General features: G+C 40.8%; 1 protein-coding gene across 1 annotated transcript; it reads left to right on the top strand.

Annotated features, from left to right (window-relative positions):
* Nucleotides 1-39,646: 39,646 nt before the first annotated feature.
* On the top strand, nucleotides 39,647-65,407 carry LOC311493556 (GRB2-associated-binding protein 1-like). Its single transcript, XM_084552272.1, has 13 exons — nucleotides 39,647-40,229; nucleotides 48,701-48,829; nucleotides 49,304-49,469; nucleotides 53,059-53,257; nucleotides 53,564-54,240; nucleotides 55,859-55,941; nucleotides 56,041-56,150; nucleotides 56,412-56,707; nucleotides 56,866-56,940; nucleotides 62,263-62,359; nucleotides 62,713-62,842; nucleotides 63,415-63,549; nucleotides 63,949-65,407. Exons 1-13 carry the CDS (start codon nucleotides 40,155-40,157, stop codon nucleotides 64,123-64,125), a joined length of 2,349 nt encoding a protein of 782 aa, XP_084408398.1. The 5' UTR covers nucleotides 39,647-40,154; the 3' UTR covers nucleotides 64,126-65,407.
* The last annotated feature ends 6,682 nt before the right edge of the window (nucleotides 65,408-72,089 follow it).

Raw genomic sequence — 72,089 nt, 5'->3', positions numbered from 1 at the left:
TACTTACCTAGGAACGGAAATCTGAGCATAATGGTTTCCATCCCAACGCACCTGCAGGCCAAAGGTTGTGTGCAGGGTGACGAACTGACCAACAAGACTTAGAGAAATAAGGGGAGATGGGGAGTGAGGAAGGGCCACTCGCAATCCGTTCACCTGGCAGAGAGATGTGTGACATAAAGGCCATTTTAAACAGAAGCTGCAGTAGTTATGATTGTTGGCTGTTTGTTGAAAATCAGCTGTACTTTTACGTAGCTACAGGTAGGCTTCATCCAGTCAGTGTTCATTATGTGACACAAACTAACAGTCTTTTGTCAGCCTTCCAGGCTTATGCTGACACACTGAGCCTTTAGATCAAACTAATGAGCATAGGGAAAAACGAGAAGAAAGTGTTGTGGAATGATTTCAGAGATAATGAAATTAAACAGAAATAAATACCGGGATTTCCAGCGTCGCGCTACACGGTATGGCAGCATAGTAACTGAGCTCCAGGCATCTTTACTCATTAAGACTACACACAAACAAACAAATTACATTTCGCTTCGATGACGAATGGGGGCAAAGGCAAGAAAGGAGAATATGAACTACGTAACTATGAAAGAGAATCCGAAAGGGAGGCTGAACAAGACAGAGGCTGCAGAGAGATCGATGTTTTTTTGGATTTAATCCGTACGGCAGTGAGTTTAGTTTTGACTACAGGAATGGCAGCGACCCAGGCTGAATTGGAAAAAAAACTCTTTGTATCATCACCAGTGGAAAGCCCACTGAAACAATTTAGAGAATGGAATAAACATATTTCACGATTCATCTGGAATAAACAGAGACCAAGGGTTACATTTTCCACCCTTCAGCTTCCGGAGGAGAGGGTCGGCAAGGCCTTCCCGTCTTTAAGGGACTATTATTTGGCAGCCCAATAGAGACCTCTAGTATACTGGTGTAATTCTTCTTATGTAGCTAAATGAAAAACCATGGAGTTATCATTAACTGATGCACCACAACAATCACTGTTTGGTTGTGTGGGAATCGAGAAAAAAAATATTACAGACGGAGAACTGCTCATTTGTTAAAGCATGGGAGCTGAACAGCTTTAACAATTTATGTCAGATTAGGTGGGCAAGACTTTTACAGGTACTTACAGTTTCGTGATTATTTTTGTAAAAAGTTGAAAGGTTGTAACCCAACAGAGCCACCAGCGGTTATTCATATATTCATGGATGCATACAACTTTGGGAATATTAAAGGACTTATAAGCAAGTTATACCATGGCATCACCTCATTGAATAAGGACTCTACAGACTATGTGAAACATTGATGGGAAAAAGAGTTGAACATCGTGATAACAGAGGACGTGTGTCTGGGAAACACAGTCAACTTCCACCAACTCCTGGGCTTGGAGAGACTTTTGTTGGAAAAGCTTAATTTATTTTTTTATAACTCCCAAGCAGAAGCCCAAACAGACTGGCACACAATGAGCCTGCTGGAGAGAATGTGGAGAGGTCTCCACTGATCAGGCTCATGTTTTTTGGTCTTGCCCCTCCATCGAGTCTTTTTTTCTTATTTCAAAGGTTCTATGTTTCAATATGAATGTATTATTCACAACTCTGTATCTTGGAATATGCCAGATGGATATGTATCTTCTTAGGGTCTTGCTAGCCATCACAAAATGCTGGCTCCAGAAAAATGTCCCCACCATAGATACTTTTGCTAATATTGTAAAACAACTACATGCAGAGCAAATGACTTACTCAATCCGACTCCAAAAAGATCTAGCCCAAGGCCATTGACTTCATCAAGGAAGGACAAAGGCCAGAGAAAACATCAAAGAGCCGGTCTGTTGGGTTGCTCTCCATGGCCCGAGAATGGGTGATGTCAGTTGACCTAGAGAGGCAACTGAAGATTCCAACACACATCACCCAGTCCACACTGAGACCTGACATCATCTTGGTCTCTGAGGCCACAAGACAACTAATCTTGCTAGAGCTAGCAGTGCCCTGGGAGGAGAGGATGGAGGAGGCTCAGGAGAGAAAGAGGGAGAAATATCAGGAGCTGGTGGAGCAGTGTTGGACGAATGGGTGGAGGACCAGGTGTATGCCAGTGGAAGTGGGCAGTCGGGGATTTGTCAGCCACACCCTGAGCAAGGCCTATGGTACACTGGGCATAACAGGCGCCAACCGAAGAAGCAACAACATGGAGGCCTGGAGGAGGGTGTCTGTTGCAAGACCCGAAACACCCCGTGAGTCCAGGAAACAACACTGATGATGTGTCCAAGGTTGTGCATCAGAAGATGTTTCTGTAACAGGTTAAAAACGATGGCAGAAATGGCAAGCTTATTGGGCTATTGAGTGAGACTGTATGCACGTAGTGTATATGATATTTTGTCTTTTGGATAAAAATTATCTATAAATAAAGAGTTTACAAAAAAAAGAATATCAATGAACAAGGATAAGATCAAATATTCAAAGGAGAAAAGAACATGGGACAGGGTTTCATTTTACGAAACCAAGAGATTAAATCAGATTAGGGATGCCTCTCTCTCTCTCTCTCTATCTCTCTCTCGTGCGTGTGTGTGTGTGCGCGTGTGTGTGTGTGTATGTGTGTGTGTATATATATATATATATATATATATACACATATACATATATATCTATATGAAAGGAGAGCAGACAGACCAACCTGTGCACCGCCTGGATCAACTACAAGAATGCTTATGACTTAATGCCGCACACATGGATACTGGAATGCCTGGAACTGTATAAGATCAACAGGAACCTCGATGGGAATGTGGAAGACAACCCTAGAGGCGGACTCAAAGCCAATTGCCCAAGTCAACATCAAATGCGGCATGTACCAAGGAGATGCGCTATCACCACTGCTGTTCTGCATAGGCCTGAACCCCCTCAGTCAGATCTTCACAAAGAGTGGTTACGGGTATCAATTCCAAAGTGGAGCAACAATTAGCCACCTGCTCTACATGGATGACATCAAGCTGTACGCCAGGAATGAGCGAGAAATCGACTCACACCACCAGGATCTACAGCAACGACATAGAGATGTCATTCGGATTGGACAAGTGTGGCCGGATGGTGTCAAAGAGAGGTAAGATTATCAGAACTGAAGGGGTTGACCTACCAGAGGTCAATATAGGTGATATCCAAGACAGCTACAAGTACCTTGGTATCCCACAGGCTAATGGAAACCATGAGGAAGCCGCAAGGAAGTCAACCACAACCAAATACCTCCAGAGAGTGAGGCAGGTCCTGAAAAGTCAGCTGAATGGCAGGAACAAGATCCAAGCCATCAACATGTATGCAATACCAGTCATCAGATACCCTGCTGGGATCATAAGCTGGCCAAAGGAGGAGATAGAAGCTACAGGCATCAAGACAAGAAAGCTCCTCACCATGCACGGAGGGTTTCACCCCAAATCCAGCACCCTGAGACTGTACACTAAGTGGAAAGAGGGAGGCCGAGGACTAGTGAGCATCAAGGTCACTATCCATGAAACATCAAAAATCCAAGAGTACATCAGAAAAAATGGCCACAAAGGATGAACTGCTAAGTGAATGTCTCAGGCAACAGAAACCCGATAAGAGTGCAGAGGAAGAGGAGCAGATCACCTGGAGGGACAAACCCCTACATGGCATGTACCACCGCCAAATTGAAGAAGTGGCTGATATCGAGAAGACCTACCAATGGCTGGAAAAGGCTGGACTCAGAGAGAGCACAGAGGCACTGATCATGGCAGCACAAGAACAGCTAAGATACTGTGCAGAACCCTCAAACTCCCAGACCTCTGGCAGAGGACCCAAGCTTATATATATATATATATATATCAGGGGTCGCGTTAACCGAATATGTTCCGTCATTGACCGTTTTTTTTTTTAAATGTGATGGAAAAATCTGAAGCCCATCTGTCATTTTATCACAATATATATGTATATATGTCCATGTCTATGCATGTCTATGCAGCTAACGGCTACCAAAATGAAATTTGCATACCACGAAGCACTTCAACCCTACTGTACCGTCTAAGAGCTGTTTACGCTAGCAGTCCCGTTTAAGACGTGTCGCCGAAACTTTTTTTTTTTGTTACCATTTAAAGTCAATACTGTTCTGAAAAAAAGTACTTAAAGTTAATGAAACTTTAATGAAAATTAAATGCTATTGAATATGTCTTTATTATCATTTTAAACAATTAAAGTGACAGGTAAAAATAGATTATGACGGGATTTTTATGACCTTGTCAGTCAAAATGACCGATAACGAAAAAGTCTAGCGCAACCTCTGATATATATATATATGAATGCCCATAGGCATCTTTTGTGATACCAATTAATTCAAGGTTATCTAAAAATCTGTTACATTGAAATTCTGTAGAATGGAAATTAATTTATACAGTAATAATTTGTGAAATGTTGAGCCACACCAAACATTTTAAAGCAAGAATATGTTCAAATAAATGTATTTCTTGGCAAAAGTGTAAAAATTAGGGCTAATTGTTGTTGGCCATGTAGAATACAAAAAGATGGAAACTGTATTACATTTTACAAATGCATACGTACTTTACAGAAAAGAATATTTACAATTATATATACAGTAGCTACAATATTGAAGGTCTTTGCACCCTTGAGAATTTTTGCTTAGAAATGACTCAAAACATCAGCAGATTTCACACAAGTCCTGAAAGATGATGAAGAAAACCTATTTACACAAATGAAAATAAAATATAATACTTTTTTTTTTTGCCAAAACTTTACACTAAACCCCTGGTTCCTCCCATTACACAGCTCTACACAGCTTTGTAGCATAGTAACTCTTAAGCTAACTACTATGCTGTGTGAACACTGTTACATGTTTCACATTTCTGGTAAAAGCAAAAACTAACAAAAAAAATCTATACCAAAGTAGCCTGTAGCAGATGAACGTGTCGAAAATATTTCTCTTTTCACTCATACGGTGAACAGGCACTGAAACATTTTGTACAGTTTTGCAGTTTTGTACTTGATCAAAAAGGTATCCTAATTATAATTAATTTGACAAAAGAATTCAGTTGTAAAATTCAGATGGCATAATCTCACCCATAACAAAAGTCCTGAAAAAGTAATTTCTCCTGTTGTTTAAATAATGTTGAAATTTGTTTGAAGACTGAAAGGTGAAAAGATGCCTTTTAGGACCTAATATAGTCAACAAAACAATGTTCATGGACATCTTCTGCTTAACTGGCATGATAATACAAGATTTTAATCTACTGAATTATTTTATAGAATTATTTTGGCAAGCATAAATTCCAGATTGTGTAAGAACAACTGGTTATCTTTTACAGTGAACATTTATAGACAAGGAATACATTGTGTACCAGAGTAAATGTTACCCATACTGACCAGTGTTTTCCTGCTCTTCAACATCGTCACAGTGATCCCATCCACTGTGACATAGAGTTTTTTTAGGTAGGACACACCTGACACTCCTCTCTCCTCATTCTTCCCCTCTACAGAGAACCAAGGACCTGCACAGGGAGCACCATTCAAAGTCCTTAATATTGTGCACATATATTAAAAAAGAATGTTGGCTGGTATTGGTAGAATACAACTTTTATTTAAATATTGTTGATCCTAAAATTTTCTGCATATCTTGAGCTCTACCAAGTTGTCCTTCTGCCGAAGGTGTGGACAAATGCAGATTTTGGTGACAGACACCGTGAACCCAAAGAAATGTATTGTACGACCTGTAAACTAGTATCAGGTTGTGCAATAGACTGATTCACGTGAATGAAGCTAAATATAGGTTAAGCAAAATCAATACAGGTGCAATGAAGATGACATAGAAATAAATAAACCTGTTCATACCTGTGTTATTCCTGCAGGTTCTGGCCAGTGTGTAGGTACAAGTTCCCATGAAGGTATAGTACTTGTTGTCAAAAGTGTTGTAGTGAGGATCTCCTGAGACTACGCAGTCTTCAGAGCCTGAGAAACAGGAACAAGCAGCTTGAACAACACAACAACATGCGACTACAACACAGCTGGTCTCTCAGAAAGACAATTACATTATAACAGTGCAGTTCTCTGCTGCTTTTGACTTTCACTGATACTTGATCAGTTTGGGATCTAGTGAATTTGGAGGCCAGCTCTACACCTTGTGCATGTTTTTTTTAGTTGTTCCTAAAGAACTTTTGTGTGTGTGTCTGTGTCAGGCTGCATCCTGCTGGGGATGGCTGCTGCCATCAAGGAGTGTCATTGCTATGGGGTGTGGGTGCCTGGTCTGGTCTAGGTGGTACAAGTAACACCCACACATATGCCATGTTCAATCATTCCCTAGCAGAACATTGCATTGTCACAAGGTGCTCAACGTTATTTACTTCTCCTGTGGGTAGATTTAATGTTGTGGCTGATCGGTGTATTTCATTAAGACCAATCCATACTACTTTTATTAAGCAGTGGTGGAATCAGGAAAACGACCACTCTTGTTGTTTAAAAATTGAAATGGTGCCACCATATGTTAAAGTGATTATTAATTTGATTGTGCAGGGGAAATGTTTATTTTGAATCAGACAAATGTGTACTAATGAGAGGTATGCTGCTATGTGTGTAGAATTCATATCCAGTTCAGTTGCCACTCGACTTGTACTGCCTTTGAAGTAAACCTACCAGTGGGATAGCAGCCCAGGTCTCCTTCCAGGAGTTTACACTCGTGCAGTGGGGGGCAGTCAGAGGCCACACACGTGACAAAGGGAGCATCACACCTACATTTCAGCTTACAGTCCTCCACATAAAACTCCTCTCCAGGCTGAGACACACAAAGCACAACTGTCAGTTCAGTTAAGTGGCATGCTGGGCACAGTGTTTTCCCTGTGCAAATTTATATTTTAAGGATTTCAGAACACCCTGCAAAATGTGTAGAGGACACACAAGCACAGTTTTCCCTTATCCATATCTAATGTCTAAAGTAAGAGAGTGTGCAAGTTGGATCATTTCCAGCTGGCTGTTAGACCCATTTCACTGTACCTCATAATATTGCCCGTTTGTGTGTTTGCAGCCACAAGAAGTGTTCTTGATGCAGTTGCCAGCACTTAGGACATAGTTAGGGTCACACACACAGGCCTCAGAGCAGGGCCCACCACAGGATGGAGGTTTTCCAGAACACGTCTCTTGACAGGGGTTTGCACAGGACTCATAGTGGCTGTTGGGGGGGCATTTGGGGGCTAGAGGGAGGACAAGAGGTTAAAATTAGTGAAATGGCTCAGATAGAAGCACGTACCTTACCTTATCTGACCATTTAGGAGTCTTCCTAACATTATATTACCTGACATTAAAGGTTTCTAGGCAAGTAATTCAAGTGGAGATGCTTAGAGACTGTTTTACTTAGGTAATGAGAACGAACTAAGAAACATTTTAGGTCAAATTTGTTGCTGCGGATGACATCATTGCTCATGAATTGCATGCTTTATTGATAACTGTCCAGATTTCAGTGAATGTGAAATGAAAATGAACCAGTATATTAAATAGATGGATTAGTTACATTCAAGAAAGGAAGATACTGTGGTTCCATTGAACTCTGCAGTTATCCACTCCTACCTGAATGCATAAACCTATTTAATCCAGTATCCTATGATACTGATTTGTGTAAAGTTCTTGGTGACCTGATTTAAACGTATTGTAGGTGTTCCTTGAATATGTTATGCTTTTTCTGTTGCTGCTCCCAAATTATGGAACGATCTACCACTGCACATCAGACAAGCCCCCTCACTGTTAATTTCTTATAACGCATTTTCATTCCTTGGCTTTCAAGCCAGCATGAGACCCTGCTCTTGTTTAGTATTTTTAGTGTTTTTTGTTTTATAAAACAGTATTACGAAAATAAAAACCTGTTGTTCAATTAACGGGTCTCACATAATGGTTGTGGTCTTTGCAGAAAAAAACAAGGGCAGAGGGAAAAATAAGGGGAGACCATAAAGACCATATCAGTGACTCTGGTTTAGAAACATCAGGTACCATAGTCACTGATGAAAAAGAAAAACCCAACAATGCCCCCTTGAAGAAGCACTGCTTGATGGTGAGGAGAACAAAAAAAACGTCATTCTTTAATCCCTGATGGCTGTTGTTGCTGGCAGATGTTTCACAAAAACAGGAAGTTTAAGAAATGAGGGGTTATGGTCTACATACATGCTAGAAGGTTTTTCAGTTTGAAACTGTTACAAAAAGGTTTGAGTTTGAATTAACAGCACAAGTCATTAATCATTATTACAGGCTGTGTACTAAACTAAATATGACAGACTATTGTTATAGTTATGAAAGAGAAGGAATTAGAAATACAGACCTACCTCTGATCTGAGGCTAATTAGAAAAAGACTGGACATTAGGACTACTCTGGTGCATGAGGGAATACGGTGTATTACACATGGACACCTCTGCACAACTCTGTGTGCTGCACCACTGGACTTTGTCATGCCAAAAGACATGATCTTGAGAGCCACCGCTTTTTCTGCTTCTGTCTTTTCCACCCCACTGTTCTCGTGGTATTATTTCTCCATTCATTAATTCACCCAACACTCACGGCAGAAGGTTTCATTCCTCCATGATCCAACGTTGACCCCACGGTCCTGGCATTCATTGACATAGGCTTCAATGGCTTCACACAGAATGGGCTTGGCTCCATTCATCTCACATAAGTCAAAGACGCAGTCCTTGAAGTATCTCTGCAGACGTACAGTTAATTTGTTGAGTTAATATGCATCCTCTCCCTCTTTTTGCCCTCTTTTATGTTACTCATTCCTCTTATCTCCAAACCACCTATTGAGGTTCTTTACCCATATCTAACTTGTCTAGCTACAAGGAAATTTTTACAAAATTTTATGCAGGAACATCCTTTTTGTGTGTATGTTTGCGTGAATGTGCATATATGTACATTGGGGTTGACTTTGGGGTGGCACACAGCAAAAGGACCATTTTTATCCAGAAGGATGCCACAGTATCCAGAGCTCTCATACAGTTCCTTGTCATCTTCATCACACTGAGGGTTGGTGGTGTTGGGTTTCTTATTACACCTGTCAAGACAAACATTCATTCAAAGAAGCTTTGTGTTACTAAGTTAGTGCCCCTGGTAACTATCCTTATTTAAAATCTTCTTGAAAATACATATAGATGAATAACAATATGTAAAAACTTTGAATGAAGAATTGTGTTTCTTTGTTTTCTGGGAATTTGTCTTCTGCAATTTACCCATCTATGACAACATTCTTCCTGCCTATATTCACAATGAGTTTAAATTTGAAACATAAATAGTGATAAAAATCTTTGAATGTATGTTGTTTTTTTCCAAAAGGTTTCTTCATTCTTGTACAGTATACATGCAATACTCACTCTGGATCAGTGTTCCAGCTGTGCCCAAACTCATTAACATTGCTAGTCAAGGTTCCATCTGGTTTACGGAAGTCATCTTTAGCGTTTCCATCATAGTCTCCACACAGTCCACACAGTATGTTCTGATAGCTGCACATTACAAGAAAATGAGAAATAGTTTTACAGAAGTGAGAACAACAGTTGAGTCTTTTACTATTCTCTGCCACACCACCATGTCCAAGAGTTTGTGACTTGCTGTTATTCTTACAAAGTACTATTTCACAGTGTAGTATTTTGACAAAACCTTCACCAAAAAGGAGTTTCTATGGGGTGGGGTGAGGACAATGAAGGTGACAGGTTGTATTTGGTCTTGACTTACTCTTTGATTACTTTGATATCCATGAAGTGCTTTCCATCATAGCGAACAATTACACCAAATTCCATGGACACAGTGTAATGCCTTCCTGACTTGAACAAAGATACACCAGGAACCGGAGTCAGTGGTAGGTTGACGTTGGTCCCATTCACCTGTACAGTGCAAATAACATGAGTGATGAGTGATTACTGAGGACATAGACTGTATAGTGTTCTTGCCAATTATATGAGTGTGTTGCAGTTCCTCCCCTTATTTCTTACCTGCACAGTGCCACCTTTGAGAATGGAGATCTTCACCATGCTCACATATACATGTACTGCTTTCACATAAGAGATGCTGGGATTGTTATACCGATTTTCATTGTCGACATGGACTTCAAAATATGGAAGACTTGTTTCATTGCAGGGTTTAGACATCAAATAGCTGCAGTTGCCCATGAAGCTGTAGCCTCGTTTGTCAAAGGAGGTGAAGTGAGGATCACTAGTTGCTATACACGTAGATGAACCTAAGGGCAGATGAAACAAGAAACTGTATATTAGCTGTTATTTGGTACAAATGTTTTTCTAGCCCTCAGAACCAATTGCCCTACCCCTAACCCACTTCAAGAATAATCCGAAGGACAAAAAATTCAATGAATAGTAAGATACAAAGATAAAAGAAAAACACAAAAACAAAACTATTTGAGGTACGTACCAATTTTATGTCAAACTAACTGGTGAGAATTTTCACAATTTCAAAATCTTACAGTACCATCTTTGTCCAAACTAGATTGTTCTGAGCTGCTAGTATAAGTATTTTTACAAATTCTTTGACAAGTGATCAAACATTATTACCTTTGGGATAACATGCTGCAACACCATCTACCTCTCGACATTCTTCAGTGGGGTCACAGGACTTATTGACACATTCAAATGTGTAGTTGCCTTCACAGCGACAGAGCTTAGTGCAGCCGTCTCCAGATACAATCTCTCCAGGCTGTAGGAAAGTTGAACAAATGAGCAACAGTGTGCACAATATATCATTCAAGCTGTTTGTTCTTTATTGTCTTGTAATACCTATGTGCTAAACAGTCATTTCTGCATGCGGTAATACTAACCTCATAATAGTTATTCTGGTCATCCAGACAGCCACATTGCTCCAGAGGCACACACTTTCGTCCCTTGAAAACAAACCCAGGTTTGCAGAAGCAGCCACTAATACAGGAGCCAGAACAGTTTGTGTGGGGTTCCATACAAGTCGGGATACAGGCTGGACCACAGTCTATATAAACTGCATTAGGAGGACATGGTCCTGTAGAGATAATTCAGAAAATTATGGGAGAGTAAATAGCAGACAAAGGAGTTGTTGGTTTAGGTGTAGTTGGTGCAACAGCTGTTGGTATATATGTACCTGGTCCAGGAGTAGTTGATGTAGGTGTTATTGGTGCAACAGTTGTTGGTTTAGGTGTAGTTGGTGTTGTCACTGGTGGGAGAGGGGTTGTTGGCTGAGCTGTTGTTAAAACAATTATCAAGAGTACATGTCACTGACACAGCTCATCCATATTTCTAATGGTGCAGATACTAACTTGATCATCCTCTGGTCATTTTCTCACCTTTGCAAGACATGATACACACAGCATCAACAGCAATATCTGTCTTAGGAGTTTCTCCGTAGGTACCCACAATCACAAACTGAAAAGCATATAAATGTGACAAGGAAATTAATCCAAGGCTATCCGCAAAAATATACAGCAAATGGAATAGAGTTCTACTATTTACCTGAATAGTAGTAATTCCCAAGTACTGGACCTCTGCAGGCTTCCAGACTTGACCCTGGTTCCCTCTAATCGTGAAGAGAGCAGGTCCAAGGCTGCCACCTGGTAAACAAAAAAACAAACACAAGCCCAATGAACAAGTCATCCATGTTTCCTTGTGACATCTGAACTTTATTATAAACTAATTACCCGTGCTGATGGTGTGGACGCTGATCTGCATGGTGGTGCTGGTACCATACATGTAGTAGTGGAAACTGAGCTCCAGACATCCAGATGAGGAGTTTACTGGGGGACTTATGATCTGAGCACTTTTCCCAGGGAAAGCTTGTGATGAATCCAACAACATGTAGGAGCCGACTGCATATTCAAAATAAACAACTCTTAGAATAAAATTTTGAAAATATAATAAATCAAATACTAAATAAATAAATGTTATTACTTTAGTATCACGTGGCAGTATCACGTGGTACCACATACCACGTATGTGTGTGTGTATGTGTATACACATACACACGCACATATATACACACACATACAACTTTAACACAAAAAAAACACAAAAACATTTTCTTAAAAGATACCAGTTCAAAGCAAAATAACATAATATACAGAAACATACAATATACAGTAACTGTAAAGATGGTGTATCACTTACATCCAGGTGTAGAGAAGTCATCATCAGGTCCAGTACCTTCAGTCTCTGTTTGCCCAACCCACTGAATAAAGCCGTCCATATCAGCACTCTGATTTGTTGCCCACCCACACAAACCATCAAAAGTGTCAAAATTACAGCCAGAAACACAAGCTGTGGACAAAACATAAGTGACATCAGCGACACAGCAACATGACTTTATGCATTTGGTTGTGCATGTGTGTGCATGCATGTATGTGAACTCACATGGACATGCTCCTTCCGAAATGATGATATTATCCAGAGCAGAGTCACAGGAAGAAGTGAAGCCTCTCTGGGCCTCAAACACAATCTGTACACAGACAGGCCAAATATTATTAGGCTAGTGGGGTGGTGGTTGATCTTTTCATCACATGATAGACAAAAGTGCTCAGACTTTAGTATTTTACAGTGGGTCAGCTGAAGCATTCATTCACTTCATTGTCGTATTTTGCACTTCGTAACGGGCCTCACATTTTCAGTGGAACAGAGGTCTGGACTGCAGGCAGGCCAGTCTCGTACTCACATTTCCCAGGTTAATCCAAATAACCTCCACAATTCAGGTGAGAATTGGGTCATTAACAGCCCAAGATGTTATTGAATGAAAACTCCCCATCCCCATATAGTTAGAACTAAAGAAGGCACTTAGGTGAGTGGTGAAATGTCTCAAAGAACTCTCAAGCAAGTCCAGTTCCCTTTGTTTTATGTATAGCATGACCTGGTGGATAAGAATCTTTACACACTTTAAATATTCAATATTTCCTCCAAGAATTCCAAATTGCAACCCTGAGAGAAGATGTACCACATTCAACAAACAAATACATACATTTAAATGTAATCCAAAAGAAGAAAAGCTTTTCAGTTTTCCTCTAATGTTGTATCTGCGGTGACCCATTATTTTCAAAGAAACAATTTTTTTGTTGCATTTTTGTTATTTGAATTGAAAGAAACACTTCCTAAAAAATGAGTGTGTTGGGATGTTTCTGTTGTTTGTCAGCATTAATGCATACATTTTTGCATTGAAGTGGTTATTTTCAACATCTCCTCCAATACTGCAAGTCTTTAATACACTGTGTAAACTTTTCAGGTCATAGAAAACCTGAAAAGATGACTCAGTGAAACTGCAACAGGTCAACCATGGGCCACGGTGTTGTTCATTCTGTAACCCTGGCTTCAAAACTGTAATTTTTACTATTTTGAACTATTTAACCTATGAACACCAACCCTACACAGAGCACTACACACTAGCACAGAGTGGTCAACAACAACTGCAAAACTCATTTATTCTTACTGAACTGTGTGTTTATCATTTTGTGGTTTTAATATCCACTATTCCATCACAATTAAATTAAATTAAATGTATTCTTTTTTTCTTTGTTTTTGTCTTTTCTTTTGCAGGTTGTCAGCTTCTACGGTTACAGCAATAATTAGTCACCAGCCTATACTGTGCAAGGCAGCAAGGCGATAACAAAACTTGATTTTATAGATATGAGTCCTATTAAAAATGTCCATAACCAGACCTACCTTCAAACTTCAGCAGTATATGCCAGCAGTATAAAAGCAGCAGCATGGCCACCTTTTAAAAACACCTGGTAAATTATTGCTTTGCTAACTGTGACTGATTAACATCTGAGACATCCCCTCTAAAATAACAGGCTTTCAGCACTTAAAATGCCCTCTGCCAATCGTCCATACACATTAACCTTAATAAAGTTTTTTTCCCTTTATGATTATTTTTTTCAAAGCTGTTATACTGTTCCTTCAATTGTTAACTGAACATCTGCAGAGATAAGTTAACACTTACAGTGATGTTCTGATTGCTGGGATTGGGAACAGTGATAGAGCCCTTCAACCAGGATTGGCTTTGGAAACCAGTCTTCTTCCAGACCTCCTCCTCACCACTTGGTGTTTTTACCAGAACCCTCAGCACATTGGTATGGTCTGAGCCATACATGTAGTAGTGAAACTGGACACAGATCTGAGAGGCCGATGAGGAAATGGCAGGGCTGAGTAGACGACTTCTCTGTCCATTAGGCACATTGTCACACTCGTGGTAGATATAGAAGCCATCTGCAGACAGAATGGCACAGATGTGTTTCCACATTAGATCTCTAAATGAACAACAGGGATGGGTTAGTGGTTGTACAGAAGTAAAATATTTAAAATAAAGCATGCTGACTTCCATCCGGGTAGTCTCCACTGGGGCCAGTGCCAGGTGTTGGAGTTGGACCTTTATGTCGGGTCCAGTCATTGTGGTCTGTGTAATCCTGCCTGAACCTGCAGAAAGGTTGACTGTCCTGGTTAAAGTCACAGGAGGTAAGCTCTGTTGGAGAAACACAAACACAACACTGGCAGATAGACTCATGGATATTGTACAGTTATATTACATTATGAGTAGTAGTATTTTTCAATCTACCAAAACTTTGGAATACATGTGTGTATTAAGCATTAGGAGTAGCCAGATGTGTATTTTACATGTCAGTAGATGTCTGTGCCATCTGTAAAGAACGTTTATGCTTGAAAGTAGTTTTAGTAGTGACTCTCGTCACACCTAAAGCATGCTAATAGTTGTCAGCACTTCCTCAGAGCAAAATGATTGGTCCACAGCCCTGTGAATCAGACACAAGTCCAAGGCTTGAAGCTCATTCTTATAAAAACCATTCGAACCCAACTGCCTCACACTGTAATTATGCCGCCTGGTATCATCTAATAGTGTGTAAAGGACATGACTATTCATGCCTCATACCATCAGTAGATAACATATCCGTGTTATTTCATGCTGTGTAATCTCAGTTAAGGACCATGTACCTCTCTTTTTAGTCCTGACCCTAAGCAAGCTTAATGTGTTGCATTGAAACACTATTTATACTAAAACTATATGACATGCTATGATATCATAAGGCTCTCTTGTAACAGAAAAATTTAGGAAAGAACCTATTCTGCCAAGATGGCCTTGTCACCACCCACCATAAAGGTGTCAACACAACACTGATAATATACAAACCCATACAAATGGAAAATTGGCTTGGTTATGGCAAGTAATCTTGGCTGGATTACTATAACACACTTTATTTTGGGTTCAGCCAGTCATCCCTCGCACGTCTCCAGTTATTCCAAAATGCGGCTGCTTGTCTCTTAACTGGAGGACATAAGAGGGAGCCCATAACTCCCATTCTGGCCTCCCTCCACTGGCTGCCTGTGCACTTTAGAGTTCATTTTAAGATTCTTTATTTGCTTTTAATGGTCTCGCTCCACCTTACCTCGCTGAGCTTCTCCATCCTTACACTTCTGCTCAGTGTCTCAGGTCAGCTGATCAGCTGCTCCTAGAGGCACCAAGGTCTAAACGGAAGCTCAGAGGGGACAGAGCTTTCTCTGTTGCTGCTCCCAAATTGTGGAATGATCTACCACTGCACATCAGACAAGCCTCCTCACTGTCCATTTTTAAAACTTGTCTTAAAACCCATTTTTATTCCCTGGCTTTCGACCCAGCATGAGACCCTGTTTTTGTGCTTTTTTTTAGTGCTATTATTGTTTTTATTGTTTTTATTGTTTTATTGTTTTTATTATTTTTATTGCTTCATTGTTTTTAATAGTTTGTCTTACCAATGTACAGCACTTTGTTTCAGCTGTGGTTGTTTTTTCAGTGCTTTATAAATAAAGTTGAGTTGAGTAAAAATATTTATATCAAGTTCTGGAAAAATTAATGACAATTAATGATTAATGGGTCTGTTTGTGGAATGTAGAGAGGACTCAGGAAAGCACTCTGATCTTTTCTTGGACATTGGATAAGGGATTTGCAGGCATTATACCGTTAATCCATCCCTGAAAAAGTATCCTCACCACAAGTAAGGTGAAGCTGAGATGAGCTGAGCCCTAACCCTCGCAAACTGGGTTGAGTGCACGCTGTCGGTGCATGACTCTTGCAGTCCCTCTGTATGTCACCAATGTAATGTTTGTAGACGCTTTTACATGATGTCACTTCCCATTTTTGTATATTTCATGTGTATGACATATTTAGTCCTGCTGATCTGGCATAAAACCTTAAAGTGCTTACAAGTTTATGCATGTTATGTTGTTGCTCTTCTATGCAGAGATGGCAAGTACCAATATGCTAAGAAACCCAAAGAACCCAAGGTAATAAGAGGGGTTGACTGTTTTTGTCCAGTGCATTAGCCACTTTTAGTCTGCTACTTCGACGTTTCATCTTTTTATTTTTGTATACTCAAATTTCTCTTGACCCCTCACAACGTTTTTCTTTTTGTTTAAGTTGAAATGAGCTGAAGTTATAGCCCAGCAATAATTAATCAATGAGCCAAGTTTTTATTTGTTTTTGATGCCTCACAATGTCCTGTGTTAATAGTAGTTTGGAAGTTTGTTCATGGCACATTCATGGCAGTGCCTGTACCATACCACGCCACAGTGACGTTGATTCAGTGCAATGATAGCATAGTACTTATATGGAGTCAAAACATTTCTTTGTCCAAAAGATAATGATTCAAGCCTTTTGAAAATAACAACCTCCAAACTATGGCCAAAATCCAAAGATTTAGCCTGGCCTTATTCTATTTTGTATCTAACTTGTCTTGCCCTGCCACTGTAATGTCTACTAAAGATACACATTTAATTCATTGCATTATTAAAACCAACTTACCAGCATTTCTCTGTGTCTGCAGGCTATATATAGAGAAATAAGAACAGATCCAAGTTAAAATTAGTTTAAGAGTCTGCCAGAAGTACAGGCTAAAAAGGTGAAGAGAGTAGACGGCAATAACTAAGTATTACCAAGGACAATTATATGTTTAAAACTCCGGGCACTCTCTACGTTTCTTAAGATTTACTACAGTAGCGGTCATTATGACAGGACTAAATTTATGCAAATAACAACTGACAGTAATGACAGTAAATAAATAAAAAATACAAAACATCAATTTAAATACCAATTAATACAATTCACATTGTATAGGTCAACTGAAATACTGATTTAAAATTATATGAAAATTATTATAATGTAAAAACTAAAAGGTCCAAGGCATGATATAAAAATAGTACATCTCTATGAAGACGGCATAATCTGAGTATTCCATAGGGAACTCTACTCACATTTTTCAGTCCAGTTCAATTCTATTCTGTTTATATAGCATTAATAACAATACAAACTGTCACAAGACGCTTTACAGAACCCAGCCTGAACCGCCTAGTGCATGCATTAACCCAACGGTCTCTGTTTATCTGTTCTGTAACCCAAATCTAGATGAGTAGTGCAAGGATAAATGTGTCAATTTCCAGGATTAGAAACTATACTGAGAAAATTAACAGAAGCTTAATCATCAGATTTTGTAACTTCAGTCTTTAATTCTTAATCATATGTATCATTTATTTATTTATTTATTTTTTGCAGATGATGTTGCATACTATTTAATAGTTAATTTAGGAATGATTAAATTAACTGGTAAGTTTTAGGATATTACTCACCCGTGCTGTTCGGCTCTGCAGCCGCACATCCATAACAGCAATATTAGAAACTTTAATGTATCCATTGCTGGTTGATGACAAGAAGGCAGAGGGACAGGAAAGAATGCTTTATATAGTGGCTAGAGGATGAGTCATTGGGTAAAAACCTGGATGGATGCACTGAACGCTGAATTGCTGCATCACATAAAGTTACAAAATTTGTAAATGAATAACCTTGAGTGATAGGGAGAGGGTGCGTCATCTTGTAAGATTGTAGGGGTGTGGGGGTGTGCGTGTGTGCAGTGTTACTAACCTCTCAGCAGTTCACCAGGAAGGTGGGGATGCCCATCATCCAGGAAAGTACAAACAAGAAGCTGTTTTTATATATATATATATATATATATATATATATATATAGTTTACTGTGTAATAACCAAAATACTTTGGTCACTTATATAATGAAGGGAATCATTGTCTCTAACCCTAACCCTAACCCTATCTCACACTTTTCCTTTCTTCATATATTTTCTCTGAAAAGATATATAGTAACTTTCCTGCCTCCTGCAGACATCTTCTGTACTTGTCCAAACTCTCGGTGAAGGTAGGAACACACCATGCACACATTAATATATATCATTATAAATGATTATGATATTAAAGTCTATTAAAAGGCTACTTTTTGTCATATCTATATCACACAGACTGATTTCAAAACAGACAGTAAACTTTAATTGAACTTTTACAGAATTGAGCGTTCTATGACAACCATACCGACTCAGCTCTCCACATGCACATTGACCTTTGTCTCACTCAATCAGCAGCTCACGCGGCTTGGATTTACCTGTGAAAAGGAAAGACCGATGGGTGTATTGATGAACAAGAAGCCTCTGACTGTGTTATTGTAGAAAGTCCACTGTCCACAATACATGAGACACTGTTAAGCCTTGCTGTTTATAGTGTTAAGTGGTGACCTCAGTGAGACTGTGTGGCTTCAAATCAGAGCTTTGACATTAGGGAGGGGACAAAGGGAAAATAATTTCACTCCACTCCATCATTATTAGAGTCAATTGGCTTTTCTCAGAATGTAAACAGATCAACTCACTGTTTTAACCACACCTTAAATTTTGTCCTAACATACGGCATAGAAACTGAAGGTTTAACAGTATTTATTTATAACCCTCTTTTATCTGATCATTTCCTCATAACATTTTAATTTACAGTAATGGATTACACATAAACTGGAAAGACATTTCATTACAGTAGATGCTTATCTGATGATGCTGAATAGATAGTACAACTCTAAACTTAGTTGCCCCTCTGCAAAAGAAAGTCATGAATCGGAAGAGGCTAGCTCCCCAGTATAACTGACAGTTGCGACTTGCGCAGTTTAAAGAGTGCATGGACCATCGACTACCTCACCAACAGACCTCAGTATGTGAGGCTTCATGGCTGTGTGTCTGATGAGGTGCTCTGCAGCACAGGAGCTCCACAAGGGACAGTACTCTCTCCATTCCTCTTCTCCATCTTCCGTTACAACACAGACAGCTGCCACATCCAGAAGTTCTCAGACGATACAGCCATTGTTGGACGGGTAACGGACAGGAACGACCTGGAATACAGGAAGGTGGTCAAGGACTTTGTCAGCTGGTGCGATCGCAGTTATCTGCACATCAACGCCACCAAGACAAAGGAGATGGTGATTAACTTCCAAAGGAAGGCAGCACACACAACACCGGTGAACATCCAGGGATTGGATATCAACATCGTGGATGGCTATAAATACCTGGGTGTTCACCTGAACAATAGACTGGACTGGTCAGACAACACCAATGTCCTATACAAGAAGGGACAAAGTCGCCTCCACCTGTTGAGGAGACTGAGGTCGTTTGGAGTGTGTAGGACGCTGCTCAGGACCTTTTATGACACTGTGGTTGCATCTGCAACCTTCTACGCTGTGGCCTGCTGGTGTGGCGGAGTCACAGAGAGGGACAAGAATAGACTGGGCAAACTGATTAAGAGGGCCAGTTCCATCCTGGGCTGTCCTCTGGATTCAGTGGAGCAGGTGGGGGAGAAGAGGATGTTGGCTAAACTGTCAAACATCAGGAACAACCCCTCTCACCCCCTGTATGAGACTGTTGGGACTTTAGGAAGCTCCTTCAGCCAAAGACTGCTGCACCTAGTCTGGCTTTTGCCAGCCTGATCTGACGGCGGTTTCTTTTCCACCCTGCAGATCAGTCTGGAAACCCACACATTCACTTCTCCTGCAGCCGATCCACTTTTTCTGGAGCCAATCACAAACGGGCTTATCCGCCTGGCGCGCTATTGGTGGGTTCAAAATGATGACGTCAGAGAAGCGACGGTAAAGTCGGCAAGCAGCTTGTTGTTTACATGAAACATGGCAGCCACCAGAGCACAGCTATCCGTCGACGCCGCTGTCCCTGCTGTTTTAAGATATTTCAAAGGCAAGTTTTCTTTGAAAACGGAACAGAAACTTTCTGCCATTGCTGCTTCTGCAGACTGCTGATCAATCCTACAAACCATCCACGTTTGTTGACACGTTTCCTGCCTGGAGTTTCGCATCGCTCTGCAAAGTACGTCACCCGGATCGATGGTCTGATTGGTGAATGACTATCCAATTGCGTACAGAGTCATTTGAACTATGCCCGTTGATCACGCCTCTTGTGCAGTAGAAATTACATGGCAGACTCCCCAGACTAATGTGCACCCACAGTGCAAGAAGGAACGCTTCCGGAGGTCTTTTGTCCCATCAGCAGTCAGACTCTTTAACATCAGCATTTCCTAGCCCTCCTGCTGCTGAGCTTCTTTTCAGGACATACAAGAGCACAGTATATACAACCTGTCACTATCTCACATCTTTCTAGTTGCAATACAACTCCTATTGGAGTTTGTTGTTTTATTCATGATATTCGTGAATGTCAGTGTCAATATATATATATATATTTAACCTCAACACCTCAACCCTCAATCTACACAAGTTGGTTGTTTCAACTCGGACTAGCCACTGTAATTTTTACATGATGCAATATGTAAATATTTTGTATACATAACATATTTGTCTGCCGTATTCTGTTTTTTTGCACTGTTGTTTCCTGCCACTGTAACACCCTAATTTCCCCATGGGGATGAATAAAGTCCTATCTTAAAGCAGGCAGTACGAAAGCTGGAAAGAATTTGGCATTCCACTAATTCTGAAGAAGCTCTGGGAAGATAGTTTAACAAGTCATAAAAAAGTTCTAAAAAGATTAGTTAAATATATAAAAACAGAATGAAGTGTGATTGTGCAAACTGTCCCTGAACCTGCTCATTTGTGTGCTCCGAAGTCACCTGCCAGAAGGTAGGAGTGTGAATAGTCTGTGGCTGGGGTGGCTGGGGTCAGAGAGGATCTGCTGTTCCTTCCTCCTGCGTTGGTTGGTGTTCAAATCTTCCACAAACCAAAGGGTACGCCAATCTTACCTCTGGTCCGCACCTTCCACCACAACTGAAATAAATCGTACAAAAAGGGCCCACATGTCTCGATACCACAGTAGGTGACAGAAAACAAAAGAACAATCGAGCAGGACAAGCAGAGAGCAGAGACTGCAGCAGCAGCAAGTCAAGTGCAGGGAAAGTAGAAAGTGAGGAGCCTGTATCTGGATCCTTCTAATGTAGGCCCTGTGGTGGTAATTGGATGAACCAACCAATCAGCAGGCCCCGCCAGACTTGGTGGAATCACTTGTAGAATCACCTGAACAAATGGGGGAGGGGGAGAGAGAGAGTGAGAGCGAGAGAGAGTGAGAGCGAGAGAGAGAGAGAGAGAGAGACATGCACTGCCCCTGTCTGGCACATAACACACCCAGATGTTTTATCCAAATATAGACCAATTTCCAACTTTCCTTTTATTTCTAAAATTCTTAAAAACATTGATGCAAATCAGAATCAGAATCAGAATAGACTTTATTGCCAAGCATGATCGTACATACAAGGAATTTGCTTTGGTGTTGTTACGCCTAAAATAAAATAAAATAAAATAAAATAAAATAAAATATAGAAACTATATTATAGAATAAATATAGAAACTTGCTCTCAGATATATAAACATAAAAATACAACAAAATACAAAAATATATACACAGTATATATATATATGTATATTCCACCAGAACATTTACTGTGGGATGGTAGTGGGTTTGATGTGTTCATGGGGGGGGCTTGGCATTGTTCAGCAGACGGACTGCGGATGGAAAAAAACTGTTCACCATGCGAGTGGTCCTGCACTCGATGGATCGCAGCCGTCTGCCAGAGGGGAGTCTGTTGAATAGTCCGTGTCCAGGGTGAGAGGGATCAGCCACAATCTTAGCTGCACGCTTCAGAGTCCTGGAAGCGTACAGCTCGTCGAGAGACTTCAGACTGCAGCCAATCACCTTCTCTGCAGAGCGAATGACACGCTGCAGTCTGCTCTTGTCCTTAGCAGAGGCTGCAGCATACCAGGTGGTGATGGAGTTGGTGAGGATGGACTCAGTGATGGCAGTGTAGAAGTGAACCATCATTGTCTTTGGCAGGTTGAATTTCTTCAGCTGCCGCAGGAAGTACATCCTCTGCTGTGCTTTTTTAATTAGGGCGCTGATGTTCAGCTCCCATTTGAGGTCCTGGGAGATGATGGTGCCCAGGAAACGGAAGGAGTCCACAGCGTTGACTGTAGAGTCACACAGGATGATGGGGAGGAGTGGGGCTGTGTTCTTCCTGTAGTCCACAATTATCTCCACTGTCTTGGAGGCGTTCAGCTCCAGGTTGTGGCGGCTGCACCAAGTCACCAAGCGGTCAATCTCCAATCTGTAGGCGCTCTCATCTCCACCTGAGATGAGCCCGATGAGGGTGGTGTCATCCGCAAACTTCAGGAGCTTGACAGACTCGTGACTGGAGGTGCAGCTGTTGGTGTACAGGGAGAAGAGCAGAGGAGAAAGGACACAGCCTTGAGGGGAACCCGTGCTGATGGTACGGGAGTCTGAGATGTGTTTTCCCAGCCTCACATGCTGCCTCCTGTCAGACAGGAAGTCTGTGATCCACCTGCAGATGGAGTCAGGCACGGTCAGCTGGAAGAGTTTGTCCTGTAGTAGAGACGGAACGACCGTGTTGAAGGCCGAGCTGAAATCCACAAACAGGACCCTGGCATATGATCTGGGGGAGTCCAGGTGCTGGAGGATGAGGTGGAGGGACAGGTTGACAGCGTCATCCACAGATCTGTTTGATCTGTAGGCGAACTGCAGGGGGTCCAGGAATGGGTCTGTTAAATCCTTAAGGTGAGAAAGCACAAGGCGCTCAAAAGACTTCATCACAACCGATGTCAGGGCAACAGGGCGGTAGTCATGGAGTCCAGTAGTCCTTGGCTTTTTGGGGACTGGGATGATGGTGGAGGCCTTGAAGCAAGCTGGCACGTGACATGACTTCAGTGAGATGTTGAATATATCCGTGAACACTGAAGAAAGCTGATCAGCACAGTGCTTCAAGGTGGATGGAGACACAGCGTCTGGTCCAGCAGCCTTGCGGGGGTTCTGCCTCGTAAACAGCCTCTTCACGTCCTTCTCCAGGATGGTGAGAGGTGAGATGGAGGGGGGAGGCTCTGAGACCACCGGCTGTGAAGGAGCCTTGGCCACTGTTGTTGTCGGGGAGGAGGGGGGCACTAGTGTGAGGGCCTGTGAGGTTTCACAGATACCAGTGCTGGTGGGAGAGGTGTCATCGTGGGGGGTGGTGGACGTGGCACTGTCCCATTGTCTTTCAAAGCAGCAGAAGTATTCAATCAAATCAAAATCAAATCAAATCATTTGTGTGCTCATATAAACAGGAATGCTTTGTTTGAAGAGTTTCAGTCAGGTTTTAGAGTTCATCTTAGTACAGAAACAGCTCTAGTTAAAGTTACCAACGATCTCATCATGGCTTCAGACAATGGACTTGTCTTGTTCTGCTAGATCTTAGTGCTGCATTTGACACCACTGACCACAAGACAATCTCCCATGTACAAGACCCTCTCCCATGTGGACACTGGCAAGGGAAACTATGTGAGAGTGCTGTTTGTTGACAAAAACTCCCCTAACAGGAAGAAACCTTGAGCAGAACCCAGCTCATATGGAGGGACCCATCTGCCTAAGGCCAGCCGGGTACAGACAGAAAAAAGAGAGAAGAGAACAGAAGGAGAAACGAGATAAACATACATCTGTCATAGATACACATATCTGACTTAATCTTATGATATAAACTGATGATGTTACATGACACTTTGAAAATGTAAGAGGAAACAGCTGAAATAAATTCTTGAAAAAGTTGTTGCTAATCACTTGTGTGACCGTTTAAACAGGAATGGTTTGTTTGAAGAGTTTCAGTCAGGTTTTAGAATTCATCTTAGTACAGAAATAGCTTTGGTTAAAGTTACCAACGATCTCCTCATGGCTTCAGACAATGGACTTGTCTCTATACTTGTTCTGCTAGATTTTAGTGCTGCATTTGACACCATTTGTGCATTTGTGAGAGTGCTGTTTGTTGACTACAGCTCAGCATTTAATACTATAGTCCCCTCCAGACTGGCCTCTAAGCTGTATGACCTGGGTCTGGACTCCTCCATGTGCAGGTGGGTCTACAGCTTAATGACCTGCAGACCACGGTGGTTCGAATGGGTCACCACACTTCAGCCCCCCTGACTCTCAATACTGGATCCCCCCAGGGCTGATAGTGGACTTCAGCAGGAAACAGTAGAGGGACTTCCATCCATTTATTATCAGTGGATCTGAGGTGGAAAGAGTGGACACTTTCAGATACTTGGGAGTGACCATCTCACAGGACCTGTCATGGATTCATCACCTGAATCGTGAAGAAGGCCAGACAGCATCTCTTACCTTCTCAGACGTCTCTCGAGGTGCTCAGGAACTTTTACACCTGCACCACAGAGAGCATCTTGTGTGGGAGCATCGCCACCTGGATGGAAAATTGCACAAGGCAGGACTTCGTGGCCCTCAAAAGGGTGGTCCATTCAGCGGATGGACCATCAGAACCCCCCTCCCCAATACTTATATTGTTTAACTTGTGTGCTACATGCAGTTATTACTGTTTTACTGTATTATATTTTTGCTACCGGCGGCAGGCACAAAAATGTACTCTGTATAACAGTGCATGTGACTAATAAAATAATCGTATCTTATCTTATTTTACTAGACTTGAAAGTGTGATCAAGATGAAAGGAACCGGATTAGACTGGTTCGTAATACTGGTTTGAGAGTACAGTTCAGTTAGATATCCAATAAATGATCAACAAGTCAACACCAAACTCCACAGAGATAATTTTGAGTATTTTCAAAGTTTTTAAGCCTTGTGTAATGAAACCTGTTTATTGACTGGTTCTTCTGGTCTAAACATAAACTCTGTTCTTTGTGGTGTTTCACAAGGAAAACTGCCTCAGTTATACTTGCATATTACATCTTGTCTCCAAACCAATAAGTGAAAATGTAATAATAGATTTCTTTCTTTGCAAAGTCAGAACTAAATCTCTGTGATAAGGTCTGTCTATTTCTCTATTAAGGCCCTTGCTGTGGAAGTGGAACAACAACCTGCAAACACATCACCACAATTATTCATTAAATATTAGAGCACAAGTGAACAGACACAGGGAAGGAGTGCCACCCAGACAAAGTCCAACATTAACAAAGCAACAAACCATGAGATGTCAAAGTACCACCCATAAAGTGAAGAAATGAGCAATGGGCTCTCAGCTCAACAATGGAGAGCAAATCAAATGGAAACTGAAATACACATTTTAACCAACTGTCCTGAAATGACTTCTGTCTCTCTGACTTTAATGATCTCAGCAGTGTCTCCATAACCATCGAACCAAAGTCCAGCATAGACCGGCTGAGTGAATGTGGTCTGGACCTTGTAGAGGAGAGTCATGGTTTCAGAAACGCTCCTACTCTGGAGGAAACTGGACCAGAAACGACAGTTTGGACTTTGTTGGTGTAAAATCTATGTGTTTGTTTAGCAACATAACGCCCAAGATGTCTTATTGTATCCAAATATACTGTATTGCATGTGACTGCTACAACTCCTTCTCTTTTCCACTTCACTTTCTGGTAACAACATCCAGTCAGAATCTCTCTACTCTGGACTTGCCTCCAAGGTGTGAATCTGTCTAGATGATCAGCACAAGTTTTTTGTTTCATTGCTGTTGCTTTCCTGTTCCACTGAGATAAAAACAGATGACTGTACACAGTGTTTGGATCCAGTGTGAATTCATGTGATTATTTTAAGAATTCATCACTGGTTGTTGGCTCTGGTTGTGACAGTAAACCATTCACTTGCTTGTCTATGATCATCTCAGGTATTTGTCCATTTCTCTCAACATCCAATGTCCTCTGGAGTTATCAGGCTTTGACTTATTCCAAGAAGAGGAGCAGGGTGAAGCAGACACTATGTATTGAACCCTTTTTACAGGAAAGCACCTTTAAAAATGTTGGTCCCTCCCCAATACTTATATTGTTTAACTTGCGTACTACGTGCAGTTATTACTGTTTCACTGTATTATGTTTTTGCTATTGGCGGCAGGTACAAAAATGTACTATGTGTAACAGGGCATGTGACAAATAAAATAATCTTATCTTTTCTTATCTTATTTTACTCCCAAGACTTGATCTTGACTTGACTTGAAGTGTGATCAAGATTAAAGGAACCAGATTAGCAGCTTTAAAAATGCTGGTCAGCTCAGCTTTTAGGTGGTAAAACAACAAAAGAAAAGAATGATGTAAATTAATTTACAAATAAGTGAGTGATAACTACATAGACAAAAAGAGATTTAAATCAGACTAGTAATATGAGTTGCCTTCTTACCTTGACCATGAGATAATTTAGACAGGAAATACAAAAGATTATAAGATAAGTTAACCCCTTGACGCCGAGTGTCGCGAATACGCAACGCACTGCTTCTGCTCAGACTGCAGCCGAAATAATGCATGTAATCCTCCATTGCCAGTACATACCTAGGAACCTTTTGCAAGGACTAGTTTATCGTAGGAACAGTCGGAGTGGGAACTACATCCGGTTAATGGAAGCTAACAAATAGGAAGTTCATTCATTCATTTCAAATTGGATTATAATAGTTGGTGTTATAGTGTATAGTGTGTAATCTGAATTTGTAATATATTTGTACATATCGATTTTGTAATTTCAGTAAATGTTTTACCGTTTTTACCTTTCATGCCTGTTGTCTAATTATCACCTAAAATTATATCTATACTGTGTACTATAGACAAATTAACAATCTCCGCTTTAGCAATTTAGCATCAGCTTCAAAGCACAAACACAAACAATTATTTTTTTTATATAATTATAAATCAAATCAGGCGTCAAGGGGATAATCTTTTAATTTATCCCACAGTGGGGACATAAAGCACACAAAGTAAAGATTAAATAACTTCTTCAGAAAAAAGCAAATTAAATACATGGGTAGTTGTACATATGTGGTCTGTCGGGTGTACAGCCTCAGAGCCGCAGGAAGGACCTGTGGTAACACTCCTTCACACAACGCGGGTGAAGCAGTCAGCTGCTGAAGGCACTGCCCAGTTTACACACACCATGGGAAGAGTGGGACTGATTTTCAATCAGCCTTTACCAGTCCGTTTAGTCTCTTTTTGTCTACCACTGAGATGCTGCTGCTACAGCAGACCACTCTGTAGTAGATGGCTGGTGCCACTACAGAGTCATAGAAGGTCCTCAGTAGTCCTCCCTGCACTCTGGAGGACTTGAGTGTTGAGGCCAGAGTGGTTAGAGTCTGCTCTGGCCTTTCTTATAAAGTGCTCTAGCACAGCCAGGCAAATCCACTTTTTTGTTTAGGTGAATAAGAATCCACTCTGCAGAAATATGCCACCATCTCCTTGGTTTTACCAACTTTCAGCTGGAGGCAGTTTTCCTAACACAAGTCTACAAAGTCTCTGATGAGTCCTCTATGTTCTCCATCTTCTGGGCCAACGACTGCAAAGTCATCTGAGAATTTCTGCAGATTGACAGTTGGTTGAGAGGTGTCTGAAGTCAGCAGTGTAGAGGGAGAAGAGGAAGGAAACCAGGACAGTTCCCTGAGGGGCTCCTATGCTGCAGACGACCAACATCCAACACTTAAAACACTCAGCACTTAGTATTAGTAGTAATAGTATTTGACTATTGTATGTGTTGGTTTACATCTGTGTAAGAAAGACAAGAATAAAATGCAAGAAGTTCAAAATTATTGGAAAAACTGGAGTTTCAAATCTCCAGCTAATTAAACAAAATGAAAAGCAGATAAATGAAACGTTTGGTCAGTTTCTCTATCTTATAATGACACACTGATTTCTGTCAGTGTCACATTTCTTGATAAAAGCTTTTTAATCCACTAAAACTAGTTTTAAAGCCGTAGTCTCATGTTTTGCTGTAGTTTTATTACTTTAGGTAGGTAGAGACAGAAAAGCGAGAGAGAGGAATGAATGAGGCCAACATACATCTGTCATACATACATACATACATCTGACTGAACATGTACAATCTAATCGTGTTGAAAATTCTTAGATTCATGATGTTTTCTAAGAAGTTCCCCTCAAAGTTAAGAGTAGATCCTGGTAAAGATAAAAGGTATTCCTAAAGAATCTTAGCTCTTAAGAGTGCTCCTAAAGTCAGATCTATTAAGAGCAAGGAGGAAGACTTTTAAGAGGCTTAGGAGTTTCTTAAGCAGAGGAGAAAATGGCTGAAAGGAGGCATTTATCTGTTGTGCTATATTTTCCCGTACCTGCATCTTTCAGAGCTGCCAACTCTCACGCTTTCGCCGTGTGACACACGGTTTTGCCTGTTTTCACACGCACTCACGCCACACATCCTATTTCTCACGCAAAAAAAAAAAAAAAACATCTTGGTCCGAGACTCTTCCGTTCCTTTTCAAACTCCACGACGGTAGATGGCGCTGATGAGCGCCCCTGAACCTTTGCGCTGCGCTACACCTGCAGTGCACCCCTTTACTATCTATGCCTGCACCCCGAAGTACACAGAAGAAGAGATACAGAGACCAACAAGACAGCAGGAGAAACCAGAAACTACTTTGAGAAGTCTGATAAAGAAGAGAATCTGAGCTGAGACTAGGCCAGTATAACCATGCACACAGAATAGACAAGGACTTTACCCAGCTTCTCATCTGCATCTGATACTGATTATGCCTCATTTTAGCTATTTTTGTAATGCATTCATCTGTTTTATTGCTTGAAAAAGTTGTACTGTTTAAGCACTTTATTTGTTGCTCTTTATTTGTCTCTGATGGACCATGTGGTGGGAGACTTTGAATGAAGAATGTCCCTCCCGAACTAATCTTGTGTCGTTTTTGGCTGAACATAAATCATTAAGTGCTCTTAAGAATACAATTATTCACAACATAGGTTAGGTTTTAGTTAAGAATTAGTTTAATACCATTTTAATCAAAATATCAATCAACCTACCTAGGTCAAATCTTAAACACTGATCTATGAATAAGGCTTTATTGTCATTTAGGCACACCGATAGTTTTCTGGTTGAATGTTCAGCTCAAGTCTACAGACTAAGAAGTCATGATGCCGAACATGAATCAGAATAAATTCAGGTATTGCACATCTTTAGCAGACCGCCCAGAAATCCACTAGAATGCTGGAAACCACATCTACTTAATCCAAAATCTCCTGGGGGTGGACCTTCAGCTATGTCTGCTTCACAGAATGTAACCAATATTGTCCATCTTCAGTGGGCTGCCCCTATCAACAGCTTTGGACCTCCCCACCAACCACCAAAACATGGGTACAACATCAAATTAATTCCAATTATCTTATATCTGAGCCACCAATTTGTGTGACTGCGTGCACGGCATAATTTTGGTCACCCACGACAAAATCTCACTCCAAGGTTTTTTGAAAAGTTGGCAGGTATGATCTTTGCTTGTAGTGCGACACTGGAGCCAAATCTACCTCTTTGACACTTTTGTTCTCATTGACCAATTGACCATTAGCAAACACTGTTCCTCTGTCCTGTTGGGTTTCCTACTTCTTTTCTTCTCCACTTCTCTTATCTAGCTTTTATAATCAACCAGTCACACCTTTTGAAATGATGACTAGTAACAGCTCCTAAACTAAGACTCCTAACTAGGAAGTTTTAGGCTAAGTTAGGAGCTCTCTGAGAGGATTCTCAGAAGCTTTAGGAATATGGGCCCTGAGGGCTACAGAGGTTATTTTTAAAAACAAACTCAAGACCTACATTTTCAGTGTAGCTTTTAATTGAATCCTAACTATGCAATTATTTATGTATTGACCATTTAAAACTTTGATCTCTTTTATTGTTTTAGTAGTTGGCATTTTTATTATGTTATAGTGCCGCGGCTGCCGATATAATTTGGACACTTATACCCAGACACAAACCCAAGGCCAGTAGTTGTGGTGATAAAACCGGTTTATTGTAGAAAACAGGAAGCAGGTGGATCAGAACCAGGTTGTGGGGTATCCAGGCAGAGCAGGGTAAGAGGTGCAGGGAGGAAGGCTGGTGGACTGGTGGAGCTGGTGAGGATTCCAAGGAGATAACGACGGAACTGGTGAGTTGATGGGCCCATGAGCTGAAGACAAGGGAACAGAAATAAGTAATGCAGCACTAGAATAAATAGCTAGAGACATAAGGCATTGCACTGTACCACTATGGTAAGCAGATGATCTGGCAACGAGTGGACGACTGAATCAGGATTATATTGACAAGGTGAGTAGATGGCTGATGAGGCTCCATTGTTTGCACATGTGTATGCAAGTGGTTTCAGCTCTGCCCAGCTCCAGACCAACCTCCAGTGAGAAACAGAGACAGACAAATCCAACAAGAAACATAGATCCTGACAATTAGTGTAATTTTATCACTTTCTCTACTGCGCTGTTGTTGGTTTTATCCACACTCTGGTGTTTCCATAGTTCTTGCTCTTGTTTTAGTGAATGCTGTTCCTATTTGTAGTGCTTTGTGGATTATTAAGTTGTGTGTGGCTGTGTTTGTGTTTGTGTGAGTGTGTGTCTGTGTTGGGGAGGGGTGGGGGGTTTGGGGGGGTGCAGGTGGGATTACTATATAAAGCACTTTAAGATACATTTTGTTTGTATGGAAAGTGCTATACAAATAAAGTCTGATTGATTGATTGATTGATTGATTGATTGATAAGTCGGCTGGACGGTTCCAATAGACTGTGAATAAACAGTGGAGATTTTAGATGATGTTACCCTCCACAAGAGTGGTCAGTTTTGCTGCATCTGGGTCATGTGACAGCTTGCCCTCATTGATGGACTAGTGAATTCTGAATTACACCAGAAAAATCCCAGAACATCTAAAAGTAAATCCCAGGACATCTATTGGTGAGCTAAAACTGGGCCATGCAGCAAGACAGTGACCCCAAATAGATCATGTGAGAAACTCACCACCAAACCTCGGAACTGAAGTAGTTCTGAGAAATAGACTAAAATTCCTCCAAGCCGCTGCAGATGATAGAACAGCAGTTACCTGAAATGTTGAGTTGCTGTTATTCCTGCACAAGGGGATCAGACCAGTTACTGAAAACAAGAGTTAACATAAATTTGCAGTAAACACATCATTTGAATTCATGCTAATAGACTGATAAAATACACTACAGGTGAACTGTAGTGGGGTGGCACAGTGAGGTGGTTAGCGCTGATGCCTCACAGCGAGAAGGTCCCGGATTCGAATCCATAGGCCGACTGGGGCTTTCTGTGTGGAGTTTGCATGTTCTCCCTGTGTCTGCGTGGGTTCCATCCAGGTACTCCGGCTTCCTCCCACCGTCCAAAGACATGCTGGTTAGGTTCATTGGTGATTCTAAACTGGCCGTAGGTGTGAGTGTGAATGGTTGTCTGTCTCTGTGTTAGCCCTGCAATAGACTGGAGACCTGTCCAGGGTGTACCCCGCCTCTTGCCCGATGACAGCTGGGATAGGCTCCAGCAGACCCCCGCAACCCTTAACAGGAATAAGCGGGTACAGAAGATGAATGAATGAATGAACTGTAGTGGTGTAGTGGTAGTGGTGGTATGTATGTGATAATCATTATGACAGGATTGTGTGTATTCATAGTAGGGGTTGAACCAACTAGTCGATTAGTCAACTAGTTGACTTTACTGCTTTGCCATTAATAAGCAGGAAGTGGACTAGTCGTCGATCACTTGACAATAATTCATCACATGACATAAATCCAAGTCGTTCAACCCCTAATTCGTAGTATGTAATTTATGAAGTGGTGATTTGTCAATGAGTTGTTCTTTTTTTTTGTCATATGCAAATGAAACATATTTGAATTAAATTAGAGGTGGAGTGGAGCTGTAATATACAATCAGTACAGTAGGTGAAACAAATACTCCACAAAGGAAAGCCACAGAGGGAGAACCAGAAACAAATACTGATATGGCTGGTGTTCCTTTCATTTTTTTTATCAACAGAACTAATCCCTCATCCAGCGCAGACAGGTAAATAAACAGTACGTCATTTCTACATTTAATCCCTTTGTTGATTAATCGTCCAGAAATGTCAGGAAACTCCACCTCCAATGAATCTATAAACGTGCATTGCCTCATCACCAGACCAAACTCCTTCATCATCATCACATACAACATCACCATTATCATCCTCCTCCCTCTCCGCCTCTTTATCCTCTACCATGGTCTCCAACAATGGCATTCTACCTCCTCAGCAGAAACAATGATCCACTCCAACTAGTCATCATTGAGCTGACTAGTGTCTTTGGGTGCATCGTCTCCTGTTGTGATTTCGACAACAAAAATGTAGACATATCAGTACTATACTTTAGCACAGCGACACTTCGGGCTAGATGCTTGTCAGAAATAATGTTTACAGAGACTGTCTCCATATATATAAAAAATAAATCAAGCTTCATATAAGGTTTATCCAAATCCTGTTCACTCTCATAAAATAATTTGATCTCTCTTAGTAGTTTTACAGTTGTGCATCTCTTCAGTTCATTTCAATTGTTGTGCATATTTGTCATCAGTTTTCTGTAAAACACACAAAACAAACCCTGTTGTTACTTCTGCTAGATACTCATGAGTAAACATCAATGAAACATAGTTTGAATAGTTTCATTTGTTAAATAAAAATATTAAATAAATGCATGAGCAACACTAGCGTATTATAAAGCATCATATTTCATGAGACTACAATCACAGTTGTGTTTAAAATAACACAACCATGTATCCAGCATGGGAGGAAGCTGACCAGGATGTACTGTTTATAAACTCTCTACCACAACGCTTTAAAACAGTATTGTTCAAATTAAAAGTCCTTGGAAAAATGTATTAATTAAAAGTATTTAGTCCTTTTGAGTCCTCCCTTTCTTGTTAAAAGTATTACTTAGTTATATTTAGTTGTCCAATTCGCATTTTTTTATATGCAGCCTCTGCACAATCTGTAAAATCCATAGACTGTCCTTACCCTATCTTCATTCATACACAAGTACATATTTTTCAGTAAATTACACATACATCTTAAACAGAGAAGCTGTGCCGTAGCCTATGTTTTAATGTAAATATATAAATTCCTACAGAACGTGAAGTACACGTTTTAATTTCTTTCAGCACATTTACTTTGATGATTACGGTAATGGGTCCTCCTATCCTGTAGCACCCCCTTGTGATTGATGGGTGTACCTAATGTGGTTGCTTTCAGGGCCAGTGGCTGACTGACCATCGAGACCACCGGGACATTTCCCGGTTGCCTGGCCGTTGAACAATCCGTCGTGCGGCTCATTAGGGCATCTGACTGACACACACACAGACTGAGTAGCAACGTTGGTCACAAACCGCACAAACACACCCCCTCCTCTCTTTTTGTGAGGTTCTCCGTCAGGTCACAGCACTGCAGACATACACAAGTTGCGCCCCCGCCCAAGCCCGCAACTGTTACACCAGGATAGCTGCCTCCAGCTAAACAGGCGAAGGCATGGAGGACACTGATGAAAGTGTGGAGTAGGTGAGCAGAAGTTGTTCCACTCACCAATGCATATCATATCATTGGTTTGGGCTACAAGTTCCTCCTCATACTATCAATCACTCAGGTTGCCTGTGAGAGGATCTTCTCCACCCTGAACTTGGTGAAGAACTGCCTAAGAACCTCCCTCAGTCAAGAGAACCTTGAAGCATTTCTATTGATGGCAACAGAGAAAGAGATTCTGATGGAAATGGACAAAGAGGATATCATTGATAGGATGGCAGAGAGCAGTGACCAACTGCGCCGCCTGCTGGTGTACTAGTGGTGAGAACTGATTACTGGTTCTTAAAAATTTGTTGTTTTTTTTTTACATGATTGAGAGAACGTTGTAACGTTTTCTTTTTTTTTTTTTTTTGTACTCACTGTGACTGTTTTATTATCATATTTTACATTTATTTCTGTGTGAGTTTCCTTGTTCAGTGTTGCAGAGAATAAACCTACACATCTGCAGTGCAACACCTGTGTACCTTTCTTGTGGTATGATACTATGGTTGACACAGTGGTCAAATTTATAACTAGTCTGGTACCTGTTACATTAGAAATAGGATTGGTCTCAAGTTTAGATGTATTTTATTTAATCTACTACTACACTGTTAAATGTGCAGACTACACATTTAACAGTGTAGTAACAGATGAAATAGAATAGAAATTATGTTCATTTATTTTTTTAATTTCAGTTTATGTGATTTGAGTACAGGTTATTGCAGCACAACATAAATATTTATTTTGTAGGGGAAAGAAACAGAAAAAGCTGTGTATGGGAGCATGTGGAGCCTTTGTTTTATTATTTTACACTGTCACATCAGTAGGCACCCAACCTAACTCACTCTTGGTGTTTTGTGATAATCAGGTTGTGGTGGCCTGGGATGGTATCAAATTCCCAGCCTGAATTATTGTCCCAGCCCGCCGACCTGAGTGCCTTCACCCTTCCCTGCGTGGTCAGTTTTTTTTAGCCCTTATTTGTGTGTGCGAAACGATTTTTTAACTATTTGACTCAAACCTGAATTGAATTAGATGCATATTTGTGAGTGACATGAACATGTGCAAAACAAATTATGATTCAACAATTTATTTTTAATACAAAATAACAAAATTAACAGAAACCTGTCATTTATTCATTCATCTTCTGTAACCGCTTGTTACTGTTAAGGGTCACAGGGTCTGCTGGAGCCTATCCCAGCTGTCATCGGGCGAGAGGCGGGGTACACCCTGGACAGGTCGCCAGTCTATCGCAGGGCCAACACAGATAGACAGACCAACTACAACCATTGCATTTTCCTGTTTTTAGCAAGTTTGGACGCTTTAAAAGGACATTTGCCTGCCGTAAAGAGGGTACCATTTTCTGCCTGAAAGAGGTGAGTTGTTTTCTCTATACAAGTATCAGGAACTGCTGGAACATTTCTAGTTTGAAACACGTATGTTTGAATGTGTGTAAATTTGAGGTGGACTTAAACCCATATTAAAATGCCTTGGAAATGCAAGTACTGCCCTGCCATCTGTGAGAAGATAGCACAGCTTTTTAAACATTATAGTGTTGGGCCTGGGTACTAAGGCACTCAGTATTGGGGTTTGGCTATCATGAATAATTAATAATTATCAAAAATAATTATTTATTATTAAATAATTGGATCTGAATTACTAGATCACCTCGGGGCACCACCCTTCTAGGAAGGGAAAAGATAGCCAATTAATCAAAACAGTCTCATAAATTATACTAAATTGTCAATTTGGAGTTCGGATTAATAATTAACTTAATAACTATAACCAAAATTACCACGTTAACAACTAGTTAAAGTTGAAGGAATTTGGAGTTCTTGGCAGTGTAGAGGTTGGCAATATTCACTCTTGTGCAACATTAAACAGACAGGTATGTTTAAAAGACATTTATTAACAAGAATAAAAGTAAACATACATTCTAACTACAGTCTACTCTATACAGGTGTGTGTGTGTGTGTGTGTGTGTGTGTGTGTGTGGATGTGTGTGTATGTGCGTGCCAAAATGGCTGCTGGTTGTGGGTGTGTCAAGATGGCCGCCAGTTGTGGGCGTGCCAAGATGGCCGCCGGTTGTGGGCGTTGAGGTCTTGAACACAAAGGAAACAAGATGGCTGCTGAGTGGGGACACTCATGTGCCGTATGCTGGCTGAATGCCTTTGTGGAATGTGATAAGAGGTGCCAGGTTAGAGAAAGGATGGTTAGTTTAGCATGCAAGAGACCCTGAGTCTATGTGTTGCATAATCTAAACTAACATCAAGTCACTATACTAAACAACTCAATAAAAACAAATATCACATCAAATCAAAGTTCTATGCTTAGCTTAGCTTAGCTTGACTAGGCCCAGGTCATACTACCAGATTTGGTGGAAAGTCAATTTCTGGTGTGTTGCTCCTGTGGCTGGTGGTTCCTCATGGAAAGCCAAACTGGAAAAAGTTGAAGTCCTTGCTGTGTGTTCCTGATGGCAGACGTTGGAGGGAAACCGGCCGCTCCTTGAGTCCTTTGAAGTGGCTTGTTAGCAGCTCGGTGCTAACTAGCCGTGTGGCTCGTGTTGTTTGGGAGTTTAGCCTGCAAACCTTCTGTTTGTTGGCTAAAAGACCTGGTGTAGATTCCTCAGCAGGATCTCGCTTCGCTGCTGTAAGGAGAACAGGCCTGGCACCCAGCTGCAGCCAAGCAGCTGGGGGTCTCCACGTGGAGGTGTGGAGTTGAAGTGGGGAAGAGAGTCAGAGGGTAAGAGAGAGAACAAAGGCAAAACAGCGCATTTTATATGACCTGATGACCTCAGAGGTCACATGCCACTGTCAGCCAGTGAACTGCTTGGTCAGTTTTCACACCTGGAGGATTGTGGGACTTAGAGTTCTGGTGCTTCCCTTTGTTTCCAAGGCATGTGGTTAACTTGGTGATGCATGGTGAGCTTCCATAGCTCACCACCAGGTTCAGATCCCAACAATAGGCTAACACACTGCTCTCTCAATGTACTCCATTGCCATTTATCCCACTTTCACACCAGACGTGTGGATCAACTGCAAACTGTAGGCTCTCAAATGAAGTTTCACTGTTTGTCATGTGATTTTCTTGAACCCTGCACTGAAACTGAATACTTAGTTCTCAAAACAACGAGCAAAACTGAGCTTATTTCATATTTTTCAGGTGCACTTGGAGTTTAACAGTGTTGTTGGTAGAAATCTTAAAGAAGAGTTCTTTGGCGTTGTTGATGGTTTGTGTCCAAGCTTGATGGAAATCTACAAGAAGAAGACAACGGTGGGTTGATATTTCTGTTTTTTCTTGTAATGATATTGATAGTTAGTTCATGCATATTACAAAAACTAATAAAACTTGGGGTACTTCTCTATATGAACAAATAAACTGATATAAGATATATTTCTTTGTTCTACATTTAAGTGTGTGTTATATCTCTTTTCAGAGCACTGAGCCCACAACCATTGGATGTCTGGATTGTTGCACATTACATTGCACTCAGTGGAGTAAATATTCTTGCAGTTGCTCATTTTGTTTGTGATACTACTTGCGCTGCATGTGTCTAGCGTTTCGTTTTACTGAAATAATTCTACAGAGAACATATGTTAGAAAGTTGTATTTTTTTAAAAACAACTCTTGTCCTCACTGCATAGTTGTTCTTAATGACTACCTTGTTGTGTGTGCTTTTATTTTTCATATTTGAAAATTGTTTACAGAGCAAAAACTGTGCTGTGATTGTATTTGGAAGGAAATCGTTTCATAATGCATAACACATTTTCTGTTTGCTGCATCATAGAAAGGTATTGTAAGGTAATATCTGCAGCAAAAAGTAAGAATATACTGCTGTCATTGTTGGCAAAGACCCATTTTGATAATTTTATAAAAACAAGGTACTGTTATTACTGTTACTTACTGTTATTTTGGCTTTGCATCTGGTATTTCACAAAGCATCACTGTTAAAACATTTGTTGATTTGTTGTGTGTATAAATAAAATAAATAAAATGTAGTGCATTGTGTGGTCATTAATAAAAGAAGTATTTAATTGAAATTGTCTTACCCCAAATATAATATTTTAAAATTTAATATATTCATATTTACAATAAAACTAGAATTTTAAGTGTATTTGACTTCTAATATTACGTTTTAAATGTACTACTTTTAAGTAGACTCTACATTTTTTTCCCTATTGTTGTTACTTAAACCATTTAAGTGCATATAACTTAAATTGTTAAATTCTGACTATTGTACAAGTTGACTATACTTGAACAAATTAATTTCCTCTACTGTTAATTACTTAAACCATTTGAGGCAATCACTTGACACAAATGGTTTAAGTACAATCAACTTATCCGGGTTTACAGTGTATTAACCAATTTAACCCATGAGCAGTTTTGAAGCTTCCTAGCTAATTCAAAAACCCTTTGCCAAGACATACAGCCAGCAACTTAATTATGTATAAATGTAATCACTGATAATTGAAACAGGGAAATTATTAGTGAGTTCCCCACGAAGCGTTGTCATGAATGGAGAAATTAAATGAGATCAACACTGCTGAAAGTACCAGACTGTTGTGACTGTTCAAGGAAGTACGACTTGGTGTTGGCTTCATTTTTCAGGTTGCTGCTTGGTTGGATGTTAATTGGTGAAGTATTTCAGTAAGGGACCAACCTGTAAAGTGCTATGCTCAAGTGAAAGGCCCTAAAAATATTAACTTTGAGCTACTGGCCACATGATTTTTATCTTTGCAGGTTTCTTGGGGAAAGTTAACTGGCTCCCAGAGATAAATTTTAAACAATAGACTGAAACACAGTAAAATGTGTCTCAGTCTGATAAGCTGGTTCCATGCTTTAAATCCTGGAACTAATTTCTGTTAATTTGTCTGCCTGCAATGATTTCTCCATAGACTTTGGACAAGGAGACCAAAGAGGACTAGAGATCCTAGGACAGGTGCTCCTTGATGATCATCAGACCCCAGGGGTCCTAGGGTTAGGAGTTCCACATCACCTAGACATCACAAAGTTTACTACCGTTCTACAACACCCAAACAGGAGTGAGGAGGAGAAGGAGAGGGGCCCTAATATGTGCAATATTATTACACCTTATGGTGTAATAACACCAGTCTGTGCAATATGTCTATTATCTATTCTATCTCTGTCATTTCTGCATGCTGTTGCAAACTGCAATTTCCCCATTGTGGGACAAATAAAGGTTTTCTTATTCTTATTCTTATTCTTATCAGTAAGACCAGCTGTAGCTACTGTACTAGCTACAAACCTGGTGGTGATGTACATGTACTGTAATATTTTTTTAATCAAATATGGCGTACTACAACTACAACCTGAAATAATAATTAAAAAAAAATCATCTTCTGTAACTGCTTGTCCTGTGAAGGGTCACGGGGGTGCTACAGCTTGTCCCAGCTGTAATTGGGCAAAAGGCGGGGTACACCCTGGACAGGTCGCCAGTCTATCGCAGGACTAACACAGAGAGACAGAAAACCATTCACACTCACGTCTGTGAGGGAGAGGTGGATCTAGAGGACTACACATCTGCTGTCCTCAGCTATATTAGCAAGTGTGCAGAGGATGTCACCACCACCAGGACAATAACATGCACACCTACGGCCACTTTAGAATCACCAATGAACCTAACGAGCATGTCTTTGGATGGTGGGAAGAAGCCGGAGTACCTGGAGAGAACCCACGCAGACACAGAGAGAACATGCAAACTCCACACAGAAAGGACCCATGGATTCGAACCCGGAACCTTCTTGCTGTGAGGCATCAGTGCTAACCACCTGGATCAGTTGGAACACGGCCCATAATGAAATCCAGTGCTAGCAGACTCATATTCATTGTCATTAGTATTAGTATTAGCATTAGCGGTGATGTGTTTTCATTCAGTAGATGATTCACTCACGTGTTCACTGAAATTCCGTTTACTGTCAACAGTACTGCAAACCACAGCCTCCACAATGAAAACACAACATCTCTTTTTATTTTTTTAAACACACATTCTCTCTTTTGCGCACGCACACACACACATGCATATCCGCTGGGGGAGTTTCCAGTTACACAGAGCAGGAGCGGAATGGGAGGAGTGAGGAGGAGGAGGAGGAGGAGGAGAAGGAGAACGGAAGTAGGAGGAGATGAAAAAGGAATGTCCGAACTGAGGCACTGTATTTGGTTATTGCATGACCAGAGAGAGAGAGAGAGAGAGAGAGAGGAGGAGTGAGAGATCAGTGCTAGGAAGTAGAAAATCTCTCAAAAGGAGGTGTGATTCGTTGACTCAGCCGTCGACGGAGAAGCAGCAGTTCTTCTATTTGTGGATGGGAACAGTTGAGCTGATTTCACCCGATCTACTGATTGAAAGATTAACTGACTGGAGACTAGGTCAGTGCGAAGTCTGTTCAGGAACTTTATAAAGTGATCAGAAGTCTAACTAATCAAAGGTCCTTTGGATTTTAATTGACTGATTCAGCACATAAACTGAATATGACTGCTTTTGACACTAATTGACTGATTGATAGGAGGCACTTTCTTTGTGCTGGCATCAAGATGAGCGATGCAGGGGACGTGGTGTGTGAAGGATGGCTGCGAAAGTCTCCCCCAGAGAAAAAGCTGCGGCGTTACGTGAGTACTTCACTTTTACTTTGTCTGTGAAACATTAAAGTCCAGCAAAAATGGTAATCTTATCCGTTGTGTGACCTATTAAAGACTTGCGCAAAGATGCTTCATCAGGACTGCTCATGGACCCTCTCATGTGCAGCTTTTAATTAAGTTTGAAGATTAGTCTCAATGTTTACACACTGAGTAATTTCTTGAAGTCACACAGTCATAATAGTAAAACAATAAAGCAGTAGAGCACGGCTGTCAGCTGTTGTACATGAAATGACCCTGCGTTTAGCCTGCCTTTGGTCCTTCAAATTATAACATATGCAAGAAAAATATTTTATTTTTCCAAAATAGAGACAGCACAAGAGCACAAGAGCATCTGGACCTACAGAGCCCATAGATAACATAAGATAGCTGTAGTAAAAACAGATAAATATACCAAACTGTTTCATTCATAGATTGGACTCCATCAACATTTACCTTATGCAATACAAATTTACAGTTTTAAATGTTTGAATTAGTTCGTAATGAACTATTTCTCACACATAATATCTTACATGCATTCTCCAACAACAGATTTTTAACTGTTACCAAGGAAACGGCGTAAGTCTCAGAGAATGGTAAATGGCCTTGCTTTTATATTGCGCTTTTCTATCTATTGGTACTCAAAGCGCTTTACAGTCACAGACACATCTACCCATTCGTTCACACAAGCACACACACATTCACACACCAGTGCCATGCACTGGGAGCAAGTGTCTTGTTCAGTGTCTTGCTCAAGGACACTTCAGCATGTGTCACGTTCCGGGGATCAGACCACTAACCCTCTGGTTCGTGGACAACTCGTGGCTAACCCGCTCTACCTACCTACCTCTAACCTAATTGTAAACTTTACCATGTCTTAACCTTCAAACACCCTTGTAAAGAAGTGGGTACTGGCCAAAATGTCCTCACTTTGCACAAATGTCCTCACTCCATTGGTGTCAAACTCAGACTGGTCCTCGGAAAGATAGCTGTAAAAGTGCACATTCACACACACACACACCACATAGCTGGCATGCCTTGCCAGTGAGTTGAGCTAATCTCATCTTTACTTTCCATATTTACACCTAGTCTTCCTTTCTTTCAGTTTAAAGAGAATTGTGTTTTCTTTTCCTCTTATTTTCCCTCTACACATCTTAGTCTCTTTCTCTTTCATTCATGTACTTTCTATTCCTCTTCTGCTGTCAAACATTTTCCTTTCTCAGGCAGCATGTCTGCATGTCAGCATGGCAAGAGAAGAATGAATATATGATAGCAGAAAAAAGTGAGGTCTTCCTAAAGAAATTATAATGAAAGACCCAAAATCTGAATAAAAATACAATGGAATAACTTTAATAAGCAAGACTTCATTACCGACAATTCACCTTAACTTGAGAGTGTGCATAAAACAGATTATAAACAGTTTCACTTTGTTGCAGTTCCTCATTCCTCAATTAGAAAAGAAGTAGGCCTTCCCCATGAAGTGGAAGCAGAGAAAAAGGTGGAGGTGAAAGTGGAAGAAAAAGAAAAACAAGAAGAAATGACTCTATTGTTGAGACTGTGTATGCATTCAGCTATGATGGTACTGTGAAGTGTGTACACACACACACTGCCAGCCAGCTGTGTGTATACTGTCAACACACACACAAAGCACCCCATAATGATAGTTGCTGCAGGCTATGTGTGTTCATATGGTCAGATTGAGCACTGGGGTAAAGTGTAAAGTGTACCTCATTATACTCCCTGCTCTGTTGAAAGCTGTGTGTGTGGGTTATGTAATAAGCTAATCACTCTCAGCTGGGTCTAGCTGGAAGAAGGGGGCCTCCCTGAAGATTTAAAAGATTTGGAAACACACAGAGGCTGGAACAGAACTACAGTGAACGATGAAGTAAATTCTGAAAGCTTGAGTGCAATAACAGACGTCACACACCCATGAGGTCAAACTCAGTTAAAGTAAAGCTGGATCTGCACATGTTCTGTGTCACATATCTCTCACAGTTTGGGCACCTTTTAACAGTTTGCCATCAGAGTATCCATGACATCCATGATGTGCTCCAGACAAGTTGAGCATTTCTGATTTTCAACTTGAAGACGTTGAATGGTGAACAGTGGGAATTTCAGGGCAATTTCATGCATCCCGACTTCACAGAGAAGCAAATGCTTGACACCACTCAGTATAGCAGACCAATACAATGACCAATGCAGTTTCATAGTTACTTACTAACTGGGTTGTACTGTCAGTGTCATTTATATTGTATAAGGAACAGAAGAAGTTGTCCTTAAATATGTATAACTGAAGCTTTTCAGTTTCATTTTGGAAATATATTAATAACTGAAATGTAATTTAATTGATTACAATATCTACAATGATTGCCCTCAAACTGAAAGTGTTGTAAGGTCACATATCGGCAGTACATACATACAACTGAGCGCTGAATTTGAAAAGAATGTTAGGAATAATACATGAGTGGGCCTAAATAAATAACTGATCAGCAGGACAGTTATTATTTAGGTCTGTTATAAAGTTGAATAAATCGACAGACTAGCAGGACTAAGTTTTAGCACTCACTAACTGGCATTCATGTAGGTAACTATCTTCATATAGGTACCTAACTGTACATGCCAGGGTTAACTGCATATAGCCAAATAAACTTATTAGCAGGTATAACTATTACATACTTATTTGAACTAGTTATCTGTCAGGCTATATCTGTGCTACTGTCTGAACAATGATAGCCATCATACTGAAAGTGTTGTAAGGTCACATGTCTGCTGACAGCTCAGCACTGAATAGACTGCACTGAAAAATATATGCAAAAAAGATTAGGAATAATAGATCAGTAAACGATGAACTGAACAGGGGGACATTTGTTTTTCAGGTCTGGTGTTAATTTTGGTTTGGAGGCAGGATGGAGGAAGCGTTATTTTAGAACCATTGTGCCCTCTTCCTGCTCGGGTCGGAGGTCAAAGAAAGAAACAAAACAAAAGGAGAAGAGTGAGGAACTGTTGTAGGAAAAGAGGTTATTTGTATTACTTTTAAGTTGATATACTGAGGAGGAAATGCACAGCACAAACATAAACAAGTAGCTAAAACAACAAAGGTTTAAAACCTAAGTATAAGCTAAAATGAGACCGCAGTGCCTCTTTTGGCCACTGTATGGTCATTTAAAACACCAAAAACTTAAAAAATAGTTTGTGATCAATTGTTTTAATCACAGACTCAGTGATGTTACTGTTTCAAGACAAAAAAAATATATGGTATGTGAGATAAGCCAACCACAGAACAGTGAATGTTTCCTCTTGCTTGTTTCAGCTCGGCCCCAGCCAGACTTTCTTAATCCAAATTTGGATTTTCTTTGTCAAAACAGCCACTAAGATGATGGTGATAGGAAAATCCAAACACCAGTGTCGGAAATTCTACATTTCTTTGTTACTGTTTTCACTGGTATGATACGTACCAAACCTGTATCTTAACATTTTCATTTGATCTGATTTTAAAATGTACTTTTAAGGACAATTATCAGCATATAAAGAAACTACTAATCAGGCATTAAAAATAGTGAATGTCTGACAAATAATAGAAACTACAGTTAAGTTATCTAGTCAGTTGCAAGGCTGTCACTTAGCTTTTCATGCATAATTGAGTTTGCTTTTTGACAGTTACAAAACCAGATGAACTATTTCATTAGCAGGTGCGACTAAACTAACTAACACTAGCTACTTGTCTATAACTGTCATACTGTAAACCTATATAGGCTACAGTACGTGACTAGATAAACAGAAACTACCTAACTAACTGTTAAATACTCAGTTGAACTACTTAAATGTCTGACTGTGACATAGTCTAAACTAAGCATCTAGCAGGTGTAACTGTTAAATACTCAGTTGAACTACTTAACTGTCAGACAGCTACATAGTCAACATAGTCTAAACTAGGCATCAAGCAGGTGCAACTGTTGGCTAACTGTAGCTAATTTCCAGTTTTTTTAAAGCGAAATAAACTAGCTAACAAAGGGTAACTTTTAGCTAAAAAAAAACGTAGTCAACTGACTGTCAGCACTTAATGAACTAGTGACCTAGCAAGTGTAACTGTTATCTAACTGGACTAGCTTACTGCCAGGTAAAACTGTCATCTTGCTGTACTAATTGCCAAGTATATCAGTGATATAGCTGAACAACTCAAGTAAGACAAGGAAATAATTTATTTATCCCCACAATATGGAAATTTGCACTTTTTCTTTAAAGATAAGGTGACTAGCAGGTGTAATGGTTGCTTATCAAACAGTGTGATACTTACTAGTTAGTGAGTTTAGGTAGCTAAATAAAATAGCTAGAAGCTTCAAAATGTTTAATAATTAATATAAATTGCATTTCACTGGGGCGGCACAGTGGAGAGGCGGTTAGCACTGATGCCTCACAGCAAGAATCCATGGGCCCACTGGGCCTTTCTGTGTGGAGTTTGCATGTTCTCCGTGCGTGGGTTCTCTCCGGGTACTCCGGCTTCCTCTCACCGTCCAAAGACATTGATTCTAAATTGGCCGTAGGTGTGTGTGTGAATGATTTTCTGTCTCTCTGTGTTAGCCCTGCGATAGACGATGTGTCCAGGGTGTACCCTGCCTCTCACCCGATAACAGCTGGAATAGGCTCCAGCCCCCCCCCCCCCCCCCGCATTTCACAGAAACAATGCACTTCGCGCACATAGTTAACGATGGATTTATAAGTAGCTAGTGCAATTGTTTCTTTAATTAGAACGGTGTAGAAAATATTTTCATATACTAGTTGCTGCCACCCTGCCGCTTTTCCTTGACCAGCGGCCTGAGGAATGACTGATCATCAAACAAAGTAAGGGAGACAGAGGGTAAACACATACTTCTACTGGCATCTCTTACTTCCTGTTCAGCTACTTCCTCTTCCTGTCTGTGTTTGGAGAGAAAGACGTTGGAATAAACATGCTGTACAATATTTAATTGCTGTGCACTTTGATCATACACATAAATACACACCCACTTAAGCTGAGGCCTGTAATGTACTGTTGGCTTGTTAGACGAGTGAAAATTAACGGACATAATGTTTTTCCACTTAGAAGCACAAGGCCTGAACGTTCAAATAGCTGTATGGTTGTTTCTTTTCATAGCATCAGAATCAGAATCATAACCAGAATGCCTTTATTGCCATTTCCTCTGTGTTTTTTTTATAAGAGCTAAAAGAAGACAGTATAAAAACTGTGTTTTTATACTTTTATACTTTTTTACGAACACAGTGCCAGTGTCAAGTGCTCCGGATCCGATTGCATATTGAAATTTTACAGTCTGGAGTCTCAAGCATTTAGCTTGCTTATTGCTTTTGGATAGAATCTGTTTTGCTCTACAGTGCTTTCAGAGGAAAGCACTGTGAAGAGACTGTTGCCTGTCTGGAAGCAGTCCTGTATGAGTCTGTGAGTGTGGGAAGCTGTGTTTTTATGATGCTCTGCACTGACGATGATTTTATGATGACTCTGCACAGCCTTCTTGTCAGCCACTGTGCAGCTTTTAAACTCCACCAAAATGCTGTGGGTGATTATGCTTTCCACAAAGCTTTTGTAGAAACACAGCAGCAGATACTGGGACAGGTTTATTCTTTTCAGTGACCTTTGCTGTGCCTTCTTCAGAAGGGCAGTGGTGTTTGTACCATGTACTCTGTAAATCTATAAATCACTGACCCTCACCGCGGTGTCTCCTTGAATGTGACAGACGTTCCTCCTAAAGTTAAACACCATCTCTTTAGTTATGGAGAGGTTCAGAAACAGGTTGTTATCTGAACACCATGCCGTGACTCTTTGGACTTTATCCCTGTAGGCTAACTCATTATTGTTACTAATTAGGCCTATAACAGTCATGTCATCCACAAACTGGACAATGGTGTTGCTGTTGTTGTATAGTGTGTAGTCATGAATGTACAGGGTGAACAGCAGGGGACACTGCACACTGCCCTGGGTGGCCTCCGTGTTGAAGGTGATGGGACCCCAGCCTGACTGATTGTGGGTCAGTGAGGAAGTCCTTAATCCACTGGCATGTGTGTTTGTACTATGACCAGACTGTTATGTTGGACCCCATTCTGTTGTAAATGATGGTGTTAAAGGCTGAACTGAAGTCCATAAACAGCATCTTGACATACCAGCCAGGACAGATGTCTTCTTCAGGACTAGAACAACGGTGGCAGATTTGAGGTATGTGGAGACGGTGCAGGTGGACAGTAACAGGCTGAAGATGGCGGTGAAGACCTCGGCCAGCTGGTCTGCGCAGTCCCTCAGCACTCCCTGGAATGCCGTCAGAACCAGCCGCCTTCCTGGGGTCCACACCTCGGAGCACTCTCCTAAATTCCACCATGCTCACAATGTGTTCCAGGTTGTTGACTGATGATGGGGGAGTTCATCCAGTCCTCCTCAGTCACCTCAAACCGTGTAAAGAAGTGGTTGTGCTCCTCTGCTAGGTTGCTGCTGGAGCTGGTGGGTGGATCCTTGAAGCAGCCTTAAGTTGGTGAGGTGCTGGATGCTGTACGCACCATGGGTCTCATTCACTGAAATGGTCCTCGGTCTTTCTCCTGTATGTTGCCTTTGCCCCCTAAATGCCTCTCTCGGTTGGATTTGGTCCACTTGTAGGAGCCCATGTACTCAGACCTAAAGGCTACATTACAGTCCCTTTACAGCTGCTTGATCTCCCTGCCAATCCATTGTTTGTTGTTCTGATAATGTCTGGCCTGTTTTTCAATAGGGACATTATCAATGTAGTTCTGAATGTAGAATAAAACGGTGGATGTATAGTCTGCCAGGTCCTGCTGGTGTGTTCAATACAGTCTTGGAGCTGAGGGGTTTGTCAAGTATTCTTTTGTGTATAAACTGAAAAACTGAGATGCTCACTTGGACAGTGAGTGCGATTTTTGTCTGTGTGCAAATGCTGTTCAATTAAAATCCTTCATGTTCTGCTTTAAGTAATCATGAGGTATCGTCATCCCATGGGAGATTAACTCTACCCATAATGCCCAGTGCACAAAGGCAACAACCAGAGAGTGCAGTCAAACATTTAGCAATTCCCTAAATGTGTGTGTCAGACAGAGAATGTGTGTGATGTTTTGTTGTAATAATTATTGAACTTGTCACAATTTTTCTCAGTAAATATGTTTTTAAAGATGCTACTGACATGCAATTTTCACTAGATATCGGTGACAAGTAATCCACACAGGCAACTTATTTAATACTTTGTACACAAACCTTTGTTGGTAATGACAGCTCCAATACACCTTCTGTATGGAGAGACTAGTCGCGTGCATTGCTCAGATGTGACTTTGGCAGTCTTCAGATCTTAAAGGTTCCATGGGGATCTGCAATGAACTCTGATCTTTAGTTCTTTCCGTGGTTTTTATATGGGATTCAAGTCAGGTGATTGGTTAAGCCATTCCAGCAACTTTCATAATTTTCTTTCTCAGAAATCAGTTGAGAGTTTCCTTGCTGTGTGTTTGGGATCATTGTCTTGCTGAACAACCCTTTTTATCATCTTTGTTGATGGCAGCAGATTTTTCTCAAGAATGTCTCAGTACATTTTTCCATTCATCCTTCCTTTAATTATATTAAGTTAGCCATTGCTGTATAGTGAAAAGCAGCCCACACCATGAAACTTTAAATGAGCTTCAGCATGCTTATTCTTCAGCAATGGGCTCTTACATAGTGAGCATGCATACAGGTTGAGTTCATTATTTATGGCAATCTTTCTTTTTAAACAATTATACTTGCTAATTCTAGGCCATTTTTGAACTCCTCTGATTTTTTGCACTCCTCTGTCAGAAATCTTGCAAGGAGCTGGTTGTGGCCGGCTTATGGTGAAATGTTTGTCTGGCTTATGGAGAAATGATGTGTGTTCTACTTCCAAGATAAGGCTGGGGGCATATCTTGGTTTATAACTTCATCTGTAATCAATGCTGTCAGTATGTTTTGCATAAATAAGGTTGCGATGGTCTTGAGGGAGCTATATGCTTTTACTCATTATAAGATGTTTCTTGTGTGACACCTTGGTAATGACACACCATTTTAGAGGCCATCAGCTGGGACTGGGACTGCAACGACTTGCCTATGCCATCCATTCCGTAGACTACTTAAATATGTCAAAGCAAAAAAAATCCCTTCAAAAGTGAGGAAATTAAACAGCTGGAACACTTGAAAGATGTTTCTTGTTGTTAATACTTTATCCTGCAAAGGGCAGTAACATGACCAGTTGCTCAAACCTGACAAAACCCCTAAAGGAAAAGACAAAGTTCTGCACACTGACTAAAATTGCCACTGAATATTTACTTGTTTGTCTGATTAATTAGATGGTCAGAGCCTGGGAGTCATCGCTGTGTCCTCATCAGTTGTTTTTGAGAAAAGAAAAAAATAAAAGTAAATAAAAAAATAAAAAATCCAAATAAATTTTCAGTCAATTCCCTGTCTCTATTTCCAGGCATGGAAGAAACGTTGGTTTGTGCTGCGAAGTGGTCGGCTGACTGGAGAACCGGACATCCTACAGTACTACAAGAACCAGCAATCCCGACGGCCAATAAGAACCATTAACATGAACCTCTGTGAACAGGTAAGGAGATGGACACATGACTGTGTGTATAAAAGGATTGTCCGCGAACCGGGGGGCCCTCCGGCTCGAACATGCCACAGTGTCCTTGATTGTCCTTGAGCAAGACACTAAACCCCCAGTTGCTCCCAGTGCTCAGTGTGTGAATGCATGCGTGCTTGTGAGAGCGACTGTCACTGAGACTGTGAAAGTGCTTTGAGTACCAATAGGTAGAAAACACTATGTAAAAACAAGAACATTTACCATTCACTAACTGAAATGATAGCTGAAGTTGACAGCTTACAAGTGCTGGTTCAGACGTAAGTAATTGTTGGACTGTGATCTGATGTAGGTAGGTTAGACATAAGTTGTTTCATCCCTCCATAAGTGTAGTCTAATTCACTAAAGAAAGTAATATACAGACTGGTTAATAACGTGTGGAAAAAAGTTTTTTGCATATAATACATTTTTTGATCAAAACTGTCCCCTTGACTTCAGGTAGATGCTGGCATGTCATTCACAAAGAGGGGACTGGAGAGCAGCTTTGTTTTCGATCTGAAGACGGTGGAGAGGACCTGGTACCTGGTGGCTGAGTCTGAAGAGGACATGAACCGCTGGGTGTCGTCAATCTGCATGCTCTGTGGCTTCAACCCGACTGATGACGGTACAGAAGAGATCAATTTATATAGAGGGATCAAAAATACTCCACCTACTTATTATGCATTTGGAATGGGTAGATGTGTGTGTGGGCTGTGGCTGAGTCAGCACGAAAACTAGTTGGAGATCGAGAACCTGCAAACAGAAAGATGCACAAAAATGCCGCAAGGATTTGTCAGTGACATAAGTGAAAGACCTGTAAAATATTTCAAAATATAAAATATGGTATTAAGCTTTATTTGAGTTTTGTAGGGATAGCACAGAAGTTAATAACCACAATGATCCAGTCAGTCAGTCAATCTCTGTTTGTAGCAGAGATGTTTTTGCTTCAGGGTCCTGTTATGTGAAAGTTGAACTTCTTGGCATGAGAAGTTATTTTAATATTGTAAGAGTAACTGATCATTTTAAAGCAAAATCGGTGGATTGCGGTTCCCATTTGTTTATTGTTGGGACCTTGTTTTATCAATATTCTATGCTAATATTCATGTTTTCCAAACAGGAAATTCATATTTAGAGTAAACTAGATGCAGAAAGGTTGGGCAACAGATCTGGTATCATATCCTTTAATTACATTCACCATGTTGCGTCCAAATCTTGGCCTTAAATTTGTATCCCATCAAAGGTTAATGTTTGAAATTAAGAATGCAACCTTAAAAACAAAACATGAGAATATAAAATGTGCACAGTTAAAAGTTAGCACATTGTTAATTGTTAAAGTGTAATAGGCGGTCCAGCCAAAGGCCACAGCCAAAATGCACAAGACTGAAGCACAACGTGTTAAAGTCACAGTGAGTCTCAGACAGAGACATGCAGAATTATCCAGCAACCCAAAGCCAGCCTTTTAAAGAGAGTTGATTGGAGATTGGCCACAGCTGGGTCAGGTGCTCCACCAGTTTCCTGCCTTGGTGAGCCTAATGACAGTGACAGAGGGAGAGAGAGTGAAGAGAAAGAGAGAACAAAAACAAGGCACTGGATGCACAGGAAACCCAGGACCATGACATTAAAGTCTAATACACTATAATTCAAAACACCAGCTCAACCATAACTTCTACCTACAGTATATTTAATCAGCAAGTTCACACTAAACAAGAACTAGTCCAAAGTTCAGTTCATACAGATAAAAGTGAACTAGATGAAGTTCATGGTTAACATTTTTTAATTTTGAACTATGTTCAAAGACTCCAAAATGAACAATTCCCATTCATTTTCTCTGTTTTTTTTTTTGTTTTTCTTCAAATGAGCAGCTACAAACTATTCTTGTTTAATAGAATCTCTGACTGACCTGCCCATCCATCCCCAGCCTATGATATTTTTTCGCCCATGATCTGTACTGCTTTTTTGAATAACCACTGTACGAGGAAATAACTCAACTGTTTGCGTGAATCAGTTGCTTCTACGGTGCCTGAGGCAGCTTCTCTTTCAGCTGAACCAGCCATGCTGTATGCCATAAATTGCATGTCGGGTTCACAAAACAGTTCACAACGTGTTCGATGAACACCATTCATTGAATGCGTTCATGCGCAACACTGATTTTAATCAAACAAAACTGATATTTGACAGTGCTGAAAAGGTGTTCAATTCAATTCAGTTCAATTCAATTTTATTTATATAGCGTCAATAACAATACAAATTGTCTCAAGACGCTTTACAAAACCCGGCCTGAAACCCCCAGAGCAAGTCTGAAGGCGTTGATGGTAGCATAAGTAAGTGGACTGCATCATACTGCAACATTTCTAATGTTGTGAAAATATGAAGGGGGGATATTGGAAATATCAGAAATTATAGGTTTCAGAATGGTTAAACATACCAGAACTGCTGTAGTTAACTGTATATATAAACCGTATACAACTGTATATAAAGATGGTTGAGGAACTGCTCCTCAAAAGTGAAGCCAAAGCAAGTAGAGCTCCCCCTGGTGTCTGGCTGCAGTATAGGTCATCAACTCCATCTCCACTATGTTAGTAGATTGGACTTTGGCCAAACTAAAACACTAAAGTACACGTCAAATAATTATTTTTCAAGGATAGTTTCTATCCTTTTAGATAGTTAGGCAGAAGATGCATTTTAATTATTAACCCCCCGAAACCATGACAACCCAGAGTTCAGACCAGGAGGCAGAGGTGCAGCCTTACACACTTCTCTGCCGCTTCTCTAGGACTGTCTCAGAGCCAAAACTCTCTAAACTCCATAGATGTTCTGTCTGCTCCCAGATTCTTTAAATCAAAAAACAACAAAAGAGGAGTTATTCATAGGAACACCATACAAAGCAATATAAATTCACTGGTAGAACAGAAGAATAGAAAAATTAAATGTGGTCTTTTAAATGTCAGATCTCTCTCATCTAAATCTGTTTTAGTGAATGATTTGATAACTGATCATCAGATTGATCTCTTTAGTTTGACTGAAACGTGGCTGCAGGATGATGAATATGTTAGTTTAAAAGAGTCTACATCACCCAGTCATAACAATTATCACATTCCTCAAAGCACAGGTAGAGGAGGAGGAGTGGCAGAAATCTTCTGCTCTGATTTATCTATTAATCCTAGACCTAAGCATTGCTTTCATTCATTTGAAAGTCTTACTCTTAGTCTTGCTCATCCAGACTTGAAATAACACACAAAAAAATTATTTTTGTTGTGGTGTATTGCCTACCTGCTCTTTACTCTGAAATTTTAGCTGAACTCTCTGAGTTTTTATGTGATTTAGTGCTTAGAATAGATACATTAATAGAAGAAAACAAGAACAACCCCAGATTTCTTTTCAGCACTGTAGCCTGTGTTGTCCCTCTCTCCCCTTCAGGCCGGGTTTCAGAACGGATGTTGTAAAGCGCCTTGAGACAATTTGAATTGTTATTGACGCTACATAAATACAACTGAATTGAAGTTTCAAGCATCCATTTTTCTGATAAGTTTAGTTTAAGTTAGTTACTTGACGCTATAGAAAAGGGCTGTGACATGATGATGACTACTAGTTTCCATGCCAATCGTCCCATGAAGCGGTCCCACAGGACCGTGAATCTTAGACAAAATAAAGAAATAAATGTGTGTATAATGTGTATAATCCAGCATTTCTTTATAACTTTTGGAGATAGAGCAGAGTGCATTGTCAATCAAATGAAAATGCGAGTGAAACTGGTGGAATTGTGGGCGGGTCATTGATGATGTAGCTCTGCATGGCTCCACTTTCGGCCCATACTGCCCAGACTCTGGGTCCAAATTCGCCGCTACCCATATCTCTGGAATTCTAGCACCAGTTTGACCAATAGAAGGAAGTGGGAAGTGTTGTCCATATTTATATACAATCTATGGACTGGAGGCTTTAACTTCTACAGATTTCTGGGATCCTTAATTGTTTCAATCCACACAGCCCCCAGAAAATTTGTCATTATGATTTTGGGTTGTCTATCCACTTGTATGCTCTTCCCATCCTCATGGGCCCATGCCAACACTCACTTCAAGTCCATTATAGACTATACATACAGAGATCCATATTGGATTTCCCACGATTTTGTTGCCGAAACCCATAGACAGACTTTCTCATGAGGGTATTAATTTCTTATTTGACCTCTCATTTGGTCTTTTTTTTTTTTTCTACAGTTCCAGAAAAACCTCCCATCTCCATCTCCACCACCACCTCCAATATATCTATGACCCCAACCAGTGGCGCTGCAACCACCTCCAGCGTTACAGGAACGGTCCCACTCCCATATGACCCGGTGAGCGTGCAACACATGGAGCCTGATTGCAACGCTGAGGATGATTACCTGTGGTTATCACACTGCCAGAGTCCCATCAGGTAAATCAAGTGACCGCTCCAACAAGACAATGGTTTGTTCAATTTTTAGCGGTAGAAAATGGCTGGTCAAACTAACTGAGTTAGAAGTATGGGTGTGTTGAATCTAAGGAATGGGATTAGAGGTTTATCTTAAATCATACCCAGAGACAGAATTCAATTTGTTTTCTTCCAGACAGATTTGGTTGTCATTTGTTGAGGTTTGGTCTGTGTTAGGAAATTACTACTTACTTTTTTTTTTAAATATAATAATGTACAGACTAACTACAAATTTGTAAATTGGTTATATTGGTGTCTTTCCATCTCCAGGCCTCCATTAGGTTCCTCCACCTCTCTTGAAGCCAACTACAATGACCACCTCTACCCTTCTCCTTCCGCCACCTCCTCTTTCTCCTCCTCTTCCTCCTCATCTTCCCTCCTTCCCAACAGCCTTCCTCCTCCGTCCTCACCCCCCAGCTTTACGACAGCGCCCTGGACACTTGCCACCATGACGAGCCCTCTCAGCCAATCTCTAGATGCCAGCATGACCTCTGACTTCCAGAAACAAGTCGGCCAACCTCGTTGTCACCCCTCTCCTCATCCCAGAAAACACTCTTTGGATTTCCAGCTGCGTCCTCTGGCGATACCTTTCAGCGATTACACACCCTCCAATGTGCATCCAAGTACACACTCATACACCAACAGCGGTTACCAGATCCCACGTCCAGCATCCACCCCACAACCGCCTCCCCCTAGACGCCTATCTTCTACCCCAAATGTGGACTCCCTAAGCCAAGTGGAGCTCCATACTTTTATTGCAACTCCTCCTCCACGCCCGCCAAAACCCACAGCCATCACAGCACCTGTAGAGAGTTCCTCTGTGGGCTCAGGGTCTGCCACTCTACCCCGAATCACCTCAGAGTCAAAGAGGAGGAATGAATGTGTGGATGGAGAAGGATATCCTCAGAGGAGTAACACTGTTACTACACCAGGACGCATCCAGACATGTAAGAAAATACCCTCCTGGCTTACTTTCTTTTTATGCTGAGATTTTAAGCAAATTTATGGTACTGTGCATTTGTATAATTTGCATGAGTGACGGATTACGACAATCCTCCAATTAGATGACAATGATATATGTAGGTTAAGTTTGGCCTGAGCCGCGAAAGAGAATGCAAAAAAGAGGTACAAAGCTAACTAACAACTGCACAAATGCAAGCAAAAGTGGACTACATGTCCGGTTGTTGATCATATTGTTCAACAGCTTGGCATGCATCAGCAAAGCTCTGCATAGCACCAACTCTGCATCATGGTTGAGCCTTATAACCCACTGCAAACTCTAAACATGTTCCTTTTGAGCTTTAGAGTGCTGGTAGATGCATTTTATTATTATGGACAAAGTCAGTCTTGGATAACCATCAAATGTTTCGGTTACCTTAACTCTAGCCCTAACCCTAACTCTTGGCAAGAAAGCAAAGAAGTGTATTTACCAATACCCTCGCATCCCTTAAGCTTCATAATCAGTATAGTATCAGTTGTTTTCATTTGGTCATTTGTTGTCAACCTCTCTGCCTCTCCATCCAAACACTTAAAATCGCCTCCAGCTGGACCGTGACCGAGCCATGGCCATCTAGTTTCACCATCCTTTTGCTGTAGTGGTTCAACTGTATCATTTTAAGCAAGCCTGTGCATTTCAGTACGTCATTCCAGTGGCTGCAGGAGTCTTTGTTGGAAACTGCACGTTCACTAATAGTTGCCAAGATTTTGAACCTGGTGCTTCAGAGGAGATCAGAGACTTACGTTTAAGAGGTTTTATTATGCAGAACTGGAAGCGTGAGGGGATTATAACCTTAGAGCTGAAAGAATTTGTGCTCGTTTGCAACACAGTTTGATTAGCATTAGTTTCATTACACTAGAACATTGTCCCAAAGACTTCCAAGAGTTTTCTGGCCAGAACTCTGTTTTAAAGCTCTTAGCAGAAACACTAAAGAAACATATATACAATGCTAATAATAACAGACTATTCTCCATTGTTATTTGATGATGGATTAATGGCTGCTTTAGGACAGACACCTCTATATTCATACATGCTCAGGCTTGATGTTTGACAACTTCATGGTGATTAGTGTGTATTCCCATCGACATCCAGATCTGGTCGAACTGTTTCCACTATATATTTGCACAAGATAAATGGGTGAAAATAGAAGTCCAAAAACTTTTGTACTTATGTGTCTGCATTTCCAAGTAAATAGAGGAAACTTTTAGCAGTTTGTGAAGAGATCATTGCCACTTTAGTGTCCATAGACTGCTGTCTATCACTGGAGAGTACACAGGCTACATTTACATCAACAACTTGTCTTCCGTCCGATCAATCATTCTGACCAGAGATTCCATCTTGACTGTTAACATGGATGCTAAATAATTTGTTTAAGTGTTCATGTGGTTATTAGGAGCTAATATTTTACTATTGAACAGATTTTTAAAGGTTTACACCACCCATCTCCATTTGATTGGGCTATTCTGTTCTCATTGAGGTGGCTACATGAGGCAATTTTATTCAAATTATTAGAGAAATACTAGTGTCTGTGTTAATGTTAAAAGGCTCATGTCTCTTGTCTGTGTCAGGTTGCGAGTCTGTTTACATCCCTCGATCTCGGTCTGACAGAGCAAGCATGTTTGAGTTCAGCGACAGCTTCAACAGTTACTTTGTGAGTTAAAACTTTATTTTTTCTGCTGCTTAGTTTTTATAGTTTTCATTTATCATTTTAAAGAGAAGTTCACTTAAACTTTTGATCTTTCCCTCTCAGTTTAATAAAGGCATGGTACCTCTGGGAAGTGTTTGTTCTGAAGACGATGATGTGGATGAAAACTACGTTCCCATGAGTGCTGCCACCACTGAGCCACCGGTTGCACCAAGGTCGGTCAGGACAACAAAGCAAAAAATACTATTGTCAAAGCTTCTCAAGTGTGTTATTTTTTTGCTTTTATCTTTGAGTTGTGGACTTCAGCATGTATTAAATCATAAAAAATCTGTAACTGACGAGTAAATAACTGTTACTATTATGTGTAATGTCACTCTCAGCTGTGCTATTTAGACAACACGTGATGATTAGATAGTTTGATACTTGAGCCTTTTCAAAAAAATTCAAGTTTCTGATTTCTTCACCTCTTCTTCCAGGGTGCCTCAGCCTCCTGCTTGTGACGCTTCCACGCAGCTTCAAGATGGCAACTATGTCCCAATGACGCTACTGACCCCCTCCCTCCCCACTCACACGAACCCTGCCACGGGTGACCTTGTGTCTCTAGGGATGCAAGTACCTCCACCTGCCCACATGGGCTTCCGTAACTCCCTGCTGACTCCCGTCACCCCCCACACCCCGCCGCTTCGGAGACACACCATGATCAGCGGTGGCGGAGGCGAAGTTGAAGCCATGCCCCCACCGATCCACCGCAACCTGAAACCACAGAGGAGAGGTTGATAGCCACCAATGTTTTATCAAAGTTATTTTTTACATAAAAAAAATTAAATAATAATATTCACATAAAATGACATAAAAGACGAAGAATCATTCATTAAAAGGGAGGTTTTTGTTCTTCTGCTTTAAAAGTCACTCTGTGTCTGTTTATTTCAGTGATTTCTGTCAATCAAACTTGCATGGAAAGAAGTGATGGCCACCCTGCAGGAGAACCAATACATAAAACAAGAGGTACTTACAGTTTTTTAATTATTTGCTTGATAGTTAAGTTTGATAAAATAATCTTGACTTTGTGGCAACAAATCACAGAAGAAGAGAACCAACTGGTATGATGATCCAGTTGGTTCCCAATGATCTCCCAAAATAAAGGTTTGGGAGATCATTTTGCTTAATATGACATAGGTTGATGAGCAATTTGCTTTTAATGTAAACTAAATCCTAGATGCTAGCAACCACACATCAGGGGTGCAGCAGAGAGGAGATCAACAATATATCATATTTTATGAAAAGTTTTTTTTTTATATATATATATTCTGACCTTCAGAGTGTAAAGTTTAACATTAAGTGTGCACTCAATACCAACACCTGAATGCTAGATCTAGCGATTATGCTCATTAATTTTGACAATACACATCACCGCTGTCTGGGCTAAAACGTTGTACTTCAGCACTCTGCAGAGACTGCAGCCAGCATCCAACTAAGCACTTTCGTTCTGCACCCGTGTGAGAGGAAATAACATACATTCGTGAAATGGTTTGCACTAGACAGCAACTGACTATAAGCTGGGTGTTGTCAGGAAAGAGACGTGTTGTCATTGCATGGTCAAACATATTTCACTGTGGTTTAAAAACAAACAAAAAAAAAAACACTTCTATAAAAAACCATTTAAAACCTGACTGAGACTGTTTCTGTTCCCGAAACAGTGTCTCCCCTTCTCATGTTTTTTTCCTCTCTCCACATTCACCCCTGTGTTCTCCATCATCTTGCATCTCCCCTTTGGCCTGTTTCAGTTTTAATTATTTATCTGCAACCACTTTGCTTAACAAGGCTGCAGAGCAAGCGGCTGACAACCACACACAATCACACACACAAGCAATGCATATAGACCAGCAGCTTATAGAAACGTCCACATTAAATATTAGGGTATAGTAAAGTTCACACTTAGGGATTTTTTCCAGAGCTGTATTTCATGCTAAGTAGAAATTATGATTGTCTGGACCTTTGGAAAATCCTTTTCTGAACAGGGGAAGTGGACTGAGATATAATCTGCTATCAATTTACAATACAGTCCTAACTTCTATCCCCAAGTTTCACCCCTATTCTGACTGATAATGTGTTGCCAGTCTACTATTCATTGGAGAGAGGACAGGGACAAACAGTCTCCCCCACCGACAGGTTGGGGTTGTTAATAGATAGTAGTCCAGCAGGTTTCTGACGGGTAACACCCACAGATATTCCTATTTAAACCCTAACTCCCCACCAGTCCTTGCGAACTGAAGAAGCTACTTGAAAAATATTTAAGAAACTGTACAAGTCCAGTTGCCTTTCTTTAACATTTTTGGATATACCATGACCTGGGTGACACGGACCCTCAATTGCGCGGCATCCCATTTCAGTCCGGCAGGTGGCGGTAAAGCACCTGAACTGGCAGAAATACCAGAGTAACTTGATACAGATAAAATAAATGAATCGCTTTTATGAACCACAAGATATTTCAAATTAATTGTAGATTCGCTAGATTGTTCTACATTGCCTTTGTTTGAGCAAAAATTTGTTTATTTATGGATTTAATGTGACAGAGGGCCGCCATTTTCACAGAGGCAGACAAGACAAATTATGGATGCATGTTAGAAGCATTTACAGTAAAATATTTGAAACCATGGAGCTGATTCAGATGCATGCGACAATGTGTGTAATAGGACTAGAGCAGGGGTATTCTATTAAATCTTAAAGAGGTCCAATTAGAGAAAATGTCTTGCAGCAAAAGTCCAGAGGATCATAATGGCTAACTACTTAGTGTGAAATACAGCTCTGGAAAAAACTGAGAGACCACTGCATTAGCTGATCACCAAAACCAAATCTTATTTAACAAGGAAAAGTATAAAAACCACTGCTGTGGCCGTCACTATTGTATTGCAACCGGACCAGCTTGATGGCAAAAACAGTGCTAGTAGTACCTCAAAAGTAACTGGAATCAAGTTTTGGGTGAGTAAACGAAGTGTTACATTCTGGCTTTACTGGCAGAGTGACACAGTGAGCATCTGGTTGCTTCCATCCTTAAAATTTCAAAGACTGCAGTCAAACAGCAGACATTGGGGACAACAAAGCTACAAACTGGAGGTCAAAAACTTGTCTCCACTGCCCAGGATTACCATCAGCTCATTCGAATCTCAAATGACCTGGCAAACGGCAGCTGGTGTGAAGCGCACAGTGAGAATGGTTCCAAACAGGCTCCTAGGGGCAGGGCTAAAGTTGTGTAAAGATAGAAAAAAGCCCTTCATCAATGAGAAGCAAAGAAGAGCCAGGCTGAAGTTTGCAAAAGACCACAGAGGACTGGACTAAGGTCATCTTCTCTGATGAGTCCAATTTTCAGCTTTGCCCAACACCTGGTCATCTACTGCAGAGGGGGCAAAAGTATTCACATTCTGTACTTAAGTAAAAGTACGGACACCTGTGTAAAAAAATACTAAGTAATACTAAAATAATATAATAAGTACTGATTCAACTCCTTTACTCAAGTGAAAGTAAGAAAGTACAGGCTCTGAAATGTACTTTAGTAAAAAGTAAAAACTATTTTGCCATTAATGAAACAATACATCTGTTGATAATTTTGCAAAATGAAAAAAGTTCTGACAGAATAATCTAGACTGAACTGACCAGATATCCTGCATGAGCATCTGGATCATTTTTAATAACAAATTGAGGGTTATTGGGTTGTTGTTTTTTAAACCGAGAGCTAGCTAGTGTTAGCTATACGATCAAAACGATGCGCATTCGCCATGAATCATTCTTGGAGCCGACAACATCGCACAGTTCTCTTAAATAAGGCAATGGATGGGGAATGTCTTCTGAAGCGTCACCGTCGGCACTACACCCCGGTTCACTTCCTTCATCCATGCTGCTGGAGGTTCTCTCTCTAACTCTCCACTCTTCGACTTTCCTTCTCTAGTCCGATGCTCTAGTCATGTCCGATCATGTCACGTATTTTACGTCTTGTCATCTATGGAGTTTAAAAAAGGCACACAACCCTGCCTTTCCAGTGTAAACAGTAGAAAGTACAGATATTTGTGCACAAATGTAGGGAGTAAAAGTAAAAAGTCATCAGAAAATGAAATACTTGAGTAAAGTACAGATACCTGAAAAATCTACTTAAGTACAGTAACAAAGTATTTGTACTTCGTTACTTCCCACCTCTGGAAACCTGGAGAGGTCTACAAGCCATAGTGTCAGATGAGCTGGCAGAGCTTCAATAAGGCTGAAATTGGGCAGATTCGTCTTTGCGAAGGAATGAATGAAGCCACGTACAAGGTTATCCTGGAAGAAAACTTGCTTCCTACTGCTCTGACACTGTTTCCCAACTCTGGGAATTAATTTGTCCAGCAGGATTATACTCCATGCCACACAGCTAAATCACGGTGTGGATGACCACCTGCTCAAGACGCTGTCATGGTCAGCCCAATCTCCAAAAACCTCTGTAATGTGATCAAGAGGATGATGGATTGTCACAAGTCATCAAACTAAGCTGAGCTACTTAAATTTTTTCACCTTTACTTTAAAAAATAAAATAATTAAAAAAATAAAATATACGTAAAAATCTAGTAAAATAAAAAAGTATAAGGAAATGCAATATGAAGGATTAAAAAGGTGCAATAGTGTGCATTAACATTAATAACATGGAGTTATTTATTACAGAAAGACGAGTTATTGTCCTGCTGGATTGTGAATATATAATGATGTATGAATGACGTCCTGTAGCATTCACTCTGGGAGCGGAGCTGAATCAGTCTGGTGGAGAATGAGCTCCGCTGCCCCTCTATAATCTGCTGTAGTGGGTGTGATGGATTGTCCGTGATGGAGAGCAGTTTGTTCAGTGTCACTGTTTGTCAATCCTACTTATGTCCTTTTTGCTGGTACTCCTCCCCCAACAAACCACAACAAAGTACAGGGTGCTCAGAACAACAGACTGTTCGAAAATCTCCAGCAACTTGCTGCATACGTTAAAAGACCTGAGCTTCCTCAGGAAGTAGAGTCTACTCAGTCCCTTCTTGTACACAGCATCACTGTTGTCCCTCCAGTCCAGTCTGCTGTTCACATGGACTCCCAGGTACTTGTAGTGGCTCACTACTTCCACCCCCAGGCCCTGGATGGTGATGGGCTCCTCTTCCTCCTGAAGTCAATGACCAGCTCCTTGGTCTTGTCCACATTCAAGAGTAGGTGATTTGCCAGGGACAACTCCACAAAGTCACCTATCAGTGTCCTGTACTCCACTTCCCATTCATCTCTAATACATCCAACCACTGCAGAGTCATCAGAGAACTTCTGTTTTAAATACAATAAAACAAAGATGTTAATTTTACTCACATCACATGCCTATAAATAGTAATGTCAGGGAAGCTGATCTATTTGCAGTTGTCTCTGAATTTTTTCAAGCGCTGCATGTAAGCAGCTGAGTAGTTGTATCATCATCTGCATGTAATCAATACCTGACAGCAATATTTATTGTGACATAACATAGAACTGAACATGTTTGACAACAGATATGTATAATGTTCTCTCATTAACTAAATAAAAGTGAGCTGCATTTGTTTTTTCTCTACCTTTCTCCGTCTTATTCGTCTTTTTCTCAACTTTCTTTCAGACTCAGTCGTCTGATTCTCTCCAGTTGTTTTTTCTAAATGCATCGGTATCGATATCTTTCTTTTTCTGTCTACCATCTTCATTTTTCAAATGCAACTTGCCTGTAACTCTCTCAAAGTTGATTGACTAAGTGTTATCACGTGGGATGGCTTAATTCGCTTGCAATTGCTTTGTGTGTTTCCTCAACCACTTAACCACTACCGAAAGCTGAAGTTAAATAAAATAAAGTCAGGTTTTAAATCATAACCTTCTGCTCTAGCTGTCGGTAGTGGTGGAGAAACCGAAGATTTCCGAACCACTGAATCAATATGACGCATTTGTGTTGACATGATTCACTGTTTCGGAGCATTTGATATAATTGAATATGGCGACATCTGCTGGCCAACCTACAAAATAGTATTTGCATGGAACAATAAAGGGTAAAGTGTCATGAAGCAGTACGGTTATATATATTGCGATAAAGGTTCTACGTGCATCTTAAAATTAATGACGCACTTGTGTTATAATGCGATTGTGCCAGCATAACATACTGTATGCAATATAGATGTAACACTAAATAAGTGTGCCAGACCTTATCCTGCAGCATTTTACAAACACAGATGGAAATTATTGCTCCTAAATCCAACAAACTACAAATTCTCTTTGTTTCAAGATGAATATTAAATAACAGCTTCCATGTTTTGTTCGGTCTCCCAGTGAAGCCTGCTCCTCTGGACATCACTCCACTGCCTCAGGACTGGCAGGAAGTCCCGCCCCCTGTACGCTCACCTGTCACTCGAACCTTCACACGAGAGTACGTTTGTGTGTGTTTTACTGCAACAAATAACTGCAAACCACTTAAATATTTGCTGTCTCAGTTTGAAGCAGGAAGTTTAAGCTGTGCTGCTCTCTGCAGCCACACTTTGGTGCTGGGGGAGTAATGTAAAGTTAGATATTGGTGGTAATATATAGCTTAAAAATTATTTTTAAATAATACATTTTCAAAATTGTTTCCTTTTATATCAGTTAATTGACTGAATAATTATTGATAGATTTATCTGACCAATATTCATGTTAGAGAGCTTTGCTTGAGAATGAATTAACAAACAATCAATGATGAGGATATTCATGAAGTTTATTGTGTGTGTGTGTGTGTGTGTGTGTCAGTCCGTCCAGTCGTCCGTGCGTCAGGCCAAGCTCTTCTCATAGCTCCTCGCCTTCCTCCGATTCCGATGACCCCGATGAAAGCTACGTCGCCATGACGACCTCCAGCCTCAGTTTTAGCTCTGGAGAGCCGGTAAATAACTTCCCTCCTCTTCTTCTTTCCCATGTCCTTTCTCTCTTCCACAGTGTGCCTCTTATCCTCATTTTCTTTTGCTCTGTCATGCATCTGTTTATCTATCGTCTTTCCTTTTATCCATCTTGACTTCTCCTTATTTTTGGGTGTAAATTCCAAAAGAAAAACAAAAACAAAAAAAAACTAAACCAAAGACAGCTGGACTTCTGCCTCTTTAAAGCAGGAAACAAACTTACATTAAGTACCCTGCAGTTTCTGAAGGCTCACAGTCACCCAGGTCATGGTATAGCCAACAAACCAAGCTGAAACAATGGCAATTGGACTTGTAGAGTTTCTCTTGAAGATGTTTCATGCAAGATTTTAGTCCTAAAAGACGTAAGGGAGTTGTTTTTAAAAACATCTGTGGGTGTTGTTCATCAGAAAATCACAGGTCTATTAATGAGCAGATGCTTTTAAGATAATTCTTCTTCTCTCCTTTCCTGTTGTGCTTCCTCTTTTTTTCCTTCCTCTATATGCCTCTCTTGTTTCCCTGTGTCTGGTTAAGCAGACTCTCTGTGTTTGTGTGTATGCAGTCTCTGAGACTTATGCTACAGCGAGCTTCAGAGGGCGGAGTGGGCAGCCCGTTGCTAAGACGATCCAGGAGTGACAAACAGGTGGAGTACTTGGACCTCGACCTCCACATTGGACGATCAACTCCGACAAGACAGGTAGAACTGTCTTTCTCTCCATCATGTCATTCTGAGGGGGTGGAGCCTATCCAGCTGTCATTGGGTGAGAGGCAGGTCACAGGTCTCCAGTCCATCACAGGGCTAACACAGAGAGACAGACAACCATTCACACTCACACCCAGAGCCTTCTTGCTGTGATGCATCAGTGCTAACCACCACAACACTGTGCCGCTCCATCATGTCATGTCACTCCAATAACTCAAATTTAATTTACCTTTTATAGTGCTAAAGATTGCTCAAAAATGTCTATCTTTGACCACAAGAGGGCGCCAAGTCACCACTGTCTCTTCTGCCAATATTAAGTCCACACTATTGCTTCATATTTTCCTAATTCACTAATCCCTCTAAATGTGCATTTTGTAATATTTACATAATCAGAGATGCTGCACAGCAGAAAGTGGAACCAGCGGCAACGATCAGGACAGTTCAGGCAAGGAGCATGCACAAGGCAGGCGTACACGCGTGGACTATGTCGTGGTGGACCCAGAGAAGACAAAGGCCCTCAGGAACACCCGAGAAGCATGGCATGATGGGAGGATGTCCACGGAGAAGTAGAAAAGCTTGGAGTGCACAAGCACACGCAAAAAACAGACACTGAAAAAAGGCTGAAAAGAAATCCTTATAAATCCTTAAGAAAACTATATTTATTTGTAACTTAAATCTGTGAGTCATTTGATGACAACATGACAACCGTATCAGCTGTATGATGCAATGAACTGTGCTGAAGCTGAAAGTGAATGATAATTGAGAAGTGATAATTCATCACACTGAATGTCAAATGTGCAGTTGTGTGATGAGTGAGGTATTTAACATTTTTGGAGAGCCCAGTTTGACAACAACTCACTGTGTTGTCCTGGGCGTTGATTCAGACCTGGGCGCCTGAAAGAGTGGCTGCAGGTCTCCAGTAGCTCCGTGATTCTTACCTTTCACTAAGCTACTGTGACCAAGCAATTTCCCTTGGGGATCAATAAAGTTTATCTAAGTCTAAGTCCAAGTCTAAGAATAGAAAAATACAGTAGATACTAAGGTGACATCAGGAATAGTCCAGAAAATCAGAGCTTTTTTAACTCCTCCAGTTGATCCTTCAGGAAAGAAAAAACACAAAAATATATTTTTAAACTTTTCCTCTTTTTTGTGCAAATTCAGCACCTCACTTGTTCTGATCTAATTCAGTTTCATCAGCGTTTTAAATAATAATAAAAATGTTGGACAGGGGTGCCAATCCAATGTACTGATGATTAGATAATAAGACACACTAAGACAAACATTGTCCAATGTGATGATTATTGCAAATCCTACATGTCCATATAAAGGATGCAATCGGTTACTTCTGAACTGTGTGATTGCAGTAACAATGAATAAAGACTACATACACTTCACTTTACTCTGCTTCTGTTGTGTTCACTTGAGTCACTAGAGCAATTAATGTCAACTGGTGGCCCGAATATTACTGAATTCAAGAATATGAATTCCTATATTGCAGGATGATGAATATGTTAGTTTAAATGAGTCTACTCCACCCAGTCATAGCAATCATCACATTCGTCGAAGCACAGGCAGAGCAGTGGCAGCAATCTTCCACTCTGATTTATCTATTAATCCTAGACCTAAGCAGAGCTTTAATTCATGTGAAAGCCTTACTCTTAGTATTCCTCATCTTTACTGGAAAACATAAAAACCAATTATTTTTGTTGTGGTGTATCGCCCACCTGCTCCTTACTATGAATTTTTAGTTGAATTCTCTGAGTTTTTATGTGATTTAGTGCTTAGAACAGATATATTATATTATATAATATATATTTATAGTAGGTGACTTTAACATCCATGTTGATGTTGTCAGTGACAGCCTTAGCTCCTCATTTACATCATTATTAGATTCAGTTGGCTTTTCTCAGGATGTAAACAGATCAACTCACTGTTTTAATCACAACTTAGATCTTGTCCTAACATATGGCATAGAAACTGAAGGTTTAACAGTATTTACTCATAACCCTCTTTTGTCTGATCATTTCCTCAACATTTGAATTTACAATAATGGATTACACAGGAACTGAAAAGACATTTCATTACAGTAGATGTTTATCTGATGATGCTGTAACTAGATATAAAGAATCAATTCCTTCTTTATTTACCTCAGTGCCATGTGACAATGATGTGCACGACAGCAACCACAATTTAACACCTGCACAAATAGGTTATTTTGTTGATCGCACTACAGCATCACTTAGTACAACTCTAAACTTAGTTGCTCCTCTGAAAAAGAAGGTCATAAATAGGAGGAGGCGAGCTCCATGGTATAATTCACAGTTGCGCAGTTTAAAGCAGGCAGTCCGAAAGCTGGAAAGAATTTGGCATTCCACTAATTCTGAAGAAGCTCGCATAGCCTGGAAAGATAGTTTAACAACCTATAAAAAAGCTCTCAGTAGTATTAGAACAGCATATTATTCATCATTAACAGAAGAAAACAAGAACAACCCCAGATTTCTTTTCAGCACTGTAGCCAGGCTGACAAAGAGCCACAGCTCTGTTGAGCCATCTATTCCTTTAGCCCTCAGTAGTAATGACTTCATGAGCTAACAGCTGTCAAAGATGTAAGTATTTGACAGTGGTAAGACCCAATCAATATCTGCAATCCTTCTCCCCAGTAGATCTTTCAACAATTACAGCATCTAAACCATCAACTTGTCTTCTAGATCCCATCCCAACTGAATTGCTCAAGGAGGTTTTTCCATTAATTAACACCTCCTTATTAAAGCAGATAAGTCTATCATTATTAACAGGATATGTGCCTCAGTGTTTCAAAATTGCTGTAGTTAAAGCCTTACTTAAGAAACCCACTCTAGATCCAGATACAGTGGGGAAAATAAGTATTTGATACACCGCTGATTTTGCACGTTTCCCCCCTTATAAAGAATGGAGAGGTCTGTAATTTTCATCATAGGTACACTTCAAGTGTGAGAGACAGAAATCTAAAATAAAAATCCAGAAAATTACACTGTATGCTTTTTAAATAATTAATTTGCATTATATTGCATGAAATAAGTATTTGACACACTAGAAAAACAGAACTTAATATTTAGTACAGATCCAATTACAGAGATCAAACATTTCCTATAGTTCTTGACCAGGTTTGCACACACTGCAGCAGGGATTTTGGCCCACTCCTCCATACAGATCTCCTCCAGATCTTTCAGGTTTCGAGGCTGTAGCTGGGCAACACGGAGTTTCATCTCCCTCCAAAGATTTTCTTTTGGGTTTAAGTCTAGAGACTGACTAGGCCACTCCAGGACCTTGAAATGCTTCTTACGGAGCTACTCCTTAGTTGCCATGGCTGTGTGTTTCAGGTCATTGTCATGCTGGAAGACCCAGCCACGACCCATCTTCAATGCTCTTACTGACGGAAGGAGGTTGTTGCCCAAAATCTCGCAATACATGGCCCCATCCATCCTCTCCTCCATACGGTGCACTCGTCATGGTCCCTTTGCAGAAAAGTACCCCCAAAGCATTATGTTTCTACCCCCATGCTTCACAGTTGGGATGGTGTTCATGGGATTGTACTCATCCTTCTTTTTCCTCCAAACACAGCGAGTGGAGTTTATACCAAAAAGTTGACTTTTGGTCTCATCTGACCACATGACCTTCTCCCATGCCTCCTCTGGATCATCCAGATGGCCATTGGCAAACTTCAGACAGGCCTGGACATGTGCTGGCTTGAGCAGGGGGACCTTGCATGTGCTGCAGGATTTTAATCCATGGCAGCGTAGTGTGTTACTAATGGTAACCATTGAGACTGTGGTCCCAGCTCTCTTCAGGTCATAGACCAGGTCCTCCTTTGTAGTTCTGGGCTGATCCCTCACCTTTCTCATGATCACTGACACTCCATGAGGGGAGATCTTGCATGGAGCCCCAGTCCGAGGGAGACTGACAGTCATCTTGAGTCCCTTCCATTTTCTAATAATTGCACCAACAGTTGTTGCCTTCTCACCAAGCTGCTTGCCTATTGTCCTGTAGCCTATCCCAGCCTTGTGCAGGTCTATAATTTTGTCTCTAGTGTCCTTAGACAGCTCTATGGTCTTGGCCATGGTGGAGAGGTTGGAGTGTGATCAATTGTGTGTGTGGACAGGTGTCTTTTATACAGATAACAAGTTCAAACTGGTGCAATTAATACAGGTAACGAGTGGAGGATAGGAGGGCTTCTTAAAGACAAACTAACAGGTCTGTGAGAGACAGAATCCTTGCTGGTTGGTAGGTGATCAAATACTTATTTCATGCAATAAAATACAAATTAATTATTTAAAAATCATACAATGCGAATTTCTGGATTTTTATTTTAGATTCTGTCTTTCACACTTGAAGTGTACCTATGATGAAAATTACAGACCTCTCCATTCTTTATAAGGGGGGAAACGTGCAAAATCATCGGTGTATCAAATACTTATTTTCCCCACTGTATTTTAACCAAGTATGGACCAATTTCCAAGCTTCCTTTTACTTCTAAAATTGTAGAAAAAGTTGTTGCTAATCAGTTGTGTGACCATTTAAACAGGAATGGTTTGAATAGTTTCAGTCAGGGTTTAGAGTTCATTATAGTACAGAAACAGCTCTGGTTAAAGCTTCAGACAATGGACTTGTCCTCTATACTTGATCTGCTATTGTCATCAGATTCTATGCTTTAGTCAGATGTATGTATCTATGACAGATGTATGTTTATCTTGTTTCTCCTGCTGTTCTCATCTCTCTCTCTTCTGTCTCTATACCTTTTATATATGGCAAGTTTTTCCTTGCCATTCTTGCCTTCAGGCTTGCTCTGGGGGTTTCAGGCCGGGTTTCAGACTGGATGTTGTAAAGCGTCTTGAGGCAATTTGTATTGTTATTGTCCCTATATAAATAAAATTGAATTGAATTGAATTGAATATTTATTTTTTTTAAATCAAATTAAACAATCACCTTCTGAAAAGTAGATTGTGTCTTCAATCAATGATGACAATAAACTTGTTGCTCTCAATTAACATTACTTTTGTTGTTTCATGTGCTCATTGTATCTATAGTTGCAGCGTCTCAATAACAAACATCAACACAACAGAGAAGGTAAGTGCAAGCATGGCTCATCAGCAAATAGATATAGATGACAAATAAAAGCGACAAGGCTTAACTATTAGAAATGTTACTCTTTACATCAAATTAGCCTGTGAACAAATAAATACAAATTAAGTAAAACCAAGAAAATCACAACACTGAAATACTCGGAATACGAACCAAAAGCTGTACCCATGAATGCACATCCTACCTGGGAGGCCATTGCAACATTTGATTTCAACCATATAAAAGAGGCAAGGATGCAGAATTCACTTATTCACCAGTATTTATTGATTCACTGATATTTGTCAGGATTTTGGAATCACTATGCGTTTAACTTTCAACAGGAGGCCACTGTCCACCCTGAGGTCACCAGCATGCTGATGGTAAGGAGAGCATTGGCATATTGTTTTCCAGGCCAGCCATGCAGGCAGTACTGTTTCACCTGTTTCAGTACATCATCGTTGTCCTGATATTGCCTGATTTGTTGCAGTCTTTGCTCTGTTGCTGGAAGACAAGACAACACCTGATGTGCATATAAATCATTCTCCTTTTCCAGACTTTTGTCAACCATAGCTCTTTCCGGTGCTCTGGACAGCACATCAGCAGTCGCTATGTTTTTGCCTGGAACGTGATATGGAGAAAGAGTACCTCATCAGTCTCATTTTCAGTCTTTGTACCCGTGGTGGCAGCTCATCCAGGTTCTTTGATCCCAAAAGTGGCACTAGAGGTTTGTGATCAGTTTCCACGTGAAACTCAATGCCAATAAGAAAGTCTGAAAACCTCTGCAATGCCCAGGTTATAGCTAACGCCTCTTGTTTCTGGAGCAACGCCGCTCCCATTCCGTAGGAGCAGCCGACACTGTTGTCTGTGCTTTGGGGTTATAAAGTGCCATATTTGGAGATTGGCTCAGTTCTTTCTTAATCCTGTCAAAAGCTGTTTGTTGTGCGGCACCCCAACAACCACATGTTCTTCTTACTGAGCACCTCTCTCAGCGGTCGTGTTTTCTATCCCAGGTGAGGGAGGTATTTTCCCAAATGGTTGACCATTCCCAAGAACCGTCTCACCCCACTCACATAAATTGGCTCTTCCATTTTGCTCACAGTACTCACCTTCTCCGGGTCTGCCTTCACCCCCGTGCTATCAATGATTTGACCCAGAAACTTGATGGAGGTCTTGAAGAATTCACACTTCTCCCGCTTTAATGTCACACCAGCCCACACCAGCCCGTACCAGCCGCTACCAGTCGTGCATCATGCTGAGCCTGTGTTTCTGCATAAACCAGGATGTCGTCCATCTGACAAACTATTCCATCCATTCATTCATTCATTCATTCATCTTCTATACCCGTTTAGTCCTGTTAAGGGTCACTGGGGTCTGCTGGAGCCTATCCTAGCTGTCATCGGGCGAGAGGGACAGACAACCATTCACACTCACACACACACCTACACAGAGACAGACAACCATTCACACTCACACACACACCTACGGCCAATTTAGAATCACCAATGAACCTAATGAGCATGTCTTTGGATGGTGGGAGGAAGCCGGAGTACCCGGAGAGAACCCACGCAGACACAGGGAGAACATGCAAACTCCACACAGAAAGGCCCAGCCGGCCCATGGATTCGAACCGGTGCCCTTCTTGCTGTGAAGCATCAGTGCTAACCACCTCGCCAATGTGCCGCCCACTATTCCATCCAGACAAAACAAAGTCTGTTGAAGTAATATCGTCCAAATGGTGGAATCAATGTTGTGAGAAGAGCGGACTCTTTTGACAGAGGGATTTGCCAAAAGTCTGAGTTAGCATCGAACTTTGAAAATATCTTTTCTCCTTCTAGTTGTCCAAGGGTGTGTTCCACTGATGGCAGCATGTGGTGCTCTCTTTCGTCAGAGTTGTTTAGTTTTGTAAGGTCCACATGTATGTGAACTTCTTCTCCGTTTTGTTTAGGTACTGGGACCATCCCTGTGCATCAGTCTGTAGGTTGTTCCACCCTGGAAATGACTCCGAGCTCCTCCATGTGGGCCAACTCTTTTTTTACTTTTGGTAGCAGGGGAAGTGGAACACGTAGAGGGGTTGACAAAGGGCTAGGCATCAGCTTTAAGCTCACTTTTGTACTCCCCCTCTAACCTACCTAGGCCACTAAACAGTTGTGGGCAATCCAAGCATCATCCGTCTCTTCTGAGGTAACCGAGCTCAGAAATGCAACGTCGCCGCCATCGGAACCACAATCACCTGCGATGTGAATTTCACCAACTGCACCGTACCGGCACACTCTAGCATAGTGACTCTTTGCACATATTGCACAGTACCTCCCTGGCCGGGCGCTGATTCTTGCTGTGAGAGGGTGTTTTACCACACTGCACTGTCGAATACCATTGTCACGTTTCTCGTTTTGTCCCTTTGGCGGGTGTCTCCGTTGCACAGCTTTAATTGGTTTGAACGGCTGCGCTCTTGCTTTAACACTGTCCACATTACCGGGATTTTCCAACTTGAAGTTGTTTTTAAGGAGGTCTTGTTGCTTTTTCACAAGCTCAGTCTGGCGAATACGTGTGACAGCTTTCTCCAAAGTTTACTCCGGATCCAGTTAATTCCAACAACGAGTCTGTCCCGTATCATTTCGTTGTGTAATGTGCCGTAGCCACATATGCCAAGACATATAATGCTGTGATGAAACCGTCCGCAGTCTCTCCCATTTCTTGCTGCCTTTGCACGTTCGAAAATTACATTTCTTCTCACTAAAAAGTGTGCATCCAATCTGGCTTTCAAAGCATTGTACTCACTCACTTCATCTACCGACAGGTTCAGTGAAGTGGGCACATCCTCCGCTTCATCTCCCATTGTATAAATTAATGCGTTCACTTGGTTGTCATTCGGCTGTAGCTCGAGCCCAGAAGCTATCCAAAACTGTTCAAAGTAGCGAATCCACTTTGGCCATTCTTATTTTGGCGGTGGTGCAACCTGGAAGTGCTCCATACCACTGGATGAGGGACGCGAGCTAACTCCCGCTAGCTTGTTAGTTTCCCAATGCCATAGGCGCTGAGTCGGGCACGCAGCGCGAGTTCTCTCTGGCAACCACGAACAGATCAGTAGTCCAGACGTTCGCCCTCCCGGAGGAATTCTGATACCATGTGTAGTTAATACTATGTGTAGCCAAGCTTAAACCAACAAGTGATGCACGGACAGTTTCAGGTGCTCACAACTCTCTTTAATTTCTGACCGGATATGACTTCAGTTCCCGCGCATAGGCGGTGCTACAGGTAAAATGTTCCCCCGGTAAACACACACCTGACCTAACATTACACATACATCTGGATGTGTTTGTGCGTACAGCATTTTCTTGATTTGAGCGTATGCCATGTTTCAGTAGGAAATCCACGCAAGTCTTTGTACATGAGGAGCCTGGTCTCTTAGTCCAGCTTCGCCAGTTCATTCTGTCTTG

Source organism: Chelon labrosus, assembly GCF_963514085.1.
Source record: "Chelon labrosus genome assembly, chromosome: 1".
Taxonomy (NCBI): domain Eukaryota; kingdom Metazoa; phylum Chordata; class Actinopteri; order Mugiliformes; family Mugilidae; genus Chelon; species Chelon labrosus.
Note: the sequence above shows the minus strand (reverse complement) of the source record. Positions and strands in the feature narration are given on the sequence as shown.

Bases quoted from the DNA above. Each gene is read 5' to 3' on its own strand.
- LOC311493556 (XM_084552272.1), top strand. From the start codon at position 40,155: ATGAGCGATGCAGGGGACGTGGTGTGTGAAGGATGGCTGCGAAAGTCT. The intron at 48,830-49,303 runs GTAAGGAGATGG...CCTTGACTTCAG, and splicing joins ACATGAACCTCTGTGAACAG to GTAGATGCTGGCATGTCATT. The intron at 55,942-56,040 runs GTGAGTTAAAAC...TTTCCCTCTCAG, and splicing joins ACAGCTTCAACAGTTACTTT to TTTAATAAAGGCATGGTACC.